This window comes from Mustela lutreola, chromosome 6 (genome assembly GCF_030435805.1).
Source record: "Mustela lutreola isolate mMusLut2 chromosome 6, mMusLut2.pri, whole genome shotgun sequence".
In the NCBI taxonomy this organism is placed as follows: domain Eukaryota; kingdom Metazoa; phylum Chordata; class Mammalia; order Carnivora; family Mustelidae; genus Mustela; species Mustela lutreola.
The window spans coordinates 83,677,745-83,749,833 of record NC_081295.1 but is presented as its reverse complement, the minus strand read 5'-3'; the positions used below and the strand labels follow the sequence as shown (position 1 = coordinate 83,749,833).

At 40.5% G+C, this 72,089-nt stretch overlaps 2 protein-coding genes across 2 annotated transcripts; one reads left to right on the top strand and one right to left on the bottom strand.

Annotated features, from left to right (window-relative positions):
- Nucleotides 1-40,273: 40,273 nt before the first annotated feature.
- On the bottom strand, nt 40,274-68,052 carry LOC131833882 (amine sulfotransferase-like). Its single transcript, XM_059177760.1, has 7 exons — nt 68,024-68,052; nt 65,540-65,692; nt 54,430-54,638; nt 49,051-49,174; nt 47,954-48,048; nt 46,018-46,201; nt 40,274-40,890 (listed from the first exon to the last, which is right to left on the bottom strand). Exons 2-7 carry the CDS (start codon nt 65,679-65,681, stop codon nt 40,769-40,771), a joined length of 876 nt encoding a protein of 291 aa, XP_059033743.1. The 5' UTR covers nt 65,682-65,692; nt 68,024-68,052; the 3' UTR covers nt 40,274-40,768.
- LOC131833881 (heat shock cognate 71 kDa protein-like) lies at nt 42,809-45,016 on the top strand. Its single transcript, XM_059177758.1, has one exon. It carries the CDS (start codon nt 42,892-42,894, stop codon nt 44,830-44,832), a length of 1,941 nt encoding a protein of 646 aa, XP_059033741.1. The 5' UTR covers nt 42,809-42,891; the 3' UTR covers nt 44,833-45,016.
- Nucleotides 68,053-72,089: the final 4,037 nt, after the last annotated feature.

Below are 72,089 nucleotides of genomic sequence, written 5' to 3'. Positions count from 1 at the left end.
TTACATCTTGTAATAGAAGCCTTGCCATTTATAAAAAGGGTACTTATGGCCTTTCTTCATATGTCAGGTTTATATTTTACATAGTGAGTCAACCTTTCATTCATATGGCTTCTAGGTTTTGTGTTTGACTTTGAGGGTTGCCAACACGAGTATCTTCATGCATTCATAAATCTTATTTTTCTTTCTCTTATGTTTAAGACAACTATATTTTTCTCACACACAAAAAATTGACCCAAGGCCATTTATCAAAGAGCCACCATATTAAAAAGGTATTTCAGTAAATTCAAAGAGACATGACCTCATTCCCATCAGCTCCATGCACATGAGCAGACTCGGGCAAAAGGACCTATTTTTCTGCTGTTATATGTTTCTCACAACCACACCGTAATTTCTCAAAGAAGCTAATCAACTGTCATAATGAGTTGTGTTAGAATGTTGCTGAGTACTGATTTATTTTTAAAAAGTCATTTAAAAACTGACATTACCACTAATTGATTATCTTCCCATTCAAAGATATTGTACCCTCAGCATTAATTTGTGTTTTCTTTCCTGTCATTTGGTATAGATGCATGGGTCTCATACAAGCCTCACTTATCTCCTGTGCAGTTTATCCTAAGCAGGCCTCTGTGGTATTTGTAGCTATTGGGAGGAGGAGTTTTTTTTTTTTTTTTTTTTACTAATTTTTCTTTAATTTTAAATAAGCATATAATGTATTATTAGCCCCAGGGGTACATGTCTGTATATTGCCAAGTTTATACACTTCACAGCACTCACCATAGCACATATTCTCTCTGATGTCTATTGCCCAACCCCCTCTCCCTACACTCCTCCCCCCCACCTCCCCCACCCTGCCCGCAACCCTCAGTTTGTGAGATTAAGAGTCTCTTATGGTTTGTCTCCCTCCCGATCCCATCTGCTTTCATTTATTCTTTTCCTAACTCCCAAACCCCATACTTTGCATCTCCATCTCCTCGTATCAGGGAGATCATATGATAGTTGTCTTTCACCAATAGAAATATTTCCCTAAATGTAATATGGGAGGAGCATATTTTTGAGTTATGTTTTCCAACTGCTGATCACTGCTCCTGGAGCTTTGCCTATTCACGTATCTTCTGGGTTTCTGGTAGTAAGGCTGGCTGAGTGGAAACAAGGCAGTCAGTGCGGCCTGCAGGAGTGTGGGGGTGTGGGTGCGGTCACCTATCAGATTCTGCAGACCAGCTGACATATGTCTGCTTTTTTGTGCCCAGCTTGGGGTTGCTGGCTGCCTTATGTGTCTTGACTTCCATTGAACCTTGCTCTCTTTATTGTTTCTAAGAAACACACCTCATTTCTTTCCTGAGTTGCAGCTTGACACAAGAATATAAAGGGCCCTGGTCCTTGCATTGGGAGGGATTTCTCCTCTTCCAGGGTGGCTCCTGGTATACCACTTCCTGCCTTCTAGAATCCTTTCTTCCCAGGGCTCCTAATTTCCACAGCTATGGGCTTAGAAGGGGGATATATGACTGGAGGGAGACCTCCCTTTTCTCTTCCTTTCTCCTTATTTCTTCTCAAGCTAGGATTTGTGTGGGGGAGATGGTAGGAAATCTTGTGCTCAAAAGTAATTAAATATTGACACCTTCTGTATGCAAGATATTGCCTTTAGAATTACATATACATTAACCCCTTTATGATTAACAAAACCCTGATGAGGTAGGTGATCTTTCAGAGCTGGGAAAGCAAGAGGTGTAGAGGAGAAAAGAAATTTCCCTGGGCAACTAAGTAGTGTTAGCCCTCTGATTCAGAACCTGCTCTGTTTCACTCTAGAAATGAAAAATCCTTAATACCCCTCTTTTAGCTTGTAATTTCCCATTAGGGATTGAACTGGGTTGAAACTGGGTCTTTGATTTAACATGACTCAAGCCTGTCTGCTTCATCCCCATTCCACTAAGACACCAGGAGGTCTGTTTCTCCATAGCCCTTACAAATGAAACTGTGTGGATGAAAGACCTCAATGTGAAATAGGTATCCACCAAAATCCTTGAGGAGAACATAGGCAGCAAACTCTTTGACCTCAGCCGGAACAACCAAAGGAAGCAAGGGCAAAAATGAACTACTGGGACTTCATCAAGTTCAAAAGCTTTTGCACAGCAAAGGAAACAGTCAACAAAACCAAAGACAACTGGCAGAATGGGAGAAGATATTTGCAAATGACATATCAGATAAAGAGCTAGTATCCATAATCTATAAAGAACTTATCAAACTCAATATGCAAAGAACAAGTAATCCAATCAAGAAATGGGCAGAAGACAAAAACAGATATTTAAGCAAAGAAGACATCCAAATGGCAAACAGACACATGAGAAAGTGTTCAATATTACTCGGCATTAGGGAAAGACAAATAAAACCACAGTGAGATACCACCTCACACCAGTCAGAATGGCTAAAATTAACAAGTCAGGAAAAGACAGTTGTTGGTGAGGCTGTGGAGAAAGGGGACCTCTCCTACACTGGTAGTGGGAATGCAAGCTGGTATAACCACTCTGGAAAATGGTACAGAGGTTTCTCACAAAGTTGAAAATAGAGGTATCCTATAACCCAGCAATTGCACTATTAGGTATTGTGCACCTGAATGTTTATAGCAGCAATGTCCACATTAGCCAAACTATGGAAAGAAGCTAGATGTCCATCAACAGATGAATGGATAAAGAAAATGTGGTATAGATATACAATGGAATATTATGCAGCCATCAAAAGCCGAAGTCTTGCCATTGGCAATGACAAGGATGGAACAAGAGGGTGTTATATGCTAAGTGAAATAAGTCAGTCAGAGAAAGACAATTATCATATGATAACTCTCATATGAAGAATTTGAGAAGCAGGGTGGGGGATTGTGGGGAGCAGGGAGGGAAAAAATGAAACAAGATAGGCTCGGGAGGGAGACAAACCATAAGAGAGTCTTTATCTCACAAAACAAATTGAGGGTTGCTGGAGGGTGAGGGGTAGGGTTAGGGTGGCTAAGTTATGGACATTGAGGACAGTATGTGCGATGTGCTGTGAAATGTTTAAGCCTGATGATTCACAGCCCTGCATCCCTGGGTCAAATAATACATTATAGGTTAATTAAAAAAAACATTAAAATGACACAGAATCACTGTAAGATTTGCTTCTTTAAACATATTAATTTTTAAAAAAATTTTATTTATTTATTTGAGAGAGAGAGCGAGAGAGAGAGAGAGAGCAAGCATGAGCAGGAGGGAGGGGCAGAGTGATAGAAGCAGAACCCTTGCTGAGCAAGGAGCCCAACCCTGAGGAAATGACCTGAGCCGAAAGCAGACACTTAAATGACTCAGCCACCCAGACAGCCCTTAAACATATTGATTATACAAGAGTTAGCCATTTTCAGCTATATAGTCAATATGTGCCAGGCTCCAGCATGAATCCTTCCATGTGCTTTGCTGTCCTTGTACCTTCTAAATCCATAACTTCTACTTTTGGCTACTCTGAATGATAACACTATGAACATTCGTGAACAAGTCCTTGAAGGCACATAGGGTTTCATTTCTTTTCGGTAGACACCTCCAAGCTGAAATGACAAACTGCTTTTCCAATGACTCTACCTTTACATCAGCACCACTGGAAAGGATTCCCATTACTCCTTCCTCACTAATGTGAGTTACTTCCAGTCTTTGTGATATAGCCATTCAGTAGAGTAGGAAGTGAGATATCATTTTGCTGGAGGAAGTTCAAGGATATTGGAGGGGCGTCTGGTGGCACAGTCAGAGGAGTGTCAGCTTCCTAGTTTTAGCTTGGGTTTTGATCTCAGGGTGGTGAGATGGAGCTCCATATGAGCTCTCTGCTCAGCTGGGAGTCTGCTTCAGATTCCCTCTCCTTCTCTCTCCCCAACATGCTCTCTCTCAAATAAATAAGTCTTTAAAAAAAGTATTGGAAAAGGATACCAAGTTAGAATTGCAAATCATAGTGACAAGGATATTGTCTCTCAAATCAAAAGCACTGCCCAATCTAATAAGTAGACATTTTACTTACCATAGATTTTTATCTACATTAATTTTTATTTTTTTAAGGACTGCATTAAAACATAATTTATCCCAATTACTGAGATTTGGGTGCCCCCTTACATTTGGCACCAGATATATGTGACTCAATCCCTTCACCATAGTTTGGGTGTTCAACAGGACTTTCCGAGTTTCCTGGCCTCCACCTCCCAAAGCATTCCGTATTTGCCACCGGCAGCTTTGCACAATGCCTCTGGATTCTGCATTACCTCATATTTTTGTGCCAGCAAGGATGCCATAGGAAAAAAGTGGATACATAGTGGCCTAAGGCAAACCCAAGGAAAGGGTTACATGAACATTTCCTACTGGGGGGTAAAACCAGGAAGAGGGATCCAGAATGGCTCTTATGGATACAAAGTATGAGTTCATGGATTGTACTGTCACAAAGTCCAGAGATATCTTTGCCAAGAAGCAAAGTGATGCATTCTTGGATTCAGGAAAAAGGAGAATGGGGGGTTCAATATTTATGTGCTTGCCCATGATTACTGTTACAACACAAGCTTGGCAAATGACCTCCAGTAGTTCACAATGTTTGTCCTTCAGGAATCATACATATCTGGCAGCAAAGGTAGACAGTGTATGATTATATATAAAAACAGGTCACACACTTCCAGAACTGTAGGGAGCAATTTTAGAGAGACCATTGAATTCTAACAAAATAGGAAAGATTTTCACGAATGACACCTAGAGTACAAGTACATAGAAATACATAAATGGGAAGGATATTAACTTGGTGCTTCTTTAGGGCCTAAGTCAGGGTAACAGAGATAGAGAATGCTCCCAAAAATATACACTATGTATTTACAGGCTTTTGTTTCCTGTCACCCTTTTTGGGCAAAGCACTTGGTACAAAAAGAAAAAAAGGAGATGGGGAATGATGTGGGCTGGGAATGCATAATTTTGTGCATCTCCCACTTAACAAAAGATGGGGAAATAATGGTAAGGTTTCAAAAATATCTTGAGGGACAAAGGTCCTAGAGCTGAGAGGAAGGAGCCCAAGATAGTGGAAGAGTAGGAGACCTTAACCGTAGTTTTGCCTGGTCCTAGAAACTCAGCCGATAGCTATTAAATCCTTCTGAACACCAGTGAACTCAACGAGAGATCAAAGAAAAGAATAGCTGCGACCCTACAAATAGAAAAGTGACCACTTTCTGCAAGGTAGGAGGTGCAGAGAAGTGAATCCGAGGTGATATATGGGGAGATTAACCATGGGGCAGGGGCGGGGGTGGGGGTGGCCTCTATGAGCTGGCTACCAGAAAGTGATAGAGCAGCAGAGCACAAAACTGGAAGTTTTAGAAGCCTCCTCTGGGTGCTAAGTGGGGGCGAAACCCTCACTGGGACAGTGTGCTCTCAGGATCCGCAGGGTCACGGGAAGACCCGGGGTGCCTGAGTGTGGCAGAGCTCCCAGGCATTGGATGGGGGAAGCCAGCTGCAATCAGTGAGCCCAGGACTCAGCTCAGAGTTGCCATAAACCAGAAACCACCAGACGGTCCGAGCCCTGCTGTCTGAGCAGGGCCTGACAAATGGCAGAACTGGCGAGCCACTCCCATCCTCCCCTGCAAGGAGTGGGGCAGAAACACACCACAGTAGTCTGCAGGGTTTGGAGACTCGATATGGGGTTGTCTGTCTATGATAGAAACGCTGGTTCACAGGCTGGGAGAGCCCAGAGAGCAGATGGAGACCAGGGAGAAAGGAGTGATTGTGGCTTTTTCCCTGAGGGTGCAATGAGGAGTGGGGCCCTGAGCTCTCAAGCTCTCTCCTTGGATGGAGGCTGGATCAATATTGGGAGGCTGCCATTTCATTCCCATCCACTAGAGCTGCACATGGAGAGTGTTTACAGAACAAAAGCCACAAAGACCAGTCCAGAGCCCCTTATTTAACTTGGCCCGTGGGAAGGGCAGGGAAGTTCCACCAGGGGCAAAGACACCTGAGAATCACTCCAGGAGGTCCCTCCCCCAGATGATCAGAAAGAATTTCCAGCTAAGATCAAGTTTGCTGGTCACAAAGAACTGCAAAACTCCACCACTAGTCCAAAATGGCATATTAAAATCCTCACTTTTTGTGCCCATGATTATTTAGTCTTTCAATTTTAATTTTTTCCCTTCTTTTTCCAATCAATTTCTTTCTTTTTTTTTTTTAAGATTTTATTTATTTATTTATTTGTCATAGAGAGAAGCGAGAGCAAGCACAGGCAGACAGAGTGGCAGGCAGAGGCAGAGGGAGAAGCAGGCTCCCTGCCAAGCAAGGACCCTGATGTGGGACTCGATCCCAGGACGCTGGGATCATGACCGGAGCCGAAGGCAGCCGCTCAACCAACCTAACCCCCAGGCGTCCCTTCCAATCAATTTCTTACTCGATCAACTCTCTTAAGTCTTTTTTTCGTTTTCATTCTATCCTTTCAAAGTATTTAATTTTCTTTTTGTATATACATAATTTTTTTCTTCTTTCTTTTCAACAAGATGCAGTTTCTTCTAACAAACAGACCAAAATACACCCAGGATACAGTGTATTGCTGTTCTGTTCACCGGTCGGTTTACAGTCCTTTTTTCTTTCTTTTTTTTTTTTTTCGTCTTTTAATCTTCAGTTTTACAGTTGCATTCTATCCTTTCACCATACTTAACATTACTTTAGTACATATATCCATTTCTCTTTCTTTACAATTTTGGGATCAAGATAGATCAAAATACACACAGGATCGAGTGTATTGCTCTGGATGATTCAACAACTTGATGGTATTTTTTTTTTTCCAGTTTTGATCTCCACTAGTCTGTTTAGTATATATTTCTCTGGTTTATTTGCTCTTGCCATTTTAGTATCTTGTTCTGTCATTCATCTCTTCTTCTCTGGACAGAATGACACGATGGAACTACTCACCTCGAGCAAGAGAACAAGAGGCGGTCCTGATTTGCCAGGGACCTAATCAGTATACAAGTGTGAGATACCAGAACTAGAGTTCAAAACAATGATTAGAAAGATACAGGCCAGGCTTGAAAAAAGCCCATAGAAGGCAATAGGGAATCCTTTTCTGAGGCAGTAAAAGAACTGAAATCTAATACCTATGCTTCTGAAGCACTGTGTAAAAATAAAAATGGGAGGAACCCTCCCATATTCTTCCTATAACGCCAGCATTACCTTGATGCCAAACCCAGACAAAGACCCCTCCAAAAAGGAGAATTACAGACTAGTATCTCTGATGAACATGGATGCAGAAATTCTCACCAAGGTCGTACCCAATAGGATCCAACTGTACATTAAAACGATTATTCCCCACGCCCAAGTGGGATTTATTCCTGGGATGCAAGCATGGTTCAACATCTGCAAATCAACCAATGTGATACACTACATTCGTAAAAGAAAGGACAAGAACCATATAATTCTCTCAATAGATGCTGAAGAAGCATTTGACCAAGTGTAGCATCCTTTCTTCATCAAAACTGGAAGTCCTCCAAAGTGGCTGCACCAACTTGCATTCCCACCAACAGTGTAAGAGGGTTCCCCTTCTCCACATCCCCTCCAACACATGTTGTTTCCTGTTTTGTTAATATTGGCCATTCTAACTGGTGTAAGGTGATATCCCAATGTGGTTTTAATTTTAATCCTCCTGATGGCTAGTGATGATGAACATTTTTTCATGTGTTTGATAGCCATTTGTATGTCTTTGTTGGAGAAGTGTCTGTTCATATCTTCTGCCTATTTTTTTAATATGATTGTCTGTTTTTTGTGTGTTGATTTTGAGGAGTTCTTTATAGATCCTGGATATCAACCTTTTGTCTGTACTGTCATTTGCAAATATCTTCTCCCATTCCGTGGGTTGCCTTGGAGAGGGCACAGATTGCATGGAGCACTGGGTGTGGTGTAAAAACAATGAATACTGTTACGCTGAAAATAAATTTAAAAAATCTTTAAAAACATAATATAAATTTATATGTCAATTACACCTCATTAAATAAAATAGAGAAAAAGCAAAAACAAAAACTGGAAGTCCTAACCTCAACAATCAGACAACAAAAGGAAATGAAAAGCATCTGAATCGGGAAAGATTCAAACCCCCACTCTTTGCAGATGACATGATACACTATGTGGAAAACCCAAAAGACTCCACCCCCAAATTGTGAGAACTCATACAGGAATTCAGCAAAGTGGCAGGACATAAAATCAATGCCACACAGATCAGTTGCATTTCCACACACCAATAGTGTGAGACCAAAGAAAGAGAAATTAAGGAGTCAGTCCCATTTTCAATTGTGCCAAAAAAAACCATAAGATAACTGGAAGCAAACCTAACAGAGCAGGAAAGATCTATATGCAGAAAACTATAAAACATCGTGAAAGAAATTGAGGAAAACACAAAGGAAAGGAAAAATGTTCCGTCTTCACCTACTGGAAGAACAAATATTGTTAAAATGTCCACAGGCCTAGCGCAATCTATACATTCAAAGAAATCCCTGTAAAGTACCAACAACTTTTTCTCACAGAGCTCAGCAAATAATCCTAAACTTGTATGGAAGCAGAAAAGACCCCTGGAAAGCCAAAGGAATGCTGCAAAAGAAAACCGCAGCTGTTAGCCTCATGATTCCAGAGTTCAAGCTCTATTACAAAGCTGTGATCATCAAGACTCTATGGCACTGGCACAAAAACAAACACTTAGATCAGTGGAACAAAATAAAGAACCCAGAAATGGTCCCCCAACTCTATGGCTAACTGATCTTTGATAAAGCATGGAAGAATAATGTCCAATGGAAAAGAGACCATCTCTTCAACAAATGGTGTAAGGAATATTGGACAGAGACACGCAGAAGAATGAAACTAGACCACTTTCTTACACCATGCACAAATTTAGACTCAGAATGGATGAAAGACCTAAATGTGAGACAGGAATCCATCAAAATTCTAGAGGAGAACACAGGCAGCAAACTCTGTGTCCTTGACCACAGCAAATTCTTGCTAGACATGTCTCCAAACCAAGGGAAACAATGCCAAAAATGAACTATTGGGACTCCATCCAGATCAAAAGCTTTAGCACAGCAAAGGGAACAGTGGAGAAAACCAAAAGACAACCAACAGAATGGGAGAAGATATTTGCAAATGTCCTATCAGATAAAGCGCTAGTGTATCACAATCTATATAAAGAACTTATCAGGGATGCCTGGGTGACTCAGGGTGAAGCACTGGCCTTTTCTCAGGTCATGATCGCAGGAGGTTGGAATTGAGCCTCTCATTGCATCAGGCTCCCTGCTCAGTGAGGAGCTTCTTCCTCTGACCTTCCCAGTGCCAGTTCTCCCCCACCCCCATCTCTCTCTTAAATAAATAAATAACATTCTTAAAAAAAGAAAGAACTTATCAAACTCAACACCCAAAAATAATCAAATCAAGAAATGAGCAGAAGACATGCACAGACATTTCTCCAAAAAAGACATACAAATAGCCAATGGACATGTGAAAAAGTTGCTCAATGTCACTCAGCATCGGCAAAACTCAAATCCCAAAACCACAGTGAGATACCACTTCACACAGGTCAGAAGTCAAAAGTGAATACTGGGACTCCACCCAGATAAACAGCTTTTGCTCAGCAAAGGAAACTGTGGACAAAACCCAAAGACAACCAACAGAATGGAAGAAGATATTTGCAAATGTCTTATCAGATAAAGGGTTGGTAATCTAAATCTATATAGAACTTTCCAAACTCAACACCCTCCAAACAAATAATCCAGTAATGAAATGGGCAGAGACATGATCAGAGATTTCCCCAAGAAGACACAGAAATGGCCAACAGACACATGAAGAAATGCTCCACACCACTGCACATCAGGGAAACACAAATAAAAAATACAATGAGATTTCACCTCCCATCAGTCAGAAAGGCTCAACTAGTAAGTCAGGGATTGACAGGTGTTGGTGAGGATGGGGAAAGGGGAACTCTCTCACACTGTTGGTGGGAATGCAAAGTGGTACAGCCTCTCTGGAAAACAGTATGGAGGTTACTTTCAAATTTGAAAATGGAGCTATCTTCTGACCCAGTAATTGCCCTACTAGGTATTTACTTGAAGAATACAAATAGTGATTCGAAGGGGCACTTGCCCCCCAATGTTAATAGCAGTAATGTCCACAGAGGCCAAACCATGGAAAGATCCCAGATGTCATTGACAGTTGAATGGATAAAGAAGAGGTGGTATATATGTATGCAGTGGAGTACTACTCAGCCACCAAAAATGAAATCTTGTCTCATAAAGTACATGGAGAGAACTAGAGGGTACTGTGCTAAATGAAATAAGTCAATCAGTGAAAGACAGTTATCCTAGGATCTCATTCATTTGTGGAATTTAAGTAACAAAACAGAGGATTATAAAGGAAGGGGGTGAAAAAGAAAGTAAGACCAAATCAGAGAGGGAGACAAACCATAAGATATGCTTTTTTTCCCCTCCAAAGATTATTTATTTATTTGTCAGAAAGAAAGAGAGAGAGAAGTGAGGACACAGAGGGAGAGGGAGAAGAAGGCTCCTTGCTCAGTAATGCAGGACTTGATTCTTGGACCCTGGACTCATTACCTGAGCTGATGTTAGACGCTTATCCAACTGAGCCACCCAGATGTCCCAAGATACTCTTAGTCATAGGAAACAAAATGAGGGTTGCTGGATGGGAGGTGGAGGGGATTAGGTAATTGGATGATAGGCATTAAGGAGGACACTTGATATAATGAGCACTGGGTGTTATATGCTTCTGATGAATCACAAAACTTTGTCTGAAATTAATAATACACTATATGTTGAGTAATTGAATTTAAATTTTTAAAAATGGGCAAAATGTAGAAGCACCTGTATGGCTCAGTCAGTTAAGCATCAGACTTGATTTCAGCTCGGGTTATGATCTCGGGGTTGTGAGTTCATGCCCAGCTCAGGGTCATGATCTCAGGTTGTGAGTTTAAGGTTCACAGTGGGCATGGAGCCTGCTTAAGATTATCTCTGTCTCACCCTCTGTCCCCCACCCCTGCTCATGTGTGGGTATACTCCCTCTTGCTTAAAAAAAAAAAAAAAAAGCAAAATGTTGAATAGATACTTTGGCAAGATATACAAATGATTAGAAACACATGAGAAGGTGATCAGCACCGCTTTGTTATTAGGGAAATGAAAAGTAAGACAACAATGATATACTACTTCATACCCCCAAGAATAGCTATATTAAAAAGGCCAGACAATAACAAACATTACAAGGATGTAGAGAAGTAATAGTACTCCTCTTGGTAAACAGATTTGCATTTCCACATCTAGCAGTCTACCCAAAAGGAAGGTAAATGCGTGTCTACTCAAAGATTTGTACTTACATGTTCAAAACAGTATTACTCATTGCAGCACAAAATAGCAACAAGGGGATGCTCTTCAGCACCTTCAGAATTGTTTTAACTTGAGGTAGTTTTGCTGTTGCAGTTGAAATGCAGGACAACATCTGTGCAACCACCACAAAAGGATGTGCCACATGCACTGCTAAATAATTTTTTGCTTTTTCCTGGATTAGAGTTTTTGATAAAATAATAGCAAGAGCAAGATTGTCTTAGTTCATTTAGGCTGCTCTCACAAGATGGCACAGACTGAGTGGCTTATAAAAAAGACACTTACTTCTCACAGTTCAAAGGTTGAGAAGTCCAAGACAATGCCACCAGGATTTTGTGTCTGGAGAGATTCCCCTTCCTTCCTGGTCTTCTCACTGTGACCTCATATGGCAGAAGTGACAAGGGTACTCAAGGCATCTTGGACAAGGGCACTAATCCCAATCATCACCTCCCCAAACCCACCTCCTAGCATCATCATGTTGAGGATTATGATCTCAACATATGACTTTCTGGGGGACAAAAACATATCATCCATGACAGTACACTTCTTACCTATAACTTAATTGTTCGAGGTAGGGGTACAAGGGGAGTTGGAAATGTGGGGAGATTTGGCAAAGGCCCATAAATAACTTCACTGGTAATTGATCCATCTGAACATGTTTCTTAACCATCTTTTTTGAATAAAACATGAATAAAATATTTACATTTAGAAAGTATAATAATCCTCAACTTATAAATGAGGAATTGAGGATCAGAGGCTAAGTCATTAATTTCCCAAGCTCTCGGTTAGTAGAAGAAACTATTATTCCAGTTCTTACCCTTTCTACCAGAATCATCTCATATTTTTCATACGATAGAAGGCATTAACTTTCAGTGATGAACTAAAATATTAAGTATTAAACACTAAATCTTCTTTTCTTTCCCCTGTGCTCCAGCTTTCTAAGACTGGCTCACGTGTGTGGCTTTGTTATCAAAGGGGCACCAATGTCAGAGAGCTCCTTTCATAAACAGAACATGGGAAGACGGATACTTTCTATCACAAAAGTATCCAAAAACATTAGTTGATAATAGCAAGAAAAGGGACAGACAAAAAAAGAATTTGAGAATTGCCACTCTAATGTCATTTTCAAGGGCCTTGGCACTAAATACCTATTAATTTTTACATGAAAAATTTTAAATTTTATATTTACCTTTAAAAAAACACTCTTAATTACTGATCTTAATGTCTTGTGGGCCTTGATATGAATAGAGATGGATCTGTCTGATCTTTCAATACAAAATTTAAGTATCAGAAGATACATCCCAATTTCATCAAGAAGTTCTTTTTTTTAAATTTTATTTGATTTTATTTTTTACAGTGTTGCAAAATTAACTCCTTATGCACCACACCCAGTGCTCCATGCAATAGGTGCCTTCCTTAATACCCACAACTAGGCTCACCCCCCACCACTTACCTCCCCTCCAAAACCCTCAGTTTGTTTCTCAGAGTCCATAGTCTCTCATGGTTTATCTCCCCTCTGATTTCCCCCAATTCATTCTTCTTTCCTTCTCCTAATGTCCTCCACTTTATTCCTTATGTTCCACATGTAAGTGAAACCATATAATAATTGACTTTCTCTGCTTGACTTATTTCACTCAGAATAATCTCTTCCAGTCCCATCCATGTTGATACAAAAGTTGGGTATTCATCCTTTCTGATAGAGGCATAATACTCCTTTGTAGGCATGGACCATATCTTCTTTATCCATTCATCTGTTGAAGGGCATCTTGGTTTTTTCCAGTTTGGCAACTGTGGCCATTGCTGCTATGAACATTGGGGTACAGGTGGCCCTTCTTTTCACTACATCTGTATCTTTGGGGTAAATACCCAGTAGTGCATTTGCAGGGTTATAGGGTAGCTCTATTTTTTAAAAAGATTTTATTTATTCACTTGACAGACAGAGATCACAAGTAGGCAGAGAGGCAGGCAGAGAGAGGGGAAATCAGACTCCCTGCTATGCAGAAAGCCTGATGTGGGGCTGGATCCCAGGACCCTGAGATCATGACCTGAGCCAAAGGCAGAGGCTTAACCCACTGAGCCACCCAGGCACCCCAGGTAGCTCTATTTTTAATATTTTGAGTAATCTCCATACTGTTTTCCAACGTGGCTGTACCAACTTGCATTTCCACCAACAGTGTAAGAGGCTTCCCCTGTCTCCACATCCTCTCCAATACTTGTTGTTTACTGTCTTGTTGATTTTGGCCATTCTAACTGGTGTAAGGGGGTATCTCAATGTAGTTTTGGTTTGAATTTCCCTGATGGCTAATGACGATGAACATTTTTTCATGTCTCTGTTAGCCATTTGTTTGTCTTCTTTGGAGAAGCGTCTGTTCATGTCTTCTGTCCATTTTTCGACATGATTATCTGTTTTGTGTGTATTGCATTTGAGAAGTTCTTTATAGATCTTAGGTATCAGCTCTTTGTCTGTAATGCCATTTGCAAATATCTTCTATAGCACCAAGAACCAAAAGATACCTTGGAATAAACCTAATCAAAGAGGCAAAGGATTTGTACTCAAGGAACTTTCATGAGAAAGAAATTGAAGAAGACACAAAAACATGGAAGAGCATTCCATGCTCATGGATCAGAAGAATGAACATTGCTAAAATGCCTAGAGCAATCTGTACTTTCAATGCCATCCCAATCAAAACTCCACCAGCATTTTTCACGGTGCTGGAACAAACAATTCTAAAATTTGTATGGAACCAGAAGAGACCCCAAATTGCTAAGGTAATGTTGAAAAAGAAAAACAAAACTGGTGGCATCACGTTGCCTGATTTCAAACTTTACTACAAAGATGTGATCACCAAGACTGCATGGTACTGGCACAAAGACAGACACATAGATTAGTGGAACAGAGTAGATAGTCCAGATATGGACCCTCAACTCTATGTTCAAATAATCTTTGACAAAGCAGGAAAAAATATCCAGTGGGAAAAAGACAGTCTCCTCAATAAATGTTGCTGGGAAAATTTAACTATATACAGAAGAATGAAATTCGACCATTCTCTCACACCATACACAAAGATAAACTCAAAATGGATAAAATGCCTCAACGTGAGGCAAGAATCTATCATAACCCTCAAGGAGAATATAAGCATCAACCTCTCCAACATTGGCCACAGCAACTTCTTTCAAGACATGTCCCCCAAGGCAAAGGAAACAAAAGCGAAAATAAACTTTTGGGACTCCATCAAGATCAAAAGTTTCTGCGCAGCAAAGGAAACAGTCAACAAAACAAAGAGGCAACCCATGGGAGAAGATATTCACAAATGACACTACAGACAAGTTCTTTTAGGGGCACCTGGGTGTCTCAGTGGGTTAAAGCCTCTGCCTTCAGCTCAGGTCGTAATCTCAGGGTCCTGGGATCGAGCCCCAAGTCAGGCTCTCTGCTCAGCAGGGAGCCTGCTTCCCTTCCTCTCTCTCTGCCTGCCTCTCTGCCTACTTGTAATCTCTGTCAAATGAATAAATAAAATATTTTAAAAAAGAACTTCTTTTAAAGAACTTTATTCTTAAAGTATAGGTGAAAATGTTCTAGATCCATACTATCTAGACAACCTAAGTTCCACATGAATGAAATAAAGATATAATCAAAATTGGAGTATAATTCATTTATTTTGCTGATTGTATCACATTTAGAAATGTTTTAAGTAACTAATCACCATTTTCCTGCCATTAAAACCCTCCACTGTGTTACTATTGACAAAGTCTTCATACCACTATGTCACTGAGCAAGAGATAGGTCCTGAGGTTGGCTCCTCAGGTATGTTCTTGTCCTCTTTTTCAGGAGCTCCACACTCTCTCCTGTCAGTTTGTCTTCCAAACAGAATGGTCATAAAAGATAAACATTCGAAGGTTTATTCAAGTTCCCTCTCTATGTACTTGGATTCTTGACCTTTCATGCTCTTCTCTTCTATTGTTACTTCTTCCTGAACAACAAACATCTCTTCACATGCATTCAGATAAATCACCACTCATTGGCATTTGTTGATGTCATGGCATGCACACTATCAGATTTGGAACATGACTCAGGCACTTCCTAACGTATCTCCTCTCACTCCTCTTCTGTAAACACTTTACCAGGCAAAGGTAGCTTGTGTTTCTCAGAATGACTCTCAGGAACTTTAGAGTTCATATTTGGTTTCATCGTTCCTATTGTCACCTTTCTTTTAAAAGAAATTTGATCTAAGGAAGGCTTTAATCCCTTTTGTTGGAGAAGTTTCACTGTTCAGAAAATAAGTGTTTAATGTGACAGAAATTTGACCTGGCAATTATTCAGAAAACCTTTTCCTCACATTGTTCTCTGATTAAAATGTAACACATTCCATGAAGTAAAAGTTGTCCATTGCTAGAACAGAATAGTTGTGATTCCCTAAAATAAATAACTCGAGGAAAGTAAACCGAAACTTATGGTTGTTACAAAATTTCATTATTTGCCAAACTTATGAGGGTGAAAAGTGGAAAAATTACCTGTTTAAGGGGTTTAAGCACAACCTCTGACCCATTATTGACTGACTGCTAAGCTATGTTGGTCTTGTCTTAAACAGAACACAGGAATTTAAAAAAAAAATTGAGTAGTAACATCAGAGTATGCATAATGCTGGGGATAGACTCCATTCAGTTAGTTCCAGTAAGTCACTATACAAAAAAAACTAAAAATAAAATAAAGCAAAAAAAGCAGAACAGCCTCTTCCAAAACAAGACTAGAATCCTAAAATGTCCAGTTTTCTCAAAAAAAAGTACCATATGTCAAAAAACAGGAAAGTATGACATACATGCAGGAAACAAATATCAATTAATAAAAATTGTGTCTGAATGGATCCAGACACTGGACTTAGAAAATAGAACAGCTATAAAATATTTGTCAAATAAAATATTTGTCAAATTTAATGAGTCACCAAATCACAAAAAATGTTTGATCTAACAGAAGAATCAGGAAACATGAAGACAGATCAATAGAAAAAAGTTACAGTGAAAAAAATAGACAAAGAGTTAAGAAAACTGAACATAGCCTCAGATACCTGTAGAAAATATCAAGCATGCCAACATAGGTGCAAGGAGTAAAGGAAAGGTCAGAAAATATCTTTGAAGAAATTATGGCCAAGATCTTCCCAGATTTGATGAAAAATATTAATCTGCACATCCATGAAGCTCAACATCCAGTACAATCATCATTGACATGAAGAGATTTAAAACTACCCATTCATAGTTAAACCACTGAACCATATATTTTAGGGTTGTTTCCTTTATTTCTGTGAAGTAGGCTTTTGGTATTTGGATGAGAATTATATTGAACTATAGATGGCTTTGGGTAGTGGGGACATTTAATGAAATATATTCTTTCAGTCCACAGACATGAACAGCAGTGGTAAGAGTGGGCACCCTTGTTGTGTTCCTGATCTCAGTGGGAAGGCTGTTAGCTTTTCCTCATTGAGAATGATATTTGCTGTGAGTTTTTCATAGATGGATTTTATGAAGTTGAGCAATGTTCCCTCTATCCCTATACTTTGAAGAGTTTTAATCAGGAAAAGATGCTATATTTTTTCAAATGTTTTTTCCTGCATCAATTGAGAGGCCCATGTGGTTCCTCTCTCTTCTTTTATTGATTTGTTCTATCACACTGATTTATTTGCAAATGTTGAGCCACTCTTTCATCCTATAGATCAATCCCACCTGGTTATAGTGGATAATCTTTTTAATGTACTGTTGGATCCTATTAGCTAGGATCTTGTTGAGAATCTTGGCATCCATATTCATCAGGGATATAGGTCTGAAATTCTCCTTTATGACAGGGTCTTTGCCTGGTTTGGGGATCAGGGTAATGCTGGTTTAATAGGAAGAGTCTGGAAGTTTTCCTTCTGTTTCTATTTTTTGAAACAGCTTCAGAAGAAAACAGATAATCATGTCAAAAAATGGGCAGAAGACATGAATAGACACTTCTCCAAAGAAGACATACAAATGGCTGACAGACATAGGAAAAAATGTTCATTATCATTAGCCATCAGGGAAATTCAAATCAAAACTACATCTCAATGTAGTTTTGTAGTAGTATACCACCTTACACCAGTTAGAATGGCCAAAATCAACAAGACAGTAAACAACAAGTATTGGAGAGGATGTGGAAACAGGGGAAGCCTCTTACACTGTTGGTGGAAATGCAAGTTGGTACAGCCATGTTGGAAAATGTATGGAGATTCCTTAAGAAATTAAAAAATAGAGCAACCCTATAACCCTGAATTGCACTAGTGGGTATTTACTCCAAAAATACAGATGTAGTGAAAAGAAGGGTCCTATGTACCCTAATGTTCATAGCAGCAATGGCCACAATCATCAAACTGTGAAAAGAGCTGAGATGCCCTTCAACAGATGAACAGATAAAAAAGATGTGGTCCATATATACAATGGAATATTACCCAGCCATTATAAAGGATGAATACCCAAATTTTGCATCAACATGGATGGGGCTGGAGAAGATTATGTTGAGTGAAATAAGTCAAGCAGAAAAAGTCAATTATATGGTTTCACTTACTTGTGAAACATAAGGAATAAGATGGAGGACATTAGGAGAAGTAATGGAAAAGTGAATTGGGGGAGATTGGAGGAGGAGACAACCATGAGAGACTTTGGACTCTGAGAATCAAACTGAGGGTTGTAGGGGGGTGGGGGGTGAGTGGAAGGGTGAGCCTAGTGGTGGGTATTAAGGAGGGCATGTATTGCATAGAGCACTGGGTGTGGTGCATAAACAATGAATCTTGGAACACTGAAAAAATAAAGTAAAATCATTTTTTAAAAACCCACAAACATAGGGTACCTGGGTGGCTCAGTAGGTTAAGCCTCTGCCTGCAGCTCAGGTCATGGTCTCAGGGTCCTGGGATCGAGCCCTCTCTCTCTTCCTGCCTCTCTGCCTACTTTTGATCTCTCTGTCAAAAAAAAATCCACAAGACATGAGATGTCTTTCCATTTGTTTGTGTCTTCTTTGATTTCCTTCAGCAAAGTCTTATAGATTTTGTTGTACATATCTTTTCCTTCCCTCGTTAAATTTATTAAAATTTTGTTGTTTATTTTTTTAATTTTTTATTAAATTGATTTATTTATTTTCAGAGAAACAGTATTCATTATTTTTTCACCACACCTAGTGCTCCATGAAATCCGTGCCCTCTATAATATGCGCCACCTGGTACCCCAACCTCCCACCCCACCCCGCTACTTCAAACCCCTCAGATTGTTTTTCAGAGTCCATAGTCTCTCGTGATTCACCTCTCCTTCCAATTTACCATAAATCCCTTCTCCTCTCTAACACCCCTTGTCCTCCATGATATTTGTTATGCTCCACAAATAAGTGAAACCATATGATAATTGACTCTCTCTGCTTGACTTATTTCACTCAGCATAATCTCTTCCAGTCCCGTCCATGTTGCTACAAAAGTTGGGTATTCATCCTTTCTGATGGAGGCATAATACTCCATAGTGTATATGGACCACATCTTCCTTATCCATTCGTCCGTTGAAGGGCACCTTGGTTCTTTCCATAGTTTGGCAACTGTGGCCATTGCTGCTATAAACATTGGGGTACAGTTGGCCCTTCTTTTCATGACATTTGTATCTTTGGGGTAAATACACAGGAGTGCAATGGCAGGGTCATAAGGAAGTTCTATTTTTAATTTCTTGAGGAATCTCCACACTGTTCTCCAAAGAGGCTGCATCAACTTGCATTCCCACCAACAGTGTAAGAGGGTTTCCCTTTCCCCACATCCTCTCCAACACATGTTCTTTCCTGTTTTGTTAATTTTGGCCATTCTAACTGGTGTAAGGTGATATCTCAACGTGGTTTTAATTTGAATCTCCCTGATGGCTAGTGATGATGAACATTTTTTCATGTGTCTGATAGCCATTTGTATGTCTTGGAGAAGTGTCTGTTCATATATTCTGCCCATTTTTTTGATATGCTTGTCTGTTTTGTGTGTGTTGAGTTTGAGGAGTTCATTATAGATCCTGGATATCAACCTTTTGTCTGTACTGTCATTTGTAAGTATCTTCTCCCATTCCGTGGGTTGCCTCTGTTTTTTTTTTTTTAATTGTTTCCTTTGCTGTGCAGAAGCTTTTGATTTTGATGAAGTCCCAAAAGTTTATTTTCACTTTTGTTTCTTTTGCCTTTGGAGACATATCTTGAAAGAAGTTGCTGTGGCTGGTATCGAAGAGATTACTGCCTATGTTCTCCTCTAGGATTCTGATGGATTCCTGTCTCACATTGAGGTCTTTTATCCATTTTGTGTTTATCTTTGTGTACGGTGTAAGAGAATGGTTGAGCTTCATTCTTCTACATATAGCTGCCCAGTTTTCCCAGCACCATTTATTGAAGAGACTGTCTTTTTTCCACTGTATAATTTTTCCTGTTTTGTCGAAGATTAATTGACCATAGAGTTGAGGGTCCATATCTGGGCTCTCTACTCTGTTCTACTGGTCTATGTGTCTGTTTTTATGCCAGTACCATACTGTCTTGGTGATCACAGCTTTGTAATAAAGCTTGAAATCAAGTAACGTGATGCCCCCAGCTTTATTTTTGTTTTTCAACATTTCCTTAGCGATTCGGGGTCTCTTCTGATTCCATACAAATTTTTGGATTATTTGCTCCAGCTCTTTGAAGAATACTGGTGGAATTTTTATTGGAATGGCATTAAAAGTATAGATTGCTCTAGGCATTATAGACATTTTAACAAAGGTAGTCCTAAGGGGGAAATACATAGCTATCCAAGCCTCCCTCAAAAAAAATTGAGAAATCAAGAACACAGCAGCTGTCTGTACACCTTAAAGAACTGGAGAATCAACAACAAATCAAACCAACTCCACACATAAGAAGGGAAATCATCAAGATTAGAGCTGAGATCAATGAGGTAGAAACCAGAGATACAGTAGAGCGTATCAATGAAACTAGAAACTGTTATTTTGAAAGAATCAATAAGATTGATAAACCATTGGCCACTAATGGAAAATCCAAAGAAAAGAGAGAAAGCCCAAATTCATAAAATTATGAATGAAAAGGGAGAGATCACAACTAACACCAAGGAAGTAGAAACAATCATCAGAAGTTATTATCAACAGTTATATGTCAATAGGCTTAGCAACCTAGATTAAATGGATGCATTCCTGGAAAACTATAAACTCCCAAAATTAAGCCAGGATGAAATCGATAATCTGAATAGACTGATATTTAGTAATGAGATTGAAGCAGTGATCAAAAACCTCCCAAAAAACAAGAACCCAGGACCTGATGGATTCCCTGGGGAATTCTACCAAACTTTTAAAGAAGAAATAACACCTATTCTCTTGAAGCTGTTTCAAAAAATTGAAGCAGAAGGAAAACTTCCAGACTCTTTTCTATGAAGCCAGCATTACCCTGATCCCCAAACCAGGCAAAGACCCTACCAAAAAGGAGAATTTCAGACCAATATCACTGATGAATATGGATGCTAAGATCTCAAGATCCTAGCAAAAAGGATCCAACAGCACATTAAAAAGATTATCCACCATGACCAGGTGGGATTCATTCCTGGGCTACAAGGATGGTTTAACATTCACAAATCAATCAATGTGATACAACAAATCAATAAGAGAAGAGAGAAGAACCACATGATCCTCTCAATTGATGCATAAAAATCATTTGACAAAATCCAGCATCCGTTCCTGATTAAAACCCTTCAAAGTATAGGGATAGAGGGAACATTCCTGAACTTCATAAAATCTATCTATGAAAAACCCACAGCAAATATCATCCTCAATGGGAAAGAGCTTGCAGCCTTCCCGTTGAGATCAGGAACAAGACAAGGATGCCCACTTTCACCACTCTTGTTCAACATAGTATTAGAAGTCCTAGCAACAGCAATCAGACAACAAAGAGAAATAAAACGTATCCAAATTGGCAATGAAGAAGTCAAACTCTCTCTCTTCACAGATGACATGATTCTTTATATGGAAAACCCAAAAGACTCCACCCCCAAACTACTAGAACTCATACAAGAATTCAGCAACGTGGCAGGATACAAAGTTAATGTACAGAAATCAGTGGCTTTCTTATACACTAACAATGAAAATACAGAAAGGGAAATTAGTGAATCGATTTCATTTACTATAGCACCAAGAACCATAAGATACCTGGGAATAAACCTAACCAAAGAAGTAAAGGATCTGTATTCGAGGAACTACAGAACACTCATGAAAGAAATTGAAGAAGACACAAAAAGATGGAAGACCATTCCATGCTCTTGGATCAGAAGAATAAACATTGTTAAAATGTCTATATTGTTTCTTTTTCATTCTGCTTCTATTCTCCTTTGTTTAGTGGTGGGTTTTGTCATGCTTTGCTCAGTTTTCCTGTTTTGCTTTGTTTTGTGTCTGCTCTAGATTTTTGCTTTGTGGTTTCTCTGAGCCTTACATTAAAATGCTAGTTCTTTTTTATGGCTAGGAACACATATTCATTACTGTATAATGACACCACACTACCACTTCTCCATTTTTATGTTTTTGATATCAAATGACCTCTTATTACCTTGTGGAATTGTTACCAGTTGTAGTCCCTCTCATTTTTTTCAATGCTCTCCTCCTTTAATCTTTAATCTTTAATTATTATTATAATCTTTATTACGTACTTGTTTGACAAACTATTCTTAAACTGAGTGAATCTTTCTATTTGACGGTCTATATCACCTTTATCAGAGTTTTGTGTGATTTCATTTTTTGCATGTCACTAGTGTCTTTTCATTACAGCTTAAAGAGCTCTTTCAGCTTCTCTTACAAGGCAGGTCTAGTGTGGCAAACACCCTCAGCTTCTGTTTGTCTGGGAAAGCCCTTATTTTCCTTCATCTCTGATATCTTTGGTGGACAGAGTATTCATGACTGCCATTTGTATCTTTTAGTAACTTGAATCTGTCTCTCCTTTGTCTCCTGGCCTGTAGTGTTCCTGCTGAGAAATCTGCCCAGAGGCTAAGGGGTGAGGTGTTCCTTTGTGCACCAATTCTTTTCTCCCTGCCTCAGAGTTCTTTACCCTTGGTTTTAGACACTTAGAATGTCTCCTTGAGAAAGACTTTTTGGCATTGAGATGATAAAGTGTCCTATTAGCTCTGTGGACTTGTATGTTAAGTTCCTTCCACAGATTTGGGAAACTCTCAGCAATTACTTCTTTAAATAAATGCTGTCTCCTTCTTTTCTTCTTCTGGTATACTCATTATTCCTATATTGGCTTTTTTCAGTGTCTGATAACTCACATAAGGTTTCTTGACATGTTGAAAACCTTAGTCTCTCTCCTCCTCTACTGGAATCATTTTTAAATTCATATCATCCAGATAGCCTATTTTCCTTCCATCTGACCTGCTATATTTCCAGTGCTAATTCATTTTCATCTCATTTTATGAGTCCATTAGATCCAGAATTTGCTTGGTTCCTTTATATAATTTCACTCTCATTGGTAAAGTACTCCTGCTCATTAATTTAATGCCTGGGTTCTCAGAACTGCCTTCTAAATTTTCTGTAGCTCACTGGAAAGCTGTTCATCATGAAAGCTGTTTTTAATTGTATATGAATAGGATCACAATATTCTTTGTCTTTGAATTTAGTTGTCATCATTTTCTTTATGATGCCATCATGCTATAATTTTTCATACCAGATGAAATGTGCCTTTGTCAACTCACTTGAATGTCCAAGCATCTTTCTTATTTTGGAAAGTCTTTGGTGATTTTGATTGTAAGAATTAAGCACATTGGCAATCAGAAACTTTGCTTTTGTTTCCCAGAAGGTCATGATATTGCACAATATCTCATTTGCTCTTGCTAGAGCTGACTCACCATGAAAATTAGGAACACAGCTAAGAGACCTGACATGAAGGGGGGGAAATGTTGGTGGTAGAGTGGCAGAAGAGTTTTGGGCTTTAGAACTTGAGTCATGGATGTGCTCAAGGCCAATGGGATGGGAGGGTGGGGCCTCACAAGTCCTAGAGTTCTTGAAACCCCAAGGCACACAGCAGGAAACACTTTCCTTCAATTCTCTTAGTCTTCCTTCTTCTCTTTCCTTCCTTTGTGCCAGTCACAGTGCTCTCCTCAGAAATACAGATGCTTCTGAAGAGCAATAGGTCCTTCCATGCACCTGAGCAGCCAGGGGGACTTCAACTTATCCTGCTTTCTGCCTCCTCGGTCTCTTCTGCTAGGACCAGCACTACCACTGTTACTACTGTACCTTCCTTCGCCCCACAGCCTCTCTGATTCCCAGTATACCCACTTTGGGATGCAGATGGAAGATCTCTCAGTGTCCTTCAATGCTCTGTAGGATGAATGTCCAAATAGATGTAAATGGATTCCTGCCCCTCGATGAGGTCTTTTGTCCGTTTTGAGTTTATCTTTGTGTATGATGTAAGAGAATGGTCGAGTTTCATTCTTCTATACATAGCTGTTCAATTTTCCCAGCATCACTTATTGCAGAAGTGTCTGTTCATATCTTCTGCCCATTTTTTTATATGATTGTTTTGTGCGTGTTGAGTTTGAGGAGTTCTTTATAGATTCTGGATATTTTGGTCTGTACTTTGGTCTGTACTGTCATTTGCAAATGTCTTCTCCCATTTCGTAGGTTGCCTCTTTGTTTTATTAACTGTTTCCTTTGCTGTGCAGAAGCTTTTGATCTTGATGAAGTCCCAAAAGTTCATTTTCACTTTTGTTTCCTTTGCCTTTGGAGACATATCTTGAAAGAAGTTGCTGTGGCCGATGTCGAAGAGGTTACTGCCTTTGTTCTCCTCTAGGATTCTGATGGATTCCTGTCTCACGTTGAGGTCTTTTATCCATTTTGAGTTTATCTTTGTGTATGGTGTAAGAGAATGATCGAGTTTCATTCTTCTACATATAGCTGTCCAGTTTTCCCAGCATCATTTATTGAAGAGACTGTCTTTTTCCACTGGATATTTTTTCCTGCCTTGTCAAAGATTATTTGACCTTAGAGATGAGGGTCCATATCAAGACTCTCTACTCTGTTCCTCTGGTCTATGTGTCTGTTTTTGTGCCAGTACCATGCAATCTTGGTGATCATAGCTTTGTAATAAAGCTTGAAATCCTGCAACGTGATACCCCCAGTTTTGTTTTGTTTTGTTTTTTAATTTATTATTTATTTTCAGCATAACAGTATTCATTATTTTTGCATCACACCCAGTGCTCCATGCAATCCGTGCCCTCTATAATACCCACCATTTTTCAACATTTCCTTAGTGATTTGGGGTCTTTTCTGATTCCATACAAATTTTAAGATTGTTTGTAGGGTGGCTCCGTAGCGCAATGGATAGCGCATTGGACTTCTAAGATTGTTTGTTCCAGCATTTTGAAAAATGCCACTGGTATTTTGATCAGGATGGCATTGAAAATACAGACTGCTCTGGGCAGCATAGACACTTAACAATGTTTATTTTTCCAATCCATGAGCACGGAATGTTTTCCCATCTTTTTGTGTCTTCTTCAAAATCTTTCTTGAGCATTCTATAGTTCCTTAAGTATAGTTCTTTTACCACTTTGGTTAGGTTTATCCCAAGGTATCTTTAGTCTTTTGGTGCTATTATAAATGGAATCAATTCTCTAATTGCCCTTTCTACAGTCTAATTGTTAGTGTATGAGAAAGCAACTGATTTCCTTGCATTGATTTGTATCCTGCCACATTGCTGTATGAGTTCTAGTAATTTGGGAGTAGAATCTTTTGGGTTTTCCACATAAAATATCATGTCATCTGTGAAGAGAGAGAGAATTTAACTTCTTCTTTGCCAATTTGAATAAATTTTACTTCTTTCTTTTTGTCTGATTGCTGTTGCTAGGACTTCTAGTACTATGAACAACAGTGGTGAGAGTGGGCATCCTTGCCATGTTCCTGATCTCAGTTGGAGGTAACTTCTTTGACATTGGCCACAGCAAGTTCTTACAAGACATGTCTCAAAAGGCAAAGGAAACAAAAGCAAAAATGAACTTTTGGGACTTCATCAAAATCAAAAGCTTCTGCACAGCAAAGGAAATAGTCAAAGAAAAACAAAGAGGCAACCCATAGAGTGGGAGAAGATATTTGCAAATAACACTAGAGACAAAGGGCTGATATCCAAGATCTATAAAGAACTTCTCAAACTCCACACACACAAAACAGATAATCAAGTCAAAAAATGGGACACTTCTCCAATGAAGATATACAAATAACTAGCAGACACATAAGAAAATGTTCATCATCATTAGCCATCAGGGATATTCAAATCAAAACCACATTGAGATACCACCTTACACCAGTCAGAATGGCCAAAATTAGCAAGACAGGAAACAACAAATGATGGAGGGGATGTGGGGAAAGGGGCACCTTCTTTCACTGTTGGTGGGAGTGCAAGTTGGGCAGCTACACTGGAAAACAGTATGGAGATTCCTCAAAAAATTAAAAATAGAGCTACCCTATTACCCAGTAATTGCACTACTGGGTATTTACCCCAAAGATACAGATTTAGTTAAATGAAGGGTCATCTGTACCCCAATATTCATAGCCATAATGGACACAGTCACCAAACTGGAAGATGTCAAGATGGCCTTCAACAGATGAAAGGATAAGGAAGATGTGGTCCATATATACAATGGAATATTACCCAGCCATCATGAAGGATGAATACCCAAGTATTGCATCAACATGGTTGGGACTGGAGGAGAGTATGGTGAGTGAAATAAGTCAAGCAGAGAAAGTCAATTATCATATGGTTTCACTTAGATATGGAACATAAGGAATAAAGTGGAGGACATTAGGAAAAGGAAAGAAAAAGGGAATTGGGGGAAATCAGAGGGGGAGAAAACCATGAGACTGTGGACTCTGAGAAACAAACTGAGAGTGCAGAAGGGCAGGGGTATGGGAATGGGTGAGTCTGCTGGTGTATATTAAGGGGGGCACGTATTGCATAGAGTACTGGGTGTTGTACATAAACAATGAATCTTGGAACACTGCATCAAAAACTAATGATGTATTTTATGGTGACTAACATAACATAATAATAATAAAAAAGATGTAGGTGGAAAGGGAAAGAAAACGCACAACTCACACTGCCAAGATGCTGATGGCATCCCTCTTACTCTCATTTCAATAGAATTGAATGAGAAATGTTGGATGAGGAATTTCTTCTGTCTGGTGTTTTATCTAAATAAGAACTGAGATGATTTTGAAATGCAGTATAGGTGTTACCTGGGAAAAACAGGCATACAGGAAATGTAGGAAAGAACCTGAGAAAGGCCAGGTTCCAAGGAAAACCACAAGTGCTTGTTTTTCTCTGTAAATATATGACTAACACTGGAACAGTGAGAACCCTTCCAGGATGCCATGACTTCATCTGAGACCAATCCATCCTAGAGCAACCTAAGACACCCATAATTTCCCAAACTCCATTTAACCATTTAATCATAACTCTCTCACTCTAGCTCTGGTTCCAGAATAATGGCACAAACTCCCTCCAGTCCATCTTTCATCTCTAAATTCTGGACAAATGTAAAAAAGCTCCACAACTAGCCACAGATACCAAATACTGTGTGGGAGACAAAACTTGAACACGTGGCCAGCAAAGGGAATAAGGTTTCCAGGTTTTTGTATCTTTATTTTTGTGCCTTTTGTTTCTACAACAGCCCTTCAAGTTTTTGGGCTGTCCTCACACCAGAATGTGTTTAGGATCCCTGGATTCCTCCCATCCTGATAGGTTGTGACAAACAGAAATTCTTCCACATATTTCTAGGCCACACCCAGAACCAGTTTCCTAGCACCATCTGGGATCTCTGAGGAGAAAGGACCCTGGCTCAACACCTGTCCCACCACACTTGGTCCTCAGTGGGCTCTATTCCAGTGCTGTCCACTATCAGGTCACCAGGCTGCTTTAATAGAAATCATTTCATAGGATGCTTTCCTTTGGGATCCTCTGAGGACACAGACTGAGATTTGCATGCAAACAAGGAAGGGCTGTTGGGTACACCACCTGTGAGGGAGTGATGGCAGCTACTCTGGACAGAGGAGGAAGGTGAACTGCAATGACAGAGCAGTAACTCCCACAAGTGATCAAACAGGGAGCTAAGGAGCTGGGCTGCCCTTCAAGTTGCTCTAACTTGAGGCAGTTTAGCTGCTAGAGTTGGAATGCAGGGCATCAGTTGTGGCCCTGCAGCTGAAGAACACACTACCTGCACTGCTGTGTGTTTTGTTTGTTCTTGGATTCACTTTTTTGTTGAAATAAAGGCAAAAGAAATATGAGGAGTATTTGTCTGAGTCCATTCAGGCTGCCATCACAAGAGGGCAGACGGGTGGCTTATAACAGCAGACACACACCTCACAGTTCAGAGGCTGGGAAGTCCAAGACTATGCCACCAGGATTTCGTGTCTGGAGAGAATCCCCTTCCTTCCTGGTCTTCTCACTGTGACCTCATATGGCAGAAGTGGCAAGGGAGCACAAGGCAGCTTTGACGAGGGCACCAATCCCAGTCGTCTCATCCCAGAGCGTACCCCCTAGCATCATCACCACGGGGCTCAGGATTTCAACATATGGATTTCTGGGAAGCACAAACATCAACCCATGGCAGTACACTTCTCCCCTACAATTTCATTTGTGTGACAGGAGGACAAGGTGGAATGGGAAATCTGGGGACATTTGGAGACAAGGACCCATGAACTGCTGCAGTGTTAACTCACCAATTTGAACATGTTTATTAGTTGTCATTTTTAAGTAAATTTTTCATGTTCAGGAAGTATTATAATCTTCACCTTTGAAATGAGGAAACTGAGGAGCAGAGGCTAAGTGCATGAATTCCCAGGCTCCCAGTTAGGAAAAGAAACTATTATTCCAGTTCTCACACTTTCCACCAGAACCAACTCACATGTTTCATACTATGTAAGACATTAACTTTCAGTGGCAAACTAAAATATGAAATATTAAACATTAAATCTTCGTTTTTATCCTCTGGTGTTATAGCTGCTAGGGCTGGGCAATGTGTGTTTGTTCATTATCAAAGGAGCACCAAGGTCAGAGATAATCCCAAGCTCCTTTCATAAAATGTACAGAGGGATGTGTCTGTCTCAAAAGGATCCTCCAAATTAGCTCATAATGACAAGGAAAAGTACAGACATTAATGCGTACCTTGAAAATGCGCCTAACGCTCATCTTCAATGCCAAGGGTGTAACGTCAACATTTACCTTTTAAAACAAACACCTTTAGTAACAGATGGCAATGTTCAAAAACCTTTTAATAAATACAGATGGATCTGTCTGACCATTGAGAAAAAATAAAAACTTAAAGAAGATAGACCCAAATTAATGTAAAGAGGTTCTTTTAAAAAACATTTTCCCAAATATATAGGTGGAAAATATCCTAGAGCCATACTTCTCAACACTCTGAGTTCCACAAGAATCATTCTATTAACAATATCACCAAACTTAAAGTACAAATCATTTTAATTTAATGATTATACTAGATTGAAATATGTTTGGAGTGGTATGGTCCAACTCATACCAGTTATTTTATTTAACATCTCTGACATGTGGCATTAGCCCCCAGTCCAGTAATTTCTAGGTCTTTAATTGTTTTGTCTTAGCTATCTGCTTGGGGCCATAAGATGGCTTCATTTTCTTTATCCCCTGAGCACCTTCCTTTACACAAAGAAGCCCCCCCTTACTACAACTCCACATGGTTCCATCTCCAGAAATTTCTCCCCAGTATTCTTAAGATGGAGGCCAGGGAACACTGAAAGCCTTTTGGCTCTACCAAGGACTACAGTACTGTGAGTGAGGCACTGATCTTGGGTGCAAAATTGAAGGAGGGACCAAGTTCAGTTATTAGGATTAATAATATTGTAATAAAGTAGTAAAAAGATTTACATTAACATAAAATCTGTGTCTTTCGCTAATGTCAAAATGTTAAAATATTACTGATTTTTTCTTTTACCTCAGGTGCCAAAGTGACATTGCACAGCACTGTTATTTAAAATTTAAGTTCAAATCCCTCTAAAATATTATTTACTCTCAACAGATTTTTAAAATTTAAATTCAATCAATTGACATATAATGTAGTATTAGTTTCAGAGGAAGAGTTCAGTGACTCATCAGTCTTACGTATTACCAGAGCTCATTACACCAAGTTGCCTTCATTAATGTCCCTCACCCGGTTATCCATCCTCCCAAGCTCCTCCCCTCCAGCAACCCTCAGTTTCCTTCAGTTAGAAGTTTCTTATAGTTTGTCTCCCTTTCTGGTTTTGTCTTATTTTCTTTTTCCCTCCCTTCCCCTATAATCCTCTGTTTTGTTACTTAAATTCCACAGATAAATGAGGTCCTAGGATAATTGTCTTTCGCTAATTGACTTATTTCACTTAGCACAATATCCTCTATTTCTCTCCATGTACTTTCACGGGACAAATTTCATTTTTAGTGGCTGAGTAGTACTCCACTGCATACATATGTGCCACCTCTTCTTTATCCTTTCAACTGTCAATGGACATCTGAGTTCTTTCCATGGTTTGGCTATTGTGGACATTGCTGCTATTAACATTGGGGCGCAGGTGCCCCTTTGCATCACTATTTGTATTCTTCAAGTAAATATCTAGTAGGGCAATTACTGGGTCAGAAGATAGCTCCATTTTCAAATTTGAAAGTAACCTCCATACTGTTTTCCAGAGTGACTGTACCACCTTGCATTCCCACCAACAGTGTGAGAGGGTACCCCCTCTCCTCACCCTCACCAATACCTGTCATTTCCTGACTTACTAGTTTCAGTCATTCTGACTGATGGGAGGTGAAATCTCACTGTGTTTTTTATTTGTGTTGCCCTGATGGGCCGTGGTGCGGATCCTTTTTTCATGTGTCTGTTGGCCATTTCTGTGTCTTCCTTGGGGAAGCCTCTGTCATGTCTTCTGTCCATTTCTTTACTGGATTATTTGTTTTGGGGGTGTTGAGTTTGAAAAGTTCTTTATAGATTTAGATTACCAGCCCTTTATCTGATAAGGCATTTGCAAACATCTTCTCCCATTCTGTTGGTTGTCTTTTTAAAAAAGTTTTTATTTATTTATTTGACAGTCAGAGATCACAAGTAGGCAGAGAGAGAGGAAGGGAAGCAGACTCCCTGGTGAGCAGTGAGCCTGATGCGGGAGTTGATCCAGGAACCCTGGGAGCATGACTAGAGCCAAAGGCAGAGGCTTTAACCCATGAACAACCCAGGCGTCCTGGTTGTCTTTTGGTTTTGTCCACGGTCTCCTTTGCTGAGCAAAAGCGGCTTATCTGGGTGGGTTTCCAGTAGCTCACTTTTGACTTCGGACCTGTGTGAAGAGGTACCTCACTGTGGTTTTGATTTGTGTTTTGCCGGTGCTGAGTGACGTTGAGCAATTTTTTCACATGTCCATTGGCTATTTGTATGTCTTTTTTGGAGAAATGTCTGTGCATGTCTTCTGCTCATTTCTTGATTTGATTATTTTTGGGTGTTGAGTTTGATAAGTTCTTTCTTTTTTTAAGAATGTTATTTATTTATTTAAGAGAGAGATGGGGGTGGGGGAGAACTGGCACTGGGAAGGTCAGAGGAAGAAGCTCCTCACTGAGCAGGGAGCCTGATGCAATGAGAGGCTCAATTCCAACCTCCTGCGATCATGACCTGAGAAAAGGCCAGTGCTTCACCCTGAGTCACCCAGGCATCCCTGATAAGTTCTTTATATAGATTGTGATACACTAGCGCTTTATCTGATAGGACATTTGCAAATATCTTCTCCCATTCTGTTGGTTGTCTTTTGGTTTTCTCCACTGTTCCCTTTGCTGTGCTAAAGCTTTTGATCTGGATGGAGTCCCAATAGTTCATTTTTGGCATTGTTTCCCTTGGTTTGGAGACATGTCTAGCAAGAATTTGCTGTGGTCAAGGACACAGAGTTTGCTGCCTGTGTTCTCCTCTAGAATTTTGATGGATTCCTGTCTCACATTTAGGTCTTTCATCCATTCTGAGTCTAAATTTGTGCATGGTGTAAGAAAGTGGTCTAGTTTCATTCTTCTGCGTGTCTCTGTCCAATATTCCTTACACCATTTGTTGAAGAGATGGTCTCTTTTCCATTGGACATTATTCTTCCATGCTTTATCAAAGATCAGTTAGCCATAGAGTTGGGGGACCATTTCTGGGTTCTTTATTTTGTTCCACTGATCTAAGTGTTTGTTTTTGTGCCAGTGCCATAGAGTCTTGATGATCACAGCTTTGTAATAGAGCTTGAACTCTGGAATCATGAGGCTAACAGCTGCGGTTTTCTTTTGCAGCATTCCTTTGGCTTTCCAGGGGTCTTTTCTGCTTCCATACAAGTTTAGGATTATTTGCTGAGCTCTGTGAGAAAAAGTTGTTGGTACTTTACAGGGATTTCTTTGAATGTATAGATTGCGCTAGGCCTGTGGACATTTTAACAATATTTGTTCTTCCAGTAGGTGAAGACGGAACATTTTTCCTTTCCTTTGTGTTTTCCTCAATTTCTTTCACGATGTTTTATAGTTTTCTGCATATAGATCTTTCCTGCTCTGTTAGGTTTGCTTCCAGTTATCTTATGGTTTTTTTTGGCACAATTGAAAATGGGACTGACTCCTTAATTTCTCTTTCTTTGGTCTCACACTATTGGTGTGTGGAAATGCAACTGATCTGTGTGGCATTGATTTTATGTCCTGCCACTTTGCTGAATTCCTGTATGAGTTCTCACAATTTGGGGGTGGAGTCTTTTGGGTTTTCCACATAGTGTATCATGTCATCTGCAAAGAGTGGGGGTTTGAATCTTTCCCGATTCAGATGCTTTTCATTTCCTTTTGTTGTCTGATTGTTGAGGTTAGGACTTCCAGTTTTTGTTTTTGCTTTTTCTCTATTTTATTTAATGAGGTGTAATTGACATATAAATTTATATTATGTTTTTAAAGATTTTTTAAATTTATTTTCAGCGTAACAGTATTCATTGTTTTTACACCACACCCAGTGCTCCATGCAATCTGTGCCCTCTCCAAGGCAACCCACGGAATGGGAGAAGATATTTGCAAATGACAGTACAGACAAAAGGTTGATATCCAGGATCTATAAAGAACTCCTCAAAATCAACACACAAAAAACAGACAATCATATTAAAAAAATAGGCAGAAGATATGAACAGACACTTCTCCAACAAAGACATACAAATGGCTATCAAACACATGAAAAAATGTTCATCATCACTAGCCATCAGGAGGATTAAAATTAAAACCACATTGGGATATCACCTTACACCAGTTAGAATGGCCAATATTAACAAAACAGGAAACAACATGTGTTGGAGGGGATGTGGAGAAGGGGAACCCTCTTACACTGTTGGTGGGAATGCAAGTTGGTGCAGCCACTTTGGAGGACTTCCAGTTTTGATGAAGAAAGGATGCTACACTTGGTCAAATGCTTCTTCAGCATCTATTGAGAGAATTATATGGTTCTTGTCCTTTCTTTTACGAATGTAGTGTATCACATTGGTTGATTTGCAGATGTTGAACCATGCTTGCATCCCAGGAATAAATCCCACTTGGGCGTGGGGAATAATCGTTTTAATGTACAGTTGGATCCTATTGGGTACGACCTTGGTGAGAATTTCTGCATCCATGTTCATCAGAGATACTAGTCTGTAATTCTCCTTTTTGGAGGGGTCTTTGTCTGGGTTTGGCATCAAGGTAATGCTGGCGTTATAGGAAGAATATGGGAGGGTTCCTCCCATTTTTATTTTTACACAGTGCTTCAGAAGCATAGGTATTAGATTTCAGTTCTTTTACTGCCTCAGAAAAGGATTCCCTATTGCCTTCTATGGGCTTTTTTCAAGCCTGGCCTGTATCTTTCTAATCATTGTTTTGAACTCTAGTTCTGGTATCTCACACTTGTATACTGATTAGGTCCCTGGCAAATCAGGACCGCCTCTTGTTCTCTTGCTCGAGGTGAGTAGTTCCATCGTGTCATTCTGTCCAGAGAAGAAGAGATGAATGACAGAACAAGATACTAAAATGGCAAGAGCAAATAAACCAGAGAAATATATACTAAACAGACTAGTGGAGATCAAAACTGGAAAAAAAAAAATACCATCAAGTTGTTGAATCATCCAGAGCAATACACTCGATCCTGTGTGTATTTTGATCTATCTTGATCCCAAAATTGTAAAGAAAGAGAAATGGATATATGTACTAAAGTAATGTTAAGTATGGTGAAAGGATAGAATGCAACTGTAAAACTGAAGATTAAAAGACGAAAAAAAAAAAAAAGAAAGAAAAAAGGACTGTAAACCGACCGGTGAACAGAACAGCAATACACTGTATCCTGGGTGTATTTTGGTCTGTTTGTTAGAAGAAACTGCATCTTGTTGAAAAGAAAGAAGAAAAAAATTATGTATATACAAAAAGAAAATTAAATACTTTGAAAGGATAGAATGAAAACGAAAAAAAGACTTAAGAGAGTTGATCGAGTAAGAAATTGATTGGAAGGGACGCCTGGGGGTTAGGTTGGTTGAGCGGCTGCCTTCGGCTCCGGTCATGATCCCAGCGTCCTGGGATCGAGTCCCACATCAGGGTCCTTGCTTGGCAGGGAGCCTGCTTCTCCCTCTGCCTCTGCCTGCCACTCTGTCTGCCTGTGCTTGCTCTCGCTTCTCTCTATGACAAATAAATAAATAAATAAAATCTTAAAAAAAAAAAAGAAAGAAATTGATTGGAAAAAGAAGGGAAAAAATTAAAATTGAAAGACTAAATAATCATGGGCACAAAAAGTGAGGATTTTAATATGCCATTTTGGACTAGTGGTGGAGTTTTGCAGTTCTTTGTGACCAGCAAACTTGATCTTAGCTGGAAATTCTTTCTGATCATCTGGGGGAGGGACCTCCTGGAGTGATTCTCAGGTGTCTTTGCCCCTGGTGGAACTTCCCTGCCCTTCCCACGGGCCAAGTTAAATAAGGGGCTCTGGACTGGTCTTTGTGGCTTTTGTTCTGTAAACACTCTCCATGTGCAGCTCTAGTGGATGGGAATGAAATGGCAGCCTCCCAATATTGATCCAGCCTCCATCCAAGGAGAGAGCTTGAGAGCTCAGGGCCCCACTCCTCATTGCACCCTCAGGGAAAAAGCCACAATCACTCCTTTCTCCCTGGTCTCCATCTGCTCTCTGGGCTCTCCCAGCCTGTGAACCAGCGTTTCTATCATAGACAGACAACCCCATATCGAGTCTCCAAACCCTGCAGACTACTGTGGTGTGTTTCTGCCCCACTCCTTGCAGGGGAGGATGGGAGTGGCTCGCCAGTTCTGCCATTTGTCAGGCCCTGCTCAGACAGCAGGGCTCGGACCGTCTGGTGGTTTCTGGTTTATGGCAACTCTGAGCTGAGTCCTGGGCTCACTGATTGCAGCTGGCTTCCCCCATCCAATGCCTGGGAGCTCTGCCACACTCAGGCACCCCGGGTCTTCCCGTGACCCTGCGGATCCTGAGAGCACACTGTCCCAGTGAGGGTTTCGCCCCCACTTAGCACCCAGAGGAGGCTTCTAAAACTTCCAGTTTTGTGCTCTGCTGCTCTATCACTTTCTGGTAGCCAGCTCATAGAGGCCACCCCCACCCCCGCCCCTGCCCCATGGTTAATCTCCCCATATATCACCTCGGATTCACTTCTCTGCACCTCCTACCTTGCAGAAAGTGGTCACTTTTCTATTTGTAGGGTCGCAGCTATTCTTTTCTTTGATCTCTCGTTGAGTTCACTGGTGTTCAGAAGGATTTAATAGCTATCGGCTGAGTTTCTAGGACCAGGCAAAACTACGGTTAAGGTCTCCTACTCTTCCACTATCTTGGGCTCCTTCCTCTCAGCTCTAGGACCTTTGTCCCTCAAGATATTTTTGAAACCTTACCATTATTTCCCCATCTTTTGTTAAGTGGGAGATGCACAAAATTATGCATTCCCAGCCCACATCATTCCCCATCTCCTTTTTTTCTTTTTGTACCAAGTGCTTTGCCCAAAAAGGGTGACAGGAAACAAAAGCCTGTAAATACATAGTGTATATTTTTGGGAGCATTCTCTATCTCTGTTACCCTGACTTAGGCCCTAAAGAAGCACCAAGTTAATATCCTTCCCATTTATGTATTTCTATGTACTTGTACTCTAGGTGTCATTCGTGAAAATCTTTCCTATTTTGTTAGAATTCAATGGTCTCTCTAAAATTGCTCCCTACAGTTCTGGAAGTGTGTGACCTGTTTTTATATATAATCATACACTGTCTACCTTTGCTGCCAGATATGTATGATTCCTGAAGGACAAACATTGTGAACTACTGGAGGTCATTTGCCAAGCTTGTGTTGTAACAGTAATCATGGGCAAGCACATAAATATTGAACCCCCCATTCTCCTTTTTCCTGAATCCAAGAATGCATCACTTTGCTTCTTGGCAAAGATATCTCTGGACTTTGTGACAGTACAATCCATGAACTCATACTTTGTATCCATAAGAGCCATTCTGGATCCCTCTTCCTGGTTTTACCCCCCAGTAGGAAATGTTCATGTAACCCTTTCCTTGGGTTTGCCTTAGGCCACTATGTATCCACTTTTTTCCTATGGCATCCTTGCTGGCACAAAAATATGAGGTAATGCAGAATCCAGAGGCATTGTGCAAAGCTGCCGGTGGCAAATACGGAATGCTTTGGGAGGTGGAGGCCAGGAAACTCGGAAAGTCCTGTTGAACACCCAAACTATGGTGAAGGGATTGAGTCACATATATCTGGTGCCAAATGTAAGGGGGCACCCAAATCTCAGTAATTGGGATAAATTATGTTTTAATGCAGTCCTTAAAAAAATAAAAATTAATGTAGATAAAAATCTATGGTAAGTAAAATGTCTACTTATTAGATTGGGCAGTGCTTTTGATTTGAGAGACAATATCCTTGTCACTATGATTTGCAATTCTAACTTGGTATCCTTTTCCAATACTTTTTTTAAAGACTTATTTATTTGAGAGAGAGCATGTTGGGGAGAGAGAAGGAGAGGGAATCTGAAGCAGACTCCCAGCTGAGCAGAGAGCTCATATGGGGCTCCATCTCACCACCCTGAGATCAAAACCCAAGCTAAAACTAGGAAGCTGACACTCCTCTGACTGTGCCACCAGACGCCCCTCCAATATCCTTGAACTTCCTCCAGCAAAATGATATCTCACTTCCTACTCTACTGAATGGCTATATCACAAAGACTGGAAGTAACTCACATTAGTGAGGAAGGAGTAATGGGAATCCTTTCCAGTGGTGCTGATGTAAAGGTAGAGTCATTGGAAAAGCAGTTTGTCATTTCAGCTTGGAGGTGTCTACCGAAAAGAAATGAAACCCTATGTGCCTTCAAGGACTTGTTCACGAATGTTCATAGTGTTATCATTCAGAGTAGCCAAAAGTAGAAGTTATGGATTTAGAAGGTACAAGGACAGCAAAGCACATGGAAGGATTCATGCTGGAGCCTGGCACATATTGACTATATAGCTGAAAATGGCTAACTCTTGTATAATCAATATGTTTAAGGGCTGTCTGGGTGGCTGAGTCATTTAAGTGTCTGCTTTCGGCTCAGGTCATTTCCTCAGGGTTGGGCTCCTTGCTCAGCAAGGGTTCTGCTTCTATCACTCTGCCCCTCCCTCCTGCTCATGCTTGCTCTCTCTCTCTCTCTCGCTCTCTCTCTCAAATAAATAAATAAAATTTTTTTAAAAATTAATATGTTTAAAGAAGCAAATCTTACAGTGATTCTGTGTCATTTTAATGTTTTTTTTAATTAACCTATAATGTATTATTTGACCCAGGGATGCAGGGCTGTGACTCATCAGGCTTAAACATTTCACAGCACATCGCACATACTGTCCTCAATGTCCATAACTTAGCCACCCTAACCCTACCCCTCACCCTCCAGCAACCCTCAATTTGTTTTGTGAGATAAAGACTCTCTTATGGTTTGTCTCGCTCCCGAGCCTATCTTGTTTCATTTTTTCCCTCCCTGCTCCCCACGATCCCCCACCCTGCTTCTCAAATTCTTCATATGAGAGTTATCATATGATAATTGTCTTTCTCTGACTGACTTATTTCACTTAGCATATAACACCCTCTAGTTCCATCCATGTCATTGCCAATGGCAAGACTTCGGCTTTTGATGGCTGCATAATATTCCATTGTATATCTATACCACATTTTCTTTATCCATTCATCTGTTAATGGACATCTAGCTTCTTTCCAGAGTTTGGCTATTGTGGACATTTCTGCTATAAATATTCAGGTGCACATGCCGCTTCTGATCACTACATTTGTATCTTTAGGGTAAATACCTAATAGAGTAATTGCTGGGTTATAGGGTACCTCTATTTTCAACTTTGTGAGGAACCTCTGTACCATTTTCCAGAGTGGTTATACCAGCTTGCATTCCCACTACCAGTGTAGGAGGGGTCCCCTTTCTCCACAACCTCACCAACAACAGTCATTTCCTGACTTGTTAATTGTAGCCATTCTGACTGGTGTGAGGTGGTATCTCTCTGTGGTTTTATTTGTATTTCACTAATGCCGAGTAATATTGAACACTTTCTCATGTGTCTGTTCGCCATTTGGATGTCTTCTTCTTCTTCTTTTTAAATTTATTTATTTATTTATTTATTTTTCATCATAACAGTATTCATTATTTTTGCACCACACCCAGTGCTCCATGCAAGCTGTGCCCTCTCTAATACCCACCACCTGGTTCTTCTTTGCTTAAATATCTTTTTTGTCTTCTGCCCATTTCTTGATTGGATTACTTGTCCTTTGGGTATTTTGTTTGATAAGTTCTTTATAGATTATAGATACTAGCTCTTTATCTGATATGTCATTATCAGATAATAAGCAGATATCTTCTCCTATTCTGTCAATTGTCTTTTGATTTTGTTAACTGTTTCCTTTGCTGTGCAAAGCAGTTGATCATAATGAAGTCCCAGTAGTTCATTTTTGCCCTTGCTTCCCTTGGTTGTTCCGACTAAGGTCAAAGAGTTTGCTGCCTATGTTCTCAAGGATTTTGGTGGATACCTATCTCACATTGAGGTCTTTCATCCACACAGTTGCATTTCTAAGGGCTACGGAGAAACAGACCTCCTGGTGTCTTAGTGGAATGGGGATGAAGCAGACAGACTTGATTCATGTTAAATCGAAGACTCAGTTTCAACTCAGTTCAATCCCTAATGGGAAATTACAAGCTAAAAGGGAGGTATTAAGGATTTTTCATTTCTAGAGTGAAACAGAGCAGGTTCTGAATCAGAGGGCTAACACTACTTAGTTGCCCAGGGGAAATTTCTTTTCTCCTCTACACCTCTTCCTTTCCCAGCTCTGAAAGAGCACCTACCTCCTCAGGTTTTGTTAATCATAAAGGAGTTAATACATATGTAATTCTAAAGGCAATATCTTGCATACAGAAAGTGTCAATATTTATTTACTTTTGAGCACAAGATTTCCTTCCCTCTCGCCCACACAAATCCTAGTTTGAGAAGAAATAAGGAGAAAGGAAGAGAAAAGGGAGGTCTCCCTCCAGTCATATATCCCCCTTCTAAGCCCATAGCTGTGGAAGTTAGGAGCCTTGGGAAGAAAGGATTCAGGAAGGCAGGAAGTGGTATACCAGGAGCCACCCTGGAAGAGGAGAAATCCCTCCCAATGCAAGGACCAGGGCCCTTTATATTCTTGTGTCAAGCTGCAGCTCAGGAAAGAAATGAGGTGTGTTTCTTAGAAACAATAAAGAGAGCAAGGTTCAATGGAAGTCAAGACACATAAGGCAGCCAGCAACCCCAAGCTGGGCACAAAAAAGCAGACATATGTCAGCTGGTCTGCAGAATCTGATAGGTGACCGCTCCCACACCCCCACACTCCTGCAGGCCACACTGACTGCCCTGTTTCCACTCAGCCAGCCTACTACCAGAAACCCAGAAGATACGTGAACAGGCAAAGCTCCAGGAGCAGTGATCAGCAGTTGGAAAACATAACTCAAAAATATGCTCCTCCCATATTACGTTTAGCGAAATATTTCTATTGGTGAAAGACAACTATCATATGATCTCCTTGATACGAGGAGGTGGAGATGCAACGTATGGGGTTTGGGAGGTAGGAAAAGAATAAATGAAGGCAGATGGGATCGGGAGGGAGACAAATCATAAGAGAATCTTAATCTCACAAGCAAACTGAGGGTTGCGGGCGGGTTGGAGGGGGTCGGGGGAGGGGTGTAGCGAGAAGGTGGTGGGGTTCTGGACATTGGAGAGAATACGTGCTATGGTGAGTGCTATGAAGTGTGTAAACTTGGCAATTTACAGAATTGTACCCCTGCGGCTATTAACACATTATATGCTTATTAAAAAATTAAAGAAAAATTAGTAAAAAAAAAAAAAAAAACTCCTCCTCCCAATAGCTACAAATACCACAGAGGCCTGCTTAGGATAAACTGCACAGGAAATAAGTGAGGCTTGTATAAAACCATGCATCTGTACCAAATGACAGAAAGCAAACAAAAATTAATGCTGAGGGTACAATATCTTTGAATGGGAAGATAATCAATTAGTGGTAATGTCAGTTTTTAAATGACTTTTTAAAAATAAATCAGTACTCAGCAACATTCTAACACAACTCATTATGACAGTTGATTAACTTCTTTGAGAAATTACAGGTGGTTGTGAGAAACATATAACAGCAGAAAAATAGGTCCTTTTGCCCGAGTCTGCTCACATGAATGGAACTGATGGGAATGAGGTCATGTCTCTTTGAATTTACTGAAATACCTTTTTAACATGGTGGCTCTTTGATAAATGGTCTTGGCTCAATTTTTTATGTGTGAGAAAAATATAGTTGTCTTACAACATAAGAGAAAGAAAAATAAGATTTATGAATGCATGAAGATACTCGTGTTGGCAACCCTCAAAGTCAAACACAAAACCTAGAAGCCATAAAATGAAAGGTTGACTCACTATGTAAAAATTAAAACCTGATATATGAAGAAAGGCCATAAGTACCCTTTTTATAAATGACAAGTCTTCTATTACAAGATGTAAATTGATCACATGTTATGACCTCCTATTTGGCCGAAGACCTTTGGAATTTCTGGATATAAAATAAAAACTCTTCCCTAATTATACACCAAAACCAAGAGGAAACCCTCTCCTGAACAGGCACTGGGGGATCCCCGCCAATGGACAACAGGCCACAGATGGCAAATGATGGAGAGTTGGATATTCATAGTTATTCATCACTCAGGTTTTACAGTAATGATTCAGTGACAGTCAACGATGAACGTGGACAATTCAATATGTTTCCTTCGACAGTGCTTTTTTAGGGGATCTGTGCTTTGCTTCACATTCTAGTCTTCATTCATGTCCCAGATGAACTCCAGGGAAAAATCCTTCATCTCCCTTTGGAAAATCTGGTCAAACCTTTCATTCTGCTCAACAGTCAGGTGATTTTTCCAGTCTCCGATGGTACCTGGGAGGAAAAAGAAGGCAACTACATCCGTGAAGATTCTATGGAAGAGGGGGCTTGATACCTTAGTGGTATTGGGAGAAGCATTTCTGGCACTCTCATTTTTCTCCCCAAAAGGCCCCCCACTGACTCCTGCACATGGCCACACCCCATCACTCTCTCACCTCCTGGCCAGGGGGCAAACTCATCCTGGCAGTTCTGCTGTAATCGAAGATCATTAGCCTATCACTCGGCATCAGAGAAATACAAATCAAAACCACAATGAGATACCACCTCACACCAGTCAGAATGTCTAAAATCAACAAGTCAGGAAATGACAGATGGTGGCGAGGATGCGGAGAAAGGGGAACCCTCCTACACTGTTGGTGGGAATGCAAGCTGGTGCAGCCACTCTGGAAAACAGCATGGAGGTTCCTCAAAATGTTGAAAATAGAACTGCCCTATGACCCAGCAATTGCACTATTGGGTATTTACCCTAAAGATACAAACGTAGTGATCCTAAGGGGCACGTGCACCCGAATGTTTATAGCAGCAATGTCCACAATAGCCAAACTATGGAAAGAACCTAGATGTCCATCAACAGATGAATGGATCAAGAAGATGTGGTATATATACACAATGGAATACTATGCAGCCATCAAAAGAAATGAAATCTTGCCATTTGCGACAACATGGATGGAACTAGAGCGTATCATGCTTAGCGAAATAAGTCAAGCAGAGACAGACAACTATCATATGATCTCCCTGATATGAGGAAGTGGTGATGCAACATGGGGGCTTAAGTGGGTAGGAGAAGAATCAATGAAACAAGATGGGATTGGGAGGGAGACAAACCATAAGTGACTCTTAATCTCACAAAACAAACTGAGGGTTGCTGGGGGGGAGAGGGGTTGGGCGAAGGGGAGTGGGTTTATGGACACTGGGGAGGGTATGTGCTTTGATGAGTGCTGTGAAGTGTGTAAACCTGGCGATTCACAGACCTGTACCCCTGGGGATAAAAATATATGTTTATAAAAAATAAAAAAAATTTTAAAAAAAGACATAGGAAGTGATTAAGTGAAGGAAATCCTAATTTAGAAAAATCAAAGTGCATATTTCTTGCTACTTGACATAGAGGCATAGAACCCTATGATCAAATGCAAAATTTATGTCTCTAATTCTGTATTATACATTATTTGTGTACTAAAATCATATCATTTAGAATGATGGTATAAAAATAAAAGAAATATTTAACATGTTCAAATATATAAGTTATGTATGAAGTTATTAATTTATAATCCCAGTCACCAGAAGTATGAGATATTGAGACAAATGAGATATTCCTATACTTTTTTATGATGTAAGAATCTGGTTTCCTAGAGGACACATGACAGTCCTGCCCAAGAACAAAAGTGCAGTGAATGTGTGTTCTTTTTTTAAAATTAATTAATTTTCAGCATAACAGTATTCATTATTTTTTCACCACACCTAGTGCTCCATGCAATCCGTGACCTCTAGAATACCCACCACCTGGTACCCCAACCTCCCACCCCCCCTGCCACTTCAAACCCTCAGATTGTTTTTCAGAGTCCATAGTCTCTCATGATTCACCTCCCCTTCCAATTTACCCCAACTCCCTTCTTCTAACTCCCCATGTGCTCCATGCTTTATGTTATGCTCCACAAATAAGTGAAACCATATGATGACTCTCTGCTTGACTTATTTCACTCAGCATAATCTCTTTCAGTCCCATCCATGTTGCTACAAAAGTTGGGTATACAGCAAAGGAAACAGTCAAAAAAACAAAGAGGTAACCCATGGAATGGGAGAAGATATTTGAAAATGACAGTACAGACAAAAGGTTGATATCCAGGATCTATAATGAACTCCTCAAACTCAACACACACAAGACAGACAATCATATAAAAAAAAAAATGGGCAGAAGAGGTTCTCATTGAACGCGGGGCCAGATCTTTGGATTGCTGTCTTCTTCTCAACCCGAGCCAGGCCTACACGCAAGCAACCATGTCTAAGGGACCTGCAGTTGGCATTGATCTTGGCACCACCTACTCCTGCGTGGGTGTCTTCCAGCACGGGAAAGTGGAAATAATTGCCAATGATCAGGGAAACCGGACCACCCCAAGTTATGTCGCCTTCACGGACACCGAACGATTGATCGGTGATGCTGCCAAGAACCAAGTTGCGATGAACCCCACCAACACAGTTTTTTATGCCAAACGCCTGATTGGACGGAGATTTGATGATGCTGTTGTCCAGTCTGATATGAAGCATTGGCCTTTCATGGTGGTGAATGATGCTGGCAGGCCCAAGGTCCAAGTAGAATACAAGGGAGAGACAAAAAGCTTTTATCCAGAGGAGGTGTCTTCTATGGTTTTGACAAAAATGAAGGAAATCGCAGAGGCTTATCTTGGGAAGACTGTTACCAATGCAGTTGTCACAGTACCTGCATACTTCAATGATTCTCAGCGTCAGGCTACCAAAGATGCTGGAACTATTGCTGGTCTCAATGTACTTAGAATCATCAATGAACCAACTGCTGCTGCTATTGCTTATGGCTTAGACAAAAAAGTTGGAGCTGAAAGGAATGTGCTGATCTTTGACTTAGGAGGTGGCACTTTTGATGTGTCAATCCTTACTATTGAAGATGGGATCTTTGAGGTTAAGTCCACAGCTGGAGACACCCACTTAGGTGGAGAAGACTTTGACAACCGAATGGTCAACCATTTTATTGCAGAGTTCAAGCGCAAACATAAGAAAGATATCAGTGAAAACAAGAGGGCAGTTCGTCGTCTCCGTACTGCTTGTGAACGTGCTAAGCGTACACTTTCTTCCAGTACCCAGGCCAGTATTGAGATTGATTCTCTGTATGAAGGAATCGACTTCTATACCTCTATCACTCGTGCCCGGTTTGAAGAATTAAATGCTGACCTGTTCCGTGGCACCCTGGACCCTGTAGAGAAAGCTCTTCGGGATGCCAAGTTAGACAAGTCTCAGATCCATGATATTGTTCTGGTGGGTGGTTCTACCCGTATCCCCAAGATTCAGAAACTTCTCCAAGATTTCTTCAATGGAAAAGAACTGAATAAGAGCATCAACCCTGATGAAGCTGTTGCTTACGGTGCAGCTGTCCAGGCAGCCATCCTTTCTGGAGACAAATCTGAAAATGTTCAAGATTTGCTGCTGTTGGATGTCACTCCACTTTCTCTTGGTATTGAAACTGCTGGAGGAGTCATGACTGTTCTTATCAAGCGTAATACTACCATTCCTACCAAACAGACACAGACCTTCACTACCTACTCCGACAACCAGCCTGGTGTGCTTATTCAGGTGTATGAAGGTGAGCATGCCATGACCAAGGACAACAATCTACTTGGAAAGTTTGAACTCACAGGCATACCTCCTGCTCCTCGTGGTGTCCCTCAGATTGAGGTCACTTTCGATATTGATGCTAATGGTATCCTCAATGTCTCTGCCATGGATAAGAGCACAGGAAAAGAGAACAAGATTACCATCACTAATGATAAGGGCCGCTTGAGCAAGGAAGATATTGAGCGCATGGTCCAGGAAGCTGAGAAGTACAAAGCTGAAGATGAGAAACAGCGGGACAAGGTGTCTTCCAAGAATTCACTGGAGTCTTATGCATTCAACATGAAAGCAACTGTTGAAGATGAAAAACTTCAGGGCAAGATAAATGATGAAGACAAACAGAAGATTCTTGACAAGTGCAATGAAATCATCAACTGGCTTGATAAGAACCAGACTGCAGAGAAGGAAGAATCTGAACACCAGCAGAAAGAGTTGGAGAAAGTCTGCAACCCCATCATCACCAAGCTGTACCAGAGTGCAGGGGGCATGCCAGGAGGAATGCCTGGAGGCTTCCCTGGTGGTGGAGCTCCTCCCTCTGGTGGTGCCTCCTCTGGGCCCACCATTGAAGAGGTTGACTAAACCAATCTGAGAATAAATAGGTTGAGCATTGTTCCACATACAATATTCAAAGGACCCAAATTTGTAGCAAATTCCATGGCAGTTATAATGTTGAGCTGCTATAGCAAAAAAACTGGGCATTCTTGATACTTGAATATGGAATATGTGCACAGGGAAAGGAAATAAACATTGCACTTTATAAGCACTGTATTGTTAAGTGGAAAATGCAATGTCTTAAATAAAACTGTATTTAAAATTGGCACCAAAAAAAAAAAAATGGGCAGAAAATATGAACAGACACTTCTCCAATCAAGACATACAAATGGCTATCCGACACATGAAAAAATGTTCATCATCACTAGCCCTCAGGGAGATTCAAATTAAAACCACATTTGAGATATCACTTTACACCAGTTAGAATGGCCAAAATTAACAAGACAGGAAACAACATGTGTTGGAGGGGATGTGGAGAAAGGGGAACCCTCTTCCACTATTGGTGGGAATGCAAGTTGGTGCAGCCTCTTTGGAGAACAGTGTGGAGATTCCTCAAGAAATTAAAAATAGAACTTCCCTCTGACCCTCCAATTGCTCTCCTGGGTATTTACCCCAAAGATACAGATGTAGTGAAAAGAAGGGTCATCTGTTCCCCAATGTTTATAGCAGCAATGGCCACGGTCGCCAAACTATGGAAAGAACCAAGATGCCCTTCTACAGATGAACGGATAAGGAAAATGTGGTCCATATACACTATGGAGTATTATGCCTCCATCAGAAAGGATGAATGTGTGTTCTTAAGTCAACCCTGGAGGAGCTTGAGGGTAAAGCACAGAGAAGGAAGAGCAGCCAGTGAGGGCCACAGCTGTCATTAACTCTGCAACAGGAGCTGAGCACATGCTAATGAGGGAAAGCAGACTAACACTAAATGAACAACCATTTGTGGAGACATTGTGCTAGGAATCGGTAGATTGTCAAGGGGCCATGAGGAAGACCTCATGACTATAAGTCACTCATTAGATTTATTCAGCGAACAAATAGCAGAGTCTCCTTGTAGAACACCAGAAGAAATCATAGGAAATCATCTTTCTAGCCAAATGAACAGGCCCATGAGGGCCCATGATCTTAGGAGAGTCCACCAACAAACTTAGAAGCTACACTCTAGCCCATTGCTACCAGAGTGCAACTTGGCCGCTCACTGTTCACCCTCACCTTTGCGAAGAAAATGACCTTTTGCATTTGGCCCAAATGCAATGGCTTTTATATTGTCATAATTTGCTAGTGGGTCATCCTTCATGTTCTCAAATGTGGCCTGTCTCACAACTGCATCGATATCCTCAGCACTCAATACTTTCCCCAGAATCTTGCAGATTTTTAACACAGAACATCTGGGATCCTGAAATAAATCAGAGTATGGTAAATAATGCAATTATAAGAAAGAAGACTTCAACAAAACTCACAGCTAAGTATTCTTATGGGAGTGAAAAATGCAGATACTTATGCTGGCTAGAAAAATGGAGTTGCACCATGAGAAGTGACTTGCTTATTCCTTCTTGGTAAATTCATCTTCCACTGTGCAGTGTTTTAGAGCACATTTGAGTTCATTTAGGAACACTCATATTCATTCTATCTGCATTAACTCAGCAAAAATTGGGAGCAGATACCTATGTCAGACACTGTCCATGCAATGGAGCAAGGGCACAGAGGCACAACAGAGAATCAGTGCTGGGAAATCATTACACAGACCTATGGGCAGAATTCAGAGAAAGTTTCAACAAAGACGACAAATTTGTCCTGAGAGTTCAAGCAAAAAGAGGTGTTTTCTAGATAGTCACACTGAAGAGGTGGAGTCCAGACAAAAGAAAGAATATACGCAGTGTTGGTGTTGCATGGAAGGTATGAGATACCAGGTCAGGTGACTGTCAGAATTTCAGCGTCCCTGGTGGAGCTTCATAGGCTCATGTGAGAAAGTGGTGAGATAAGGCCGGAAGCAGTGGAGAGGCCATAATGTGGGGAAGGTTACAGATAGGACCGGACCTGAATCTCACTTTGGTAGGTGTTACAGACTCAACAAGATTCTAGGAAGGGTGTCATCAGCTTGGGGCAGGGGTAACAGAAACCAGGGACAAATACTCAGCAGGTAGCAGCCCTTAATCGTGCCTGGCTTGCAGCTCCTTCTCCTCTTCCGTGTTTAGAGATCCCTGGTGGTGTTCGGGCAGCAGTGCCCAGTCCCTGTCCGGTAATGATCCTGATTGATCGAAGATCCTCAGGGTAATCCCATTGCCCTCTAGGAGATATTCACCTGGGTTGGTCACATGACCCAATTTTGGTATTGAAACAGAAAGATGAAGTCAAACAGAAGCTTAAAAGAGTGATTTTCCTTCTAGTGATGAGATGAGAGCAAAGCAAGGCAAGGAAGTCCTTCTTGTCCCACTTCCTTCTCTTTCTGCCATACATGCTGTCATCTGAGGACATCACTTTGGAGCCCTCATCCTGCTACTATGAGGGGAGACATCATTGCCACACTAAATATGATAGGAAGGAAAGAGAGAAAATGCCTGGGACATTCACGACATGCTGGAGTTGCTACAAACAGTATCAGGATAACCTGCCTCTGGGATTCAGTCAATAAGTAGTAGAAGTTCTTCTGTTTTAAGGTGTTCATAGTTGACTACTGGGATCTGGATTCCTTCTAATCATAACACAGACATTTCACTTAATTTTTCCTGCAGGGCTTAACTATACACAGTACAGATGAGTATAAAATTTCCCAGGAGATGCATCCCAGAAAAATGAATATAACATCAAGCATGCTAATAGAATCAATAATGCAAAAATTAGATTACATAATCCACAAAAGACTGACCAATAATCTGGCTCACAATAATCAAACAGGTGCATACCCATAAGGATAAATAGACAATGCCTCATACACAGTTACTTTTGGAAAAAAAGTCCCAGGTAATTAGTTGTAAATGACCACCTGGTAATCAAGGTACAGAAGTGATAGAAGAAAAATGTCTCCTGTACATCTACTCTGGGATCTCAAATTTGGTATTGTTTTTGGGTGTTCTACCCATGAACCATCAATTCATTCGATCAGGGTGCCTTTCAGCTGCCACAAAGTCTCTGACATCATGTTTCTCACCTTCTTCATCTCCTCATAGGTCATGAACTGAATGTTGAAGAGGCTTCTGTGCTCATACCAACCTTTGATGTGGTCAAACCAAAGGCTTCCCACCACTGGGGGAGAAACAGATACATATTTAGGTAAATATGTTGAACAGGTTGAAAAGAAGCTACAGTTGTGGGAGGTGCAGGAATCTTTAGTAACAAAGAAGGGAAAGGAAGTTTGTTTGCAGATATCAGATTTCCCCTAGCTCCTGGCTCTGGGAGAACTATCCACCTTCTAGAAAACAATTCCATAAACTCGGAACAATCGGTCTCTTAAAAATGCAATTCATATAGACAGAAATCATCTTCCCAAGGGAGAGAAAAACTGAAACCAGGAAACAGAAGAAAGAATCTTCTCCTTTTGTTCCTCCTGCTGTCCACAAAGACACAGGGAGTTATTTCCTTGATGTATGCAACATGAAGGCTCCCTGATGGGTCACTTGAACTCTGCACAGAGACTAATGTTAGTTAACTCTCCTGTTCCAGATCATCATCTCTACCTCCCTAGGCCTTTCCCCTGCTCAAACAGCCACACTGGCACCTCAGAAAAGAATGCAAAGAGCACATGGCTGTCTCCCGTGATAGAGTAGGCAATGCTTGATCACGGGGTTGTGAGTTGGAGCCCCACAGTGGGCATAGAGATTACTAAAAAATAAATAAAAATTTAATAAAAGTAAAAAAAAAGAAAGGAATGTAGAACACAATTCTGTCAAATAGATCTCCCCATGCAATATGCAGGTACAGCCCAATCCTGTGATCTAAATTGAGATGCTTCTCTCTGAGCTAGAGTCGAAAATTGTAAGCTTATGAATCCTCTTTGTCATGGTTAGATGTAAATATTTTATGATGATATAACTGCAACTTGTCAGTCTCCTGAGAGGGAGCAGGAGTAAGCAAAATTTGTATCAATGGCTTGTCATGGTCATCCAAGACAACCCTACCAACTGGCTTGATACATTGATTACTGACCCCTGTTCAACTATCTCGTCATACTCTCTCTGCCAAATTCACTAAGTTAAACATTTACCACAGGATGCCAAATGAATTACTTATGGTATAAATTATAGTTACCTCTTCCTTCGAGAAATTGTTTCATGAATTCCTCAAAGGTACCTGTAAACTGTAACATTACATTCTTTGCAAAGTGAAAATATGAGCACATAACATCCTTAGGGTTTCTGTATACATAAATGATCTGGAAAGAAAGGAGGCATTCATTATTTCTGAGGCTTTCATTCTCTCATATTTTTACCCTACTACTTTCCAATCGGATGAAGCCCCTTCTCTTAACTTTACACTTTCCTAATATGTCATGTATAAACTCAGCCCTCTTTGTATTTTGGGTTTCCCCTTCTCAACCATGCCTCTCCCTATCAATTACTCCTCAAGACACACCTCCCATGGTACCTCTTCTCAACTCACCCTGACAGAAAGCAACAATAGTCTCTTATCCCTACAGCAACAAGCTAATACATGTGGCAATACCCCAAAGCTATAAGAATGTGTAACAGTAGGGAAAACTTACTAAGATAGTTTCAAATCATCTTAGAAAATTCAGAGTGTGTTTTTTATCCTTCAGCATATGGCTTACATAGTTCTTATTTATATATCTTCATTGTGTAAACTACAGGTACTTTTCATGCAGTAGTTACTTCAGTATTTTTTGCATTGGAGGAATATAGGATTCATTTTAAAAGATGTTTACTTTTGACATTAGAATATAAAATATCATCAATCTCTGTCCAACCCACATTTAAGTGGCTTATTCACTGTGTGTACAGAATATTCAGGGGCCCTGGATGAAACCCAAGGCTTGTATTTTCACTGTGCAATGGTATGTATATATTGTGTGACTCTTTGGGAAGCATCGAGGAAAGCTTTCAGTCACCTACTGCCTCCCTGCACATTGCCTGGAGCCAACCTTAAGCTAGGCGATGGGAAGATGATGTGAGCACTAAGTGGCCCCACTGTACTGGAAATAGAGTCCTTCCCTCATCAGGATTACCTGATATCAACAAAGTGACTGATAATATCAACTGTCAGCAGTGGTTGATACCTCTGTAATGAAAGAAAAGATCCTCCTAAACATGAAGGAAGAAGTTCTTTTCATTCCCTTGCTGTGACTCTTCATGCCTCCTGCTTATGCCTTGAGAATAGCTTCTTGTCATTAATCTTTATGCTTAGAGAAGTAAATAGTGACTTGTGCACAATGGTACAACTGAGTCACTTATGCCACATGTCCTGATCCTAACCCTCTTGGGTAGATAATGATGCTTTTGTTAACACAGGGGACCTGGGAAGTGGAGTGGTTTGAAAATGAAATCAAAACGCCATTAGGATATTGGAGTTCACGTTTGGATAATAGAGTCCAGAGAAACATTCTACAGTCTCTGTAGAACTAATAGAAGAAGTAGTAAATAAGTTTATAGCAATCTAGGATTAAAGGGAGAAATCAACTACATATACATAGTATTTAAAGTCTTTGAAGTATTTAGGTACCATATACATAGTATTTAAAGTATGAAAGTATTTAGGTGATTAGGCAATGTAAAATAGGGATTCATAACAGAGGGAGGAGAAGTCCAGGCCAAACACCTGGGAATCATCAGCTCTCAGAGGTTAGTCAGAGAAGGACAAGCCACTAAAAAGGAAGGAGCAGGGTCCCAGAAAGCCATATATAAGGTAAAGAAGAAGCAGTGAACATTTCCTAAATAGGAGAGGTATCACCTTTTCTCCCAAAACACCAAAGCCCAAGATAAGAGTGCAACAGGTTAGGTTAACTCATCATCACAATGTTGTCAATGACTTAGAGTCTTCCATGTTTCTACTCTGACATGTTCACCCTACTCCACATGTCAGATGGCTACCACTTTTCATCCCCATGGTCTCCTTAAAGAGTGAAGAAACCTTTTCTGAGAAAACATGGAAGAAACTTCTTCCCTTATGTCATTGCTCATAAGCATGTCCCTTACCTGTGCCTGAATAAATCCCTGCAAGCTGCCTGGCACCAAAGCCTGGACTTGGTCCAATCAAAGTGTACTTTGGACCCTACTCCAGGGTAAAAATATCAAGCCAGAATCACATAGAAGATACAAATCCAAGCATAATGGCAGTTCTACTGACATGAAATGTGATGCAAGGGAGTGGTTATGGGGTTGGAATCCATCAGTATCTGCTCTAAGTGTCCACTGAGACAGGCTGAAAACCTACAATGTGGTGGTGTCTGGAACACCAGGAAAAGAAAATGTTTAAAGAGGTAAAAAGTGATAAACTACATCAGATGGCAGTGGTAGGCCAGGAAAATGATAAGAAATGATCCTGCATTTTGAAAATGTTAAAAAAAAAAAAAAAGGTGACATTGACATTCAGGATCCAATGAAAGAGCTAAATTCTTTTAATATGTTTCTCTCAAACTGGAAATGAAAGGCAGTAGCTGAAAATGGAAACAGAGCAAGAGAAATTTTGTTTTACTATAAAAATGTGCCACATGAAAACCTGGTTACGGGCCAAATGGAATAATCCTGTAATCAGAAGGAAATTGGAGATGAATGAAACGTAGAAATTATATTGCTCAAGCGAACTTTTTGAGAATGAAGCATCCCGGATAATCAGCTATATGGGCAACCTTGAGCATCATAGGACATTTAACAGCACCCTGGGCCTCAACCCACTAAAGACCAGCAGCATCACCACCATAGCCAAAATGCTCCAAATATCCTATGGGGGAAAAAATGTCTTCCATTCGTGAAACAGTGGGATAGATAAAAGGAATACAAAAGAGATCCAAAACATGAGTGGAGGGGCAGATATGTAATGAGAACAGAAATGGTCAGCACATCCCTCTTTTCTTCTTTGGCTTTGAGAATGGCTTCTTGTCATTAAACTATATGCTTAGAGAAGTAAAAGGTGACCTAGGCACAACAGTACAACTGAGTCAATTATGCCACATGTCCTGATCCTAACCCTCTTAGGTAGATAATGACACATTAGTTAACACAGGGAACCTGCGAAATGGAATGGTTTGAAGATAAAATCAAAATGTCATTAGGATTTACACATGCCACGTTTCTTCTTCAGGAGGTTTCCACTGTGGAGGTCTTTGATTGGGAATGGTCTTTTGGGAGTCATTCGCTGGAACAGGTGGAGCAGAATGCTATTGAGGTTTGAGAAGACAGAAGACAATAGCAAGCAGTCGTTTTAGAAAGGCAAGGGGGAAGCAAAACATTTAAAAAGTAAATTTTGAGTATTGAGGCCATAAAAGTAAAAAGGAGATACAACTTTTACATGAATTGGAATTTTTCCTATCACATTACCAGATTCGTGAACACAGGTTCAAATATACAAGTATTGGGTTTCACCAGAATTAGGTGTTGGCAGCTGATCATAATAGAGTTGACCAGGGCAAGAGAATCGAGACAAAGGTGATTTAAATGTCAAATATGGAGCTATTGGTGGGTGTGAAGAAGTGGAAGAGATGGATGAGAGAGTGTGGAGAGGGAGTGGAGAGGTGGAGGGGGAGGGGACTGGAGATACGAATGTGGTGACTGGTCACTCCAGGGACACCTGAAAGGAGTGGGAGGCAAAGGAGGCAGCTCTCAGAGAACAAGGTGCTCCAAGTCAGGATTCAAGGTAGGGCAGTTACTGGCGATGCCTTTGTTCATTCACTCAACTCTACTACCCTCTGGACACTCCTCTGTGTACTGCAAACTCCATCTCTCTCATGTTTACACTCTGGCCAGAAATGGACAATAAATAAACAGGTACACAGATGGCAAATGGTGTCAAGAATAAAGGCAGGTTTATACCACCTTATAAACTCTGGAGGTTGGTGGAGGAAAAAGGTCGCTGGTGATGGTGTCAATACTAAGAGGTTTGGCAGGGCTAGGGGTATGGGAGGCCAGTGCAGAGCCTGAGGAGGTCAACATGAAGGAGGCAACCCTGCACTTGCATGACCCTGAGAATGACTGCCTCTTTCCCATTGACCCCGCTGGGGCAATTTGGCTCACCCTTGTCTGGTGCTTGAAAGACCCCCCCCCCCCCCGTCGTTAACTAATTAACTGCTCTTTTGTTGTGTAAAAGTACCCCTCCTCCCCTTGCAGTGAAAAGACCCTTCCCCCAGGGTTGAATTCAATGTAACTGCTCTTTTGCCTTTCTGTAACCGCTTGGCTTTTAGGGCATGACACTTGACTCCTGTTTGAACAAGATACCCTCTCCTAATAGCAGGGGCATGGTCATGTAGGCAAGGGGGCTGCATGGTCACATAGGTCACATAGACAGGATGCCTTTCTGCTGAGTAATAAGGTTAAACTTCCCCTCTTTGTTTCCCCTTCCCGCCTTTCTCTTCGCGCGAGGGGGTCTTCCAGGGCCAATCCACTAACACCAAGTATGCCTTTTTCAAAAGTTCAAACTGTCCACCAATCAGTTGCGCCCCACCCAAAACTTGTTTGTACCTGTCTATAAAAATCCTGCACCACCCCAGCCGGGTGTGCTCAGCTAGCAGGAGCTGCTGACCACCCGCAGGCGCGCGCTGACCACCCACAGGCGCCTGCGTAACAATAAAGAACCTCTTGCTGATTGCATCCAGTGGCAGTGTTGGATTCTTGGGTAAGGGGATCCGCGGGTCTTTCAGTGCTGACAAAAGACCATTCACTTCAAGTTAGAAATAATCCCATGAGCAACAGGAGTAGAGGGAGAGTGGAAAGTCATGAGTCAAGAGCTGAAATGATCAGTGGATGGAGGTGACTGATCCAGGGAGACGGAGAGACAATTCTTCAGCAGAGATGAATGATTTCCTCTGAGGTTCCCTCGGAATTCCAAGGAACAAGGTACATTTAGAGAGGAAGTAGGCAAAAGAGGTGAAGTGTGAAAAGGAAAGAGGGAGGGCATGCAGAGTAAACAGAAGAAATTGCTAGCATTGTATACACCCTTGCTAATACAGCTGATTCAAAAATGAAAGGATATATTTTATATATGATATTATAACACACTGTATAAAGTAAATTAAATGGACACATATATGCTCTTTCATTTTCTAATGGCTGCATTACTTGTATAATCAGAAAACAAAGGGTGCAAGATAAAATCTGATACTATAAGAAAACAGATGGCTCTTGAAAATTGAAGTAAAGGGGTGCCTGAGCTGCTTAGTTGGTTTAGTGTCTGCCTTCAGCCCAGGTCATGATCCCAGGGTCCTGAGATCAAGTCCTGCATGGGAGTGGAGGTGGCAGAAGGGGCCCTTTACAGCAGGGAGCCTATTTCTCCTTCAACCTGCCCTGCTTATTCCCTCCCTCCCTCTCTCTCAATTAAATAAAGTCTTAAAAGAGAAAACTAAAGTGTTTAAAATGCTACATTTGCCAACAGCTGGATGAGTGCACGGTGTTGATATCCTGAAATGAAATGAAATAGTGAAAAAGAGCAGTTAGCTCTCAGCAGTCAGAGGCCATTTCCTACTTTGGCTTTTTTGTTCTTCAGCCCACTGGGAACCAAGTAGTATGGGAGGTGGGTAGAGAAGAGACGAGGGGATGGTCTTTCCTCAAAATCCATTTCTGGAGTTTTATACTCAAAGAAGGGGACTCGATCCTTGGTTTCCAGTTTTCCAGTACCTTTGCGATGTTCCTCAGAATAAATCAGACTTAATAATTGCTGAAACCAGATGGTTCCTGTAAAAGAAATAATTTTGTTTTCAATGATGATCCAAAATGGAGGTAGATATATCATGAATTTCTAATCAGAGTTTGTTACTATAATAAGTACAATGTGATTTCATCTGAATGGGATTGTTAATATATGTAAATGCAGTGTGGGAGAAAGAAAGCAAACGTGGCCTTTCTTTTCCTGTTTCAGGAGATGCTCCACCTGAAACTCCGTGGGCATTGTCCCACAAATGTATTCCTTGACTCTTCTGTGTTTCTTCTGCTTCACATACGGGATTTTCAAATGATCTTCTATGCCTGCCTCTCTACTTCCTTCCCCAACCCCACTCCTAGAACATGAGCCAAAAGAAGCCAAGGAAAAGGTAATCCATGGAAGGAGGCAGTTCCCAGCTTTGCAGGCTTCCCCAGGTTTGCTTCTGTTTCCTGTGATCTCCCATTCAGGAAACAATGTTCATTATAATTCCCTAAAGGAGGCTCCTGGACACCTACATGGAGACGGGAAGAGAAAGACGATGCAGAATGTTGGACCTTTCGCTTTTAGTGGGATGTTACCATTCTTATGATGACTATGTCACCTAATGTCACTTAGAGTGGACATTTGTCACAAAGTATGTGGGTGTAATTGCCTGATAATTTTCCTTATGGTTAATGTGCGTGCTTCATATATGGGGCTTTAAGGTTGAAAACACACCTCATACAGGTCATGCTTCTGACATATCCAGGCAATGCTTTAAAAAGACTTACCACAACAAAAAGTCAAATAATGAAACTGTTATGCTGAAAATAAATAAATTTAATTTAAAAAATAAATAAAATTAAAAAAAAAAAACCACAAAACTCACAGGCCCCAGAAAGACTCAAATCACCTTCTGAAATGAGAAAACCCACTGGCCCCTTGTCCATTCTCATCCCTGGCTTCCTTCCTGAGACCATCCCATCACCCATGCTAAGTAGCAGCACCCAGTGAGCAAGATCACCGTGGGCACACATTCTCTGTGACAGGTGCTGCTGGTGTGCCCCTTATCTGGTCCACCCAGGACCTTATTATAGGTGTTGTAGTCCTCCAGTGTTGCCAAGAGAAGACCAAGGCCACAAGAGGCCTTTGTGTTACCACAGCTGGAGCTCAAACTGAATGAAAACTCTTTGTTACAAGGTTCTGAAAGTCTTTCTGGCATCCTTTCAGCTTTCCCAGATAACAGACACTGCTTCTGCAGGAGGGATCTGAGAAGGGTAGCTGAGAAGTTATCTAGAATGCCACAGTTCTATAGGGACTCAATGAGAGAATGCAAAATCTCTGCACAGATTCAAAAATTCAAATGTGTTCAGCTTCTCCCACTTCACCTTTCTTTTTGTCTTTTAAGATTTTATTTATTTTTTGAGAGAGGGAGAGTGACAGAGAGGGATAACAATAGTGGGAAAGGGCAGAGGGAGAAGCAGAGTCCCCATGAGCAGGGACCCCAATGCAAAACTCAATCCCAGGATCCTGGGATCATGACCTGAACCAAAGGCAGAAGTTAACTGAGGTACTCAGGCGCCCATGCCACTTTCATTCACATTTTGTCCTTCTGTCTCTCTTTCTTTCTTTCTTCCTTTCTTTTTCTTCTGTTCTTTTCCTTCCTTCCTTCTTCCCTTTCTCCTCCCTTCATTCCTTTCTTTTTTTTCACCTATTTCATGGTCAGGTGTTAGCATGATGATGTACTAAGCTTTTCCCTTCAGTTCTTCATATAGTAACACCACTGATGCTCTGTAGGCCCTCCCTGATCTGTTTATTCCTTTATCTCATCTCCGGCTTCCATCCTACCCCTATCCCCACCAGAGACAAGCAGGCTTTGGGGCTTAAAATGCATTCTTTGCTGAATGTGTTCTTATGAAATACGTATTGTTGTATGTGTTTGTATTTTCAATCCATGGGCATCATATCTTTCTGTTTACCACTGTGTACTGTGGTTTCACATTTATTTATATGCTACGTCTGATCCGTTGTGTCTAACATATGCTGTTTCAGGGTGTGCATTCCTACACTGACCTGTCTGCTCACCCCCAATAAACACCCCCCAAACAATCTGAGTGTACACTCTCACTCTTGTTCCCTATGCACCTGCATGAGATTTTCTTGGAGGCAAATAGGCAAGACAGGAATTGCCTCCTATGTCTGGATTGTGGTTGTGCAGGGAGTAGCAGATGGCTCTCCAGAGAAGCTGCTTCAATCTACTCTCTCAAGGGAATATATTAATGTGTGCAGATTTCTGTGCACTCCCTGTCAGCATTCAGAGTTATCCACCCCTCCATTGTTAGTCAGTCCAGGAGATGTAAATGAACATATCATTGTTTCCCAGTTTGGGGAAGTTGTTGGTATTGGTGGACAGTGATTTTTTTTTTTTTCTGCACATTTCCCACTTGCTTCTTTGGCTCTTTTTATACTCAGATTGTTGTCCCCTACTTCTTGATTTGTAGTCCTACTATGTTGTGGATATTAATTTTAAATTGTCAATATTGCAAATATTTTCTCTCTTTCTGTTCCCTATTATATGGACTTAACCAAGATAATATGTTTCTGTACAGTGAAGGAAACAATCAACAAAACTAAAAGGTAATCTCCAGAATGGGAGAAGATACGTGCAAATGACATATCTCATAAAGGGTTAGTATCCAAAGTCTCCAAAGAACTTTTCTAACTCAATAAGTAATCCAGTTAAGAAATGGGCAAAAGAAATGAATAAATATTTTTTCCAAAGAAGACATACAGATGCCTAACAGACACATGAAAGATATCAACAATCATTCATCATCAGGGAAATACAAACCAAAAGTGCAACGAGATAAAACCATACACCTGTCAGATGGCTGAAATTACAGCCCAGGACACATCACATGTTGGTGAGGATGAGACAAAAGAGAACACTCTTGTACTGTTGTTGGGAATGTAAACTGGTACAGGCACTTGGAAAACAGTATGGAGGTTCCTCAAGAAATTAAAAATAGAACTACCCTGTAACCCTTGCAACTGCAATACCAATTGTATTTACCAAAAGGCACAAAAATCCTGAAATAAAGGGATAAATGCACCCCCCCCCCCCGTTTGTAGCAGCATTATTAACAAGAGCCAGATGATGGAAAGAGCCCAAATACCCATTGACTGATAATGAGATAAAGAAGATGAACAATGGACTATTACTTGACCATCAAAAAGAATATAATCTTGTCATTTGCTATGATGTAGATGGAACTAGAGTATATTATGCTAAGCAAAATAAGTGAGGCAGAGAAAGACAATATGATTTCACTCATACTGTGGAATTTTAGAAACAAAACAGATTAACATGGGGGTAGGGGATAGAGGCAGAAACCATAAAAGAGTCTCTTAACTACAGAAAACAACTACAGGGAACAGAGGGGAATGATGAGAATGATGAGATAGAGGAGATTCTTAAGAAAATGGGTCACCAATCAGACTGTTCCTGAGTTTAAATCCTTTGTAATAAATGGGTAATATAGTAAGTAAAATGTTTTCCTGGGTTCTGTGAGGTGCTTTAGCAAATAAATTAAACCCAAGGAAGGGGTCATGGGAATCTCCAATCTACAGTCAGTTAGTTGAAGCCCAGGTGACAATGCGGACTTGTAATAGGCATCTAAAGTGGGGAGAGAAGCAGTTTGTGGGACTGAGCCCTTAAGCTGTGGGATCTGAAACTATCTCTGGGCAGATAGTGTCAGAATTGAGTTGAATGGTAGGACACCTAGCTGGTGTTGGAGAAATGCTTGGTTTTATGGAAAAATATTGGTGTCAGAATCATAAGTTGTCTACCAAATATCCAAGTGGATATGACAAAAGGTCAGTTGGATATTTGGATCTGAAATTCAGCAGGGATTTTAGAGCTAACATATAGATATTATTTACAGATATAAGAACAGACGAGAGCAAAATAGAAGTAGGAATAACCCCCATTCCTTGAATATTGGCAGGTACTGGGCACATTTAAATTAACTTACTTGTATCCATTTTTTAGTTTATCTTTGTGTACAGTGTAAGAGAAGGACCTCAACGTGAGACAGGAATCCATCAGAATCCTAAAGGAGAACATAGGCAGTGATCTCTTCGATATCAGCCACAGCAACTTCTTTCAAGATATGTCTCCAAAGGCAAAGGAAACAAAAGTGAAAATAAACTTTTGGGACTTCATCAAAATCAAAAGCTTCTGCACAGCAAAGGAAACAGTCAAAAAAATAAAGAGGCAACCCACGGAATGGGAGAAGATACTTACAAATGACAGTACAGACAAAAGGTTGATATCCAGGATCTATAATGAACTCCTCAAACTCAACACACATGAAACAGGCAAACATATCAAAAAATGGGCAGAAGATATGAACAGACACTTCTCCAGTCAAGACATACAAATGGCTATCAGACACATGAAAAAATGTTTATCATCACTAGCCCTCAGGGAGATTCAAATTAAAACCACATTGAGACATCACCTTACACCAGTTATAATGGCCAAAATTAACAAGAAAGGAAACAACATGTGTTGGCGGGAATGTGGAGAAAAGGGAACCCTCTTACACTGTTGGTGGGAATGCAAGTTGGTGCAGCCTCTTTGGAGAACAGTGTGGAGATTCCTCAAGAAATTAAAAATAGAACTTCCCTATGACCCTGCCATTGCACTCCTGGGTATTTACCCCAAAGATACAGATGTAGAGAAAAGAAGGGCCATCTGCACCCCAATGTTTATAGTAGCAATGGCCACAGTCGCCAAATTGTGGAAAGAACCAAGATGCCCTTCAACGGATGAATGGATAAGGAAGATGTGGTCCATATACACTATGGAGTATTATGCCTCCATCAGAAAGGATGAATACCCAACTTTTGTAGCAACATGGATGGGACTGGAAGAGATTATGCTGAGTGAAATAAGTCAAGCAGAGAGAGTCAATTATCATATGGTTTCACTTATTTGTGGAGCATAACAAATATCATGAAGGACAAGGGGTATTAGAAAGGAGAAGGGAGTTGGAGTAAATTGGAAGGGGAGATGAATCATGAGAGACTATGGACTCTGAAAAACAATCTGAGAGGTTTGAAGTGACGGGGGGTTGGGAGGCTGGGGTACCAGGTGGTGGGTGTTATAGAGGGCACGGATTGCATGGAGCACTGGTTGTGGTGAAAAAAATAATACTGTTTTTCTGAAAATAAATAAATCAATTTAATTTAAAAAAATTAACTTACTTGTAGCAACAACCCTAAGAGAGGTAGTACTACCATATTGCCATTGAGATGGAAAATGCTAGTCAGAAGCCAAAATCTATGCTTCCCTTCATTCATAGAAATAAATTTTAGCTGGAATTTAGACACCAGCCAGGTGCCAGGTGTTACCTCTTCCAGACCTCCTTGCAGTACATGGGTCAAGAAAATTAAGGTCTTCCCACAGAATATTAATAGAAATGATGTGGATCACCTTCAGATTAGGGCACATGAGGCAATGCTGTGTATCAGCCATGCTATCTAACCCTTCTCTACTGACAAAAATGGTGATGACCACAGCTGCGTTAGAAGCCATGGGCTAAACATGGCAGAAATGTTCTAAACCTGGGTTCCTGGATAACTGCATAGGACAGAGCCACTTGACAAACTAGAACACTCACTTTGGACTATTATGTGAGAGAGCAATCAACTCGTTTGTTCTTTAAGTTCCTGAATTTTGTTACTCTCTCTGTTTGCAGCAGTTTATTTGGTCATCTAATACAATCATTTTATGAATGTTTGAAGAAGTTAAGATACCCAAGGTCACAGAGCTCGGACCTAAATCTGTTTCTATCTAATTCCAATACTTTGACCCATATGGTGTAGCCATAAGCTACACCTCTCGCATTCATTGCCTCAGGCCAATAAAGATTGAGAAGTATACTAGAATGGGAATATATGAGTCCCCAGTTCAGAGCCAGCCTTACGTTATAGGTCAGTGAGCACAGCCAGCTACAAATATTGCCATTTGGTAGAGAAAATTGAAGAGTATGTGGTTTGTACAACTCATATCCTGGAGAAACTTTGTGGAAAAGTTGGAGGTCTTTCTCATAACCACAAAAGAAATGTGTTGCTTGGTGCCTACATTACATATGGAGGGGAGACCTGGTAACGGTCGTGGCCAGTGAGCTCTTTTACCTTCCATAAGAGTCATACTCAGTTCCTCAGAATATCTGGGGAACTTGATTCCCCAAATCTCTCTTCAAGATATCTGAAATGTTATGAAGTATCAGTGAGGAAGAAGATGTTTTGTTTTAGTTTCCATGACAACTAAATAGAGAGGCAAAGAACTGCTGTGAGTTTTAAAAGGACTCCTTGCCTGGGCTGGGAAAGAGCAGTCTTGACCTTATTTGTGAATCAGACTAATGCCATCTTGGACAAATCTGCCACTATGACTGCACTGTGACCTAAAGCCTTCTTGAGCATAGACCCTTACCCCCACCCACTTTTTTTCTTTCCATTTAATCACGCTTTTAAGTATACTCTTGAAGTACACATGATGTGTATATATATTCGGATTTACTCTAGAGATATGACTATGATTCTTAAATATTTTCTTCTGAGTGGTCTCTAGGTCTATAAAAGCAGGTCTTATGGAAGGTGGGGTTGAGGGATCTATTCATCTTGAAGTGTCCCAAGGCATGATTCTGTCTGTAAGTCCCCTCAATAAACAATTTCTTGTCAAAAAAAAAAAAAAAAAAAAAGAAAAAAGAAAGAAAGAAAATGGGTCACCAACAAGGAGATGACTCATTTACAGGAGGAGGTCACAGCCATTGAGACTAAGCTTGAACAGAAATGCAGTGACCACCACAATCTGCTACAGGCCTGCCACATGCAGGACATCAGTTGAGCACTGTCTAAGGACACTATGAAAGGCATTAGTGAGAGGAAGTGTAGCTCCTAGGAGGAGGATTCAGTGAGGGGTTCCCAGTGAACCTCCAGTAACTCTGTGTGAGAAGCCCTCATTGAGATTGACTACAGTGACCTGTGTGAAGATCTGAGGATGCCCAGGCTGAGGAGATCAAATAGGAGATGAATACAATAAAGCAGAAGCTGAATGAGCAGCGAGTGTACTCCAGCATATATGTGCCCCTGACATGAAAGCTGTGGAAAACCTGGGAGGTGTCTGAGACAACTTTCAGGAGACCCCAGATGAGCCCAAATGCAAGCCAGGAAAGCCAAACAGGCATTCGAAGAGATCAAGAAAGAGCACTTTGACTGCTTCAATACTTGCTTTGAATCTGTGGCCACCAACATCAATGAGATTTACAAGCCTTATTGGCAACAGAGTGCCCAAGCATTTCTGAGTCCTGAGAACCCTGAGGAGCCCTACTAGAATGGTACCAACTCTAACTATGTGGCTCTTGGCAAACGCTTCTGGTCTATGGACAACTTGTCAGTGCTTCAGGGAACAGTGGCAGCTCTAGCCTTGTTCCTGGCCATCCACAATAAGCCAGCTCCCTTCATTATTCGGGATGAGATCTATGCTACCTGGAATGACACCAACATTGGCTAGATGGTCAGTTACACAAAGGAGTAATCAACTTGCCACTTCCGGGACATTGTCATCTCTTTCAAGGAGGAGTTCAGCACCAAGGCTGAAAGCCTCCTTGCTATCAACCTTGAGCAAAGAAACTATGTCGGCAGCAAAACCTGACCTTCCACCTCACCAAGTACCCAGTTGCCACCGCCAACCCCCAATGAACAGGAGCATAATTCTGTCCTCCTGCCCTGTCTCTGGCCATAAGCTACACCCCTCCCAACCTCTGGATATTTAGCCACAACCTTCCCCTACCTCATGTTCCTAACTGGTATAATCATAGGATTCAGGCACCGCTGACAAGTACTAAGTGGAACAGAGGTGACAGTAGGTCTGTAGCAAAAATTCCTCAGCTACAAGGAGCACTCAGGCCTTTGGAAGGAGGTGCTGAGCTGAACTGAACTGAACAGGGCCACCTGTCCATTAACCCCATCCCCTCTCCCAGACCTCCTCCCCCATCACCCATAGTCATGGGCCCCTTGGGCCTCTTGTATCTTACCTGTATGTGGGTATTTATGTGTACATGTGTGTACATATGAGTGTGTTTGCCAAGTAACAAAGATATTGGAGACCCATCCTTAGAAGAGCCTAGGCTGAATCTGATTTCAAGAGAACTCTCTTTGAAAGCACCCCAGGTCTGGGCAGAGGTATTTAGGACCTCATCAGAATCAGTCAGGTGAAACTGCCCTCCTTCACTCATTCGTGTTTTCATTCATCTGTGTATTGATCAGGCATATCCTCAGCATTCTTTATTTGTCAGGCTCTTTTCTTGAAATACAGAGCTGAATCAAATATGATCCCTACCCTTCTACTGAGGAGATGCAGTGGGGTCCTGATTTCTCATGGTCAGCAGAATCATATTTGTACATGCTTTGAATGACAGAAGAGGATGATCACCTCCAGGCTTCCCGAGCTGAAGCTTGATGAATTGGTAGGATTTGGTTGGGCACTAGGAGCAGAGCCTGTGCTCTAAGGACAGACAACTGTAGGTTCTAGTCTCTGTTAAAAATCACTTACCTGTTTGTTGCTGCACACGTCTTTTGACATTTCCGTGCTTCCGTTTCCTCATCTGTAAAAATAGAGCTAACAATATGACCTACCCCATAGGATTTAATGATGTTAAGCTCCTTGCTGGCAGCCTTACCTCTGCTTGGAGCCCAGTATGCACCGACCCATCAGAAGACAAGCCTTCTCATACTTAGACCCCTGAGAGCTCTGACCCAGTTGTTGGGGACAGAAAGAGCCTCCAGTCTGGGACATGCTAAATGCCTTGGTTATTGAGAGTGTTCCAGGGCTCCAGTGGGATTTACCAGGTAAGTGAAAGGCCTAATGAAGCCTGTAGCTCCAAACATGTATAGTATCCAGGTGCCTGGGTTCCAACCTGGATTGTGAGGAAGTAGGGGAAAGGTACCCTGGGCCACATCCTGGGCAAATGTGTGTGAAGGTCCCTCCCTCTGGGAACTAAGTGTGTCAGCTGCAGGTATTGTGCAGAGGAAGCACAGCCTGCTGCCATGAGGTCAACATTTGCTTCTTTATATATACTGTCAGACCATCACCTTTTCCTGATTGTCTTCTGCATTCTTGTTTTGTAAATGTTCAACCAGATCTGATTACTCAAGTGTCCCATGAATCCATTCTCTAAGACAGATTTATAAGAAGATCTAACCCCCTTTGACTACCATTGGCCATCTCTCTCAAACTGCTGTCACGTATGCTAGACTCTTTTGAGACTTTGATATATATGAGTTCATTGAAACTGTTATGGTGTATTTAATACAAATGGTATATCGAGTCATTCTGCAATTTGCCTTCTTCACTTAACCTTGTTTTTGAGATCTATGCATGTTATTTTTGCTAAATGTAGCTTCAACTCATCCTTTGCAACTGCCTAATAGAGTGTCATCATATGGCTCTGTCCCACCTTCCCCGTTTCTTTTGTGATAGCTAGTTATGACAGCTTTCCACTTTGCTATTACAGAACATGACCAAGGAACACTGTGTGTGTGTGTGTGTTGTGTGTACATGTGCGTGTGTATGTGTGTTTACCAAGGTTGCTTCCTTGAGGTTCAATGCAGAATCATAGGCTATTTATGTTTTTGTTTTAAATAGATACTTCTAAACTGCCTTCCTGTACTGTGACTCAGTATTTTTCTTGAGGTTGTCTTAAGTATAACATTATTATCTCCTTTAGTTTCATCATAAGCAGTGACATCTGTAAAACCACGGATTTGATGTGCTAATTATATATTTTTTCTAATACATATTAAAAGGCACAACTCAAAAAAAGTTTTCTGTACAACAAAGAAAACTATCAACAAAATGAAATGTCAGCCCATTAAGAGGGAAAACAATTTGGAAATCATTTATGATTAAGCGTTAATATAAAAACATATCAAGAACTCATACAACACAATAGCAAATATAACAAAACCAATTAAAACATGGGCAAAGGCTGTGAGTAGATGTGACCGTATATATACACACAGATATATATGTACCTATACATTGTACATACATCTGTATGTTTTTGTCTGATCAGAGTGCTATAGCAAAAGTAGACCCAAATAGCTGGGGATTATTACACATCATAGTGTTAGTAAAAGATAATTTTCCTCCTTCTCATGCACTTGGAGAGTAAATACAACTTCACCTCTCTGTCCAAAGTAGCCGCCTGAATGGCAAATATTTCTGCATCGTTTCCAGGCCACTTTGGCACCGTAGTGTTTGATAGGGTGTCTTCAACATGGCTACTTCTGTATTTTCTCTGTTTCCTTGTCCACATCAAAAATAACTTCTAGGGACACCTGGGTGGCTCAGTCAGTTAAGCATCTGCCTTCAGTTCAGGTCATTATCCCAAGGTCCTGCTTCTCCCTCTGTCTGCCGCTCCCCCTGCTTGTGTGCTCTCTCACTGTCTCTGTCTCTGACCAATAAATAAATAAAAAATCTTTAAAAAATAACTTCTAGCTCATTGTAAAAGACCTACTTCATAAGATATTAAATTCAGTTGACACTATAATATCCAATAGATAAGTGTATATGTCCATATAGAATACTACTAAAAAAACAGAGTTCCTCAAACCATAAGTGACTCTTAATCTCACAAAACAAACTGAGGGTTGCCGGGGGGAGGGGGTTTGGGAGAAGGGGGTGGGATTATGGACATTGGGGAGGGTATGTGATTTGGTGAGTGCTGTGAAGTGTGTAAACCTGGTGATTCACAGACCTGTACCCCTGGGGATAAAAATATATGTTTATAAAAAATAAAAAATTAAAAAAAAAAAACAGAGTTCCCACACTTTAAAAGTATCATGGTACTTCTTAGATTAACTATTAGAACAGAGAACTCACCAGATTTGGGGTATGTGATTATGAAGACATCATTTTCTCTGATTTCAAAATTATCTAAATTTTCTATAAAGCTAATATCAAGTGATGAATGATTAAAATAATATCCTTTAAATCTGAATAAGAATTTCTCCATGTCTTCCATACTTCGGTCACCTGCAAGAGAGAGACAAAACGACTGGAAAGAAATTAATAAAATTTTATGTTTTCTTTCCTTCTGTCTCTCAGTTGTTGACCATATGCTGAGAAAAGAAATTGATATTTTGTTTTCTTCACAGTCACTGAAAACTGGCTGGCTCTGAAAGTTACTGTCCTGGGTTCTGCGTGTGAGTTTGGTCCAATGCCAGGAGACAGATGTTCATGGGCTAGTGGTTAGTTTTATGGGTATGTGCTCCATTTTTATAGCTACAGGGAAAATGGTTTGAAAATATTTTTTAAAAGGTTTTGTTTATTTATTTGACAGAGAGAAAGATCACAAGTAGGCAGAGAGGCAGGCAGAGAGAGAGAGAGGAGGAAGCAGGCTCCCTGCTGAGCAGAGAGCCCGATGAGGCACTTGATCTCAGGACCCTGAGATCATGACCTGAGCCAAAGACAGAGGCCCAACCCACTGAGCCACCCAAGTGCCCCTGAAAATAATTTTGTAGTTGCAAAAAAGATACTTTAATCAGAAGGCATACATATATATGTATACATATACATACAAATGAACATACAAGTTGAACTTGAACAAGCTTCAGACACACTCACCTCCCAGCACTCTTTCATCATCTGAGCTTTACTTTCTCCCATATCTGAAGTACAATGTGTTAGCTTTCAGCAGGTTTCTGGAAGCTTTTCTTTATGTTTTCTGGGTGGGAGTTATGTATTCATGATCTCTTTGGTAACTTTAAATTTTGTTTTATTTCTTAATGTGCCACTTGTTTAGAATGACAAGGGGTAGTGCAAGCAGGAGTTAACAGACATGACTGTCTTCCAGTTTCCATTTGAGCAATTCAGCTATCCACTATGACAAAAAGAACAAAGGCACAATGTAAAAGTCCAAAAGAAAACACTCAAATAATGGTGATCCACAGAAAGTGGAAACCCAGCCTCATGAGTCATCATTTATGTACATACTTTGCCTTTCATTGTTATCCCTCACTCACCACATGGAAGATAATCTTTAAGGCTATGAGTCCTGAAGTTACAGTGGACTTGTGGGTTCTTCCAGATTACTCTAAGTGTCTTCTTTCTATTTCCAATGTACGTGGACATAGGAACAGTGGAGAAAATCAGATTCAGGATCACACAGATTGAAAACAACTCCAGAATGCCCCTGAAAGGGTCATTATAAGACAGAGGGAAATAAGAAATCTTTAAAATATATTTGACAGCTATACTGTTACTAGAAGACAGAAGGCTGATAGACTCTCTTTACAAAGGAGAATTGGGAAAGCTCCAATGTAGCTGGAATCATCACCATGAATGGGTAGCCAGGGAAGAAATGGGGACCAGACAGGGAAGGGGAGAGGAAGGGAGAGGAGATAAGTTATTCTGCCACTAGAGTTATTTAAGGCTCCTCATCATTGCTGTCCTTGGTATTCAAAGAAACAACCTAATTTACAACTCCATACCCACTGGGCTCTAATGTTGACTTCCATTATCAAGGAGCACTGGCTCCCTAACAGTAGCGAGTTCCATGTCTTGGGATCAAAACAGTTTCAATGAGCCTTAACACCTTGACCTTCTCATGAAGGAAACATAATTCTATATTCTACTTAATTCATAATTCTTATATTCTACTTATATTACATCCTAGTATAGTTACTACTCTCATGGTGAATTAAATATTTCTTTTAGTGTATGTACTTAAATCTCTAAATAATATTTGGAATCAGAAAATGGCTCAGTTCATTGAAAATCAAAGCAAAAGGAGGACAGTGTAGTCTTGCTTCCTGCATAGGAGCTGATACCTTACACATTTTTAGCCTAGTGTTTAGAAAAACACCAAACACCTAAAACTGCATAACTAGTGAGTACAGTCAAGAGAAAGGAAGCAGAGAGTATGTTATCCCAAAAATATCAATTTGGCATGTGGCTGATGTTTTAGTTGAATGCAATTAAGACCCAGCAGACTCACAATAGCTTTCTACCTTCTGCTTAAAAGAATTTAGATAGAGAACTACATCAGGAATACATGTAACTTTTTCTTTCAGAAAGACTGAAAGTGTGGTGGTGGCATGGTACACATCTCTACCACATATGGGCTCTCCTCATCTTCCTCCTCCTTGACTTCTGAAGCATTTCACCCCCTTCTCCTTGCTTAGGATGATTTTTCAGACTGCCTTTGGCTCATTTTGACTTTGTGAGTCTCCCACACACATGTAGTTACCTTTCTGTTCTGTGAATTTATCTGAGTTATGTCAATTTAATTATTAGACCATCCAGAGAACCTAGAAGGGAGAAGGAAAAAGTGTTTCACTCCGAAGCTACAATGAAGCTACTCACCTTAGAGTTCTTTGAAATGAAGTGTGAACGTCAACTGAGTAGAATAATTGTGTGATGCTGAAGGAGAAAGACACAGGTAAAAACTACATTTTCTGTAAAGAGATTTAATACTTCACCAGTTAGAGTTCCAAGAATCAATAAATCACTAAAAAGGAGGGTTTAAGCTGGTGTTATCTAGCAGTTTGTCCAAAGGTCTAGTGAATAGCACGGAGACATTTACAATAATTGTTTGAAAATAAATGCTTCAAGCAACTCAGCAATGCTGAGTAGGGTTCAAAGTCTGTGGTTATGAATTATAACAAAAAATGTGCATGTATGCTTGCTGTCCCACTCAAGGTACTGTAATGGCCAGAGACCAGTCGTACAATGGATAAAGTTGCTTCTTCTTCAATAGCAGGAGTATCGGTGTACTATTTCTTTGTTTTGTGTCTTTTGGAACAGAATGAAGAAAAGTGTAGTGTGAAGAATTGAGAAGTTGAGGGGAGAAATCCATGTCTGCAAGAAGACAGTACATGTATTTTGAGGGATTCGACCCTCTCCCAAATTCCACAATATGTTGGACACAAATGTAATATCATTTAACTACCAATCACCACTTGCCTGTATTAAACCCCTTGATGGTCTTACTGTTGGCAAGATGTTCATACCACTGTATCAAAGAGCAGGAGATTTGTCCTGGGATGGCTCCTCAGGGACTGTTTTGTATCCTCTTTCTCAGGGGTTCCACACTCTGTCTAGTTTTTCCTCCAAATAGAATGGTCATAAAGTCTAGATATTCAAAGGTTTATTCAAATTCCCTTTCTATGTACATGGATTATTGACCCTAGATGCTTCTTCTCTTCTATTGTTACCTCTTCCTGAATAATAAACATCTCTTCACGTCCACAGAGATCAATCACCACTCGCTGGCATTTGTTGACATCATGGCATGCACATTTCAGATTTGGAACATGACTCAAGCCTTCCTAATGCATGTCTTCTCGCCCCTCTTCTGTAAACGCTCCACCAGGAAAAGGTAGCTTGTGTCTCTCACTTAGAACGACTCTCATGAATTTTCGAGTTCATCTTTGGTTTCATCTTTCCTATTGTCACATTTCATTAAATAACTTTTCATCTAAGGAAGGCTTTAATCCCTTTTATTGGAGAAGTTTTACTGCCCAGAAAATAAATGTTTAATGTGACAGAAATTTGACCTGGCAGTTATTCAGAAAACCTTCTCCTCACAGTGTTCTCTCGGTTAAAATGTAGCACACTCCATGAAGCAAAAGTTGTCATTCCTAGAAAGCAATCATTGAGGGTTCCCAAAACAAATAACTTGGGGGAAGTAAACTGAAACTTCTGGTTATGCAACTTTTCATTATTTGCCAAACTTATGAGGGTGAAAAATGGGAAAACTACCTGCTTAAGGGGTTTAAGCACAACCTCTGACCCATTATTGGCTGACTGCTAAGCTATATTGGTCTCGTCTTAAATATAACCCAAGAATTAAAAAAAAGAAATCTAAGCAGTAACATCAGAGTGTGCATAATGCTGGGGATTATGCATAGAATTAGTTTCTGTAAGTAAACTGTTTCTGTAAGTTTCTTCTACAGTAAAATTAAAAATTAGTTCTCGTAAGTCACTATCCAATAAAGTTAAAAATAGAATAAAGCGGAAAAGCAGAACAACCACTTCCAGGAACAATTCAGAATCCTGAAGTGCCCAGTTTTCACGAAAAAGTACCATATGCTGAAAAACAGGAAAGTACGACATACATGCAGGATAAAAGTACAATTAACAAAAACTGTGTGTTGGGGTTAATGTAGAGCATGAAATCATCTCTAATACCTGGCTTGCTAAAAGGTCACATGGACGTCACTAAGGACAGGGAGGTTTTCTGGGAAGGGCATAGGCCTTTGGAATGCAGAGACAACTGTGACCATTGTGCCCTGGGAATGCTGAGGGCAGTTGCCTTTCCCAAAGCTTTCTTAGCCCAAACAGCCACCCTGTGATCTAAGAGATGAATGCATTGTCCCCTAGGCTGTGTGTAGCAGACTCATAGAACATGCAAATTAGCATATCGTATCTTTCCTATAAACAGACCCTCTTACTTCCAGTAAGACCCCTTGTCACACATCATGGGTTTGAAAATCAGTGTTAAAAATGTGTGATTATTCCGAAAGACCAATGAAAGCAGGAGCGAAGAAGAGAAAAGGGTCTTCTCTGAGTGCTGCCCTCCTTGCCTTCTCCTCTCTTCCCCACAGAAGTCTGGAGAAATCTTCCATCCATTGGTGCAGGGATTGCGGCCATTCCTGACAACCTTGTCTAAACAGACCCTAACCCCGGGCTTAGCGAACGAAGCAGCTATAAAAAATACGCCCTATTTGTTGAGTCACTCCATCTCAAAAGTACGTTTCACCAGACAGAAGAAAGAATTAGGAAACACCAAGAGGACAGAGAAGAATTACAATGAAAAGACTGGAAAGACAAAGAATGAAGAAAACTGAACATAGCCTCAGAGCCCTGGAGGAAATGTCCAGCGTGCCAATGTAAGTGCAAGGAGAGGAAAGGGCAGAGAAGAATCTTTGAAGAACTTATGACCCAGATCTTCCCAAATTTGATGGAAAACACTAATCTGCACATCCATGAAGCTCAACAAACAAGCAGGATCAACGTGAAGGGATTTAAAGCTACACAGATCAGAGTTAAATCACTGAATTATTATTATTTATATAATTAGATCAGTTAAATCACTGAAACATACATTTTAGGGTCCTTTTATTTCTGGGAAGGGTGCTTTCGGTATTTTAAGGAGGATTTCATTGTGTCTGTCGATGGTATTGGGGGGTAGGGACATTCAATGATACGTATCCTTCCAGTCCATAAACGTGAGAAGTCTTTCCATTTGTGTGTGTCTTCTTCGGCTTCCTTCAGTAAAGTCTTGTAGTTTACCTTGTGCAGGTCCTTCACTTCCCTGGTTACATTACGGAGATTTCATTTGTTTTTTTGCTTCTTTGAATGAGATACCTGTATTTTTTTTTCAGATATTTCATTATTAGTGTGAAGGAATCAAACATTTCTATATATTGATTGTATATCCTACAACTTTACTCTGATTATGGAGTAGTTTCAACAGTTTTTTGATGGGTTCATTGGTATTTTCTATATATAAAGTCGTATCATCTGCAAGTGGCAGGTATTTTACTTCTCCCTTTCTGATTTGGATGCCATTTATTTCTTTGTCTTACCTAATGACTCTAGCTAGGGCTTTTAGTATGAGAATAGTGGTGAGAGTGGGCATTCATGTCTTAGAACATGAATCTTAGAACTCCTGATCTTAGAGGAAAAGCTTTAATCTTTCACTATTGAAAATGATACTTGCTGTGGCTCCTCATAGATAGTCTTTATTATGTTGAGGTACATCTCTTCTACACTCTGTGTGTTAAGGGTTTTAAATGTGAGTGTATGTTGTGTGTTTTCAGTTGCTTTTTCAGTGTCTATTGAGATAATCATGGTATATTATCTTTGATTTGATTGGTATATGACATTTACTGAGTTGTGTGTGTTGAATGAAACTTGCATTGTAGAGATAATTCCCAGTTGGTCCTACTTCAAGGTGTTACTGAATTTGGTTTGCTTTTTTTGTGAAGAATTTTTGCATCCCATCAGGGCTATTGGTCTATAGCTTTTTGTTTGTTTGTTTTTAATTTGTACCAACAAATAGAGTACACCAGTAGTTTCAGATGTAGAGTTCAGTGATTCATCACTTGCATATATCACCCAGTGCTCATCACATCACGTTCCCTCCGTAGTGCCCATCACCCAGTTACCCCATCGCCCCACGCACCTCCCGTCCAGAAATCCTCAGTTTGTTCCCTATAGTTGTGACTCTCTCGTGGTTTGTCTCCCTCTCTGAATCTTCCCATTTACCTTTCCCCTCCTTTCCCCTGTGATCCTCTGCACTGCTTACAAATACCAAAAACCCCACAACTAGCCACAGATACCAAAGAGCGTATGGGAGACAAAACTTGAACACATGGCCAGCAAAGGGAATAAGGTTTCCAGGTTTTTGTTCATTTTGTGCCTT

Bases quoted from the DNA above. Each gene is read 5' to 3' on its own strand.
- LOC131833882 (XM_059177760.1), bottom strand. From the start codon at position 65,681: ATGGAAGACATGGAGAAATTCTTATTCAGATTTAAAGGATATTATTTT. The intron at 54,639-65,539 runs GTGAGTTCTCTG...TTTCTTTTACAG, and splicing joins AATCACATACCCCAAATCTG to GAACCATCTGGTTTCAGCAA. The intron at 48,049-49,050 runs GTAACTATAATT...TTTCTCCCCCAG, and splicing joins ACAATTTCTCGAAGGAAGAG to TGGTGGGAAGCCTTTGGTTT.
- LOC131833881 (XM_059177758.1), top strand. From the start codon at position 42,892: ATGTCTAAGGGACCTGCAGTTGGCATTGATCTTGGCACCACCTACTCC.